Below are 72,089 nucleotides of genomic sequence, written 5' to 3' on the forward strand. Positions count from 1 at the left end.
TCTAGCTTGATGTGTCTGCATGAGTCAGCATATGCAGGAAGAAACAGAAGATTAACTGTAGCAAAATAGTTGTAAACACATTGGAGAAGCTAGATTATAACACACCAAACCAAAAATACAACCCCAGTCAATATTTCAGCTAACAAACTAGTCAACATTTTAGCTAACAAACTGGTAGCCTAGAAGAAAATCTTCTCTTAGACATTCTCTTCTTTAAAAAAAAATAATAATGTTTATTTATTTTTGAGAGAGAAAGAGAGATAGAGCATGAGCAGGGAAGGGGCAGAGAGAGAGGGAGACACAGAATCCAAAGCAGGCTCCAGGCTCTGAGCTGTCAGCACAGAGCTCGATGCAGGGCTGGAACTCGTGAGCTATGAGATCATGAGCTCAGCTGAAGTCAGATGCTTAACCCACTGAGCCACCCAGGCACCCAACACATTCCCTTTTTAACATAACACTAGGAGATGTCATTTTCCCCAGCTGTTTAGAGACAGCAGCATCCAGTTATAAAGTGTTTCCCTTAATCTGATTCAGTAGTTTAGTGAGCTCCAAGTTAGTGTTGTTTTAATCATACACCCAGATTATTTAGACATTGAGTACATAACTAAATTGCAATTACAGAAACCATGCTTTGTTTTGCAAGCCAACATTTCAGATTTTGTTGGTCAATAATTTAGAGATTGATTCTCTAAATTTGCTTCCCTAATAATCACTGTTACATGACAAATTGTTTTGATTGAAAATCTTTTATGCTATCCATACAGGAAGTACAATTTTTGACTATGCTTGTGACATTTCTTGTGATAAATATCTGACTATAGAGTAGTTAATTATTATGAGGTTCCGATGGGTAAATATAATTATAAGCACATATATATTCTAATCATTTATAGAAGAAATGGATATTAATAATAAAATAATTATAAGGAGCTACATGGAAATATTAGCATAATAATTAGAATAGGGAGATTAGACACCATTCAAACTATTAATGATCATTCTCTGATTTGTTTTATTTATGTTTCAAATATATTACCAATGGTGTCTTAATCAGGATACTTTAAATGTTAGTAGTTCAATGTTGGAACACAAAAGCACACACACATATGTATATTTACATGCACATAAACCTAAACGTATTTTTCTCTAAAGATAGAAACAAAAGATTACGCAACCTGAATTAAAATTTATGTTTTATTTGCATACTGTCATAGATGCTATTCCTTAAAAAGGAATTTGGGACCAAGAGTTTTTGTCTTAAAAGTAATAGAATTAAAGTGGAGAAGTTCATGGGCTATAGTTTTAGGGGTGGATAACTTTTTCTTTCTTACCTTCTAGGTTTTTTGGCTGGTCTAATAATTAAAGTGCCATAAGATAGAGTAACAACAACAACAAAAAAAGCAAATTTAATTAGTACATATGGAAACTCATAGGAATATGAGGCTCACAGAAGTAACCAAAGCAGGCAGCTTTTATACATTTTAAACGAAGAAACAATAGATCTGTGAAGAATTGACAAGACAAAGAAGTTTGAGCTCTCAGGCTAGTAAATTAGTAAAGAAGTAAGGAGATTTGTTTATACAAACTTCTCAGCCTTGGATTTTCTATCTTTGGTGATAAGGATATAGCCTTCCCTCCGGGTACCTGGAGGGTAACTTTTATCACCTGGAGATTTATTTCCCGTTATCGGAGGGCGGGGACAGGGGGCTCAAAAGATGGTGAGAGTGTTTTTCTTGCATAGCCTATTTTTTATGTAATTTTAATTCAGAATGAATGATATGCCAAAGTGCCATATTTTGGGGGGGGCTTGCCCTGAACCCCATCACAGTGTAACTTACAGGGGTCAGGAGGGATGCAGTTTACTATCCTTGATTGTAGAAAACTGGCAAGACCATTAAACAAAAAATTAAAACATTCTTCAAAAAGCTGCAATTACATGGCAAAGCCATCCAAAGACTGTGCTTACTTTATGCTCCATTAGGTATGTGGGTTTATATGGCTGTCTATTACATTATTGAGACCAGGTATAATAGCAGCTGCCATTTACGGTACCTGGGAGATACCGAGCAGTTTATTAAAGTGCTTATTTTCGCTAATAGGAAATCTGATCACTAGTTCTTTTTCTAGTATTACTAGGAAAGCAAAAATGCATTTTCTCTAGATTAGATTTGGGGGTAATTTATCTTTGTAGTAAATGTAGATTTACCCTTATTGTTTTAATATATCAAAAGAGTAGGCTTTTAAAAAGTTGTTTAATAGAAAGGAACCTACAGAAAAGTACAAAGAGGAACGTGTGTCCTACAAGAGATAATTTCTCAGGAAACTCAATTAGCATCATGGACCCACCCCCACCCACACCGTCAGATCTCTTATTTACTTGTCTTTTTCATTCCTTGTAAGCAAAAACATTGAAATTGGAAAATACACGTGTGTACAGAAATCTATATTTCTATACCAAGTGTCTTCTGTATGTCTTGTTTTTATCAAGTGTAACACCACTCAGGGGAAGACCAACTTTATTTTTCTCAGCTAATGGAGAGAAGCAGTGACGGAACAAAACAAATCAGTAGGACTTTCTTTTTGAATACTTTTGGAATCAAAAACTCTGAGATACTAAATATACTTCCAATTAAGCCATGATATTCCAGAATGTCGGACCATACCATAAATTACCGTTATTGTAACCAGGACATAGGGTGCGAGAAGTCCTGGCTTCAGGGATCCCAAACAGACCGGGTTCGGATATTGACCACTGACAAACTCCAGAGGCAGAGAGACAAGCAGTGGTGAAACAAGAAAGGGATTTATTTCAGGGAGGTGGACACCGGGAAGACCATGGACTGATGCTCAGAGTTCTAAAAATACCCCCAGGGTTATATAAGGAAAATATGGGACAAAGTCAGGAGATACACACAGGTGGGCAGTGAAGGTCAGATTGATCACTGGCTTGGGGTCAATCACTTGCTGGCCTCAGGGCAGTTGTTATTGCTGGAGGGGGTAGTTTGGGTTCCCATCTGGGGACACATTGCCTGCAGGGTCTTTGGCCTGAGTTATAGGGATAAGCTGAAAGGAAGAGTTTAATCAGAGAGTAGAAACTGAAGTATAAATGGAAGTTAAGTGTTCTTTCACGATCTAAATTGGAATAGCATATTCCTTCAAACGAGTCTCCATAATGCAGGAGATTATATATAACCATCAACATCTATTGGCTCTAACACTAACAAAATAATGATTGGTGATGTTTGCTATTATTTATTGCAATTTTTTTTTTTTTTTTTGAGAGAGAGAGGCGGAGAGAGAGGAAGAGAGAGAATTCTAAGCAGAGCCCAACATGGGGCTTGAACTCCCAAAGGTGAGATCATGACCTGAGCCAACCAAGAATCTGATGCTCAACTGACTGCGCAACCCAGGCGCCCCTATGCTTTTTATATGCAAACCGTTGTGTCAAGGGCCTTAGGTAGAGTCTATTGTCTTCTCAGAGGGCAATCCTGTGGAGTGTATTATGGTCAAGGCCAACTCCAGTTTCATTCTTTTGTTGATTTCTCAAACTCTTTTTCCTTAACATTTTAACTATCTAGTTTTTCCGTCCTGCAAGTGTTCAAAAATCAATTTTTTTTGCTTTCATTTCCCTAAAACATGATTTACAAAGACAACTGCTTTCAATCTACTTGTCATCCTATTTTGAGGATAATAATGAAATTACCTTAGTGGTACATTACAGCAACATGGGTCCACGTAATTTAAAATATTCCCGCTTTTAAAATCCTTGTCCCTTCCTGCTTAAGCATGTTTTACTGTCCCTCCCCACCGTGCTGCTCTTCTCCTGGCTGTCTTGCCTCTTTGCATTTGTTATCCCTGATCTTCTCATTTCTGACTCAACTCATATCTTTGGTCTTGATGTGTGTCCAGAAATTCAGAAGTCCTTGAAATTTTTGTGCAGAACAATTCAGCTCTCTATCTACAATAATGATTTACAGATACATGTCCTGATGAACTGCTGTATTGTAAATTAGCTTAAAAAAATAACACAAAGCTAGGGGTGCCTGAGTGGCTCAGTGGGTTGAATGTCTGACTTCAGCTCAGGTTATGATCTCACGGTCCGTGAGTTCGAGCCCCATGTCGGGCTCTGTAATGACAGCTCAGAACTTGGAGCTTGCTTCGGATTCTGTGTCTCCTTCTCTTTCCGCCCCTCTCCTGCTCATCTGTGTCTCTCTCTTACTTTCTCCCTCCCCTGCTCACATGCAGCCTCTCTCTCTCTCTCAAACTTAAATAAACATTAAAAAGAACTTTTTAAAAATAATAATAATAATAAATAACATAAAGCCAGAGTGCGTGGGTGACTCAGTCGGTTAAGCCATTGGATTCTTGATTTCAGTTCAGGTCATGATCTCAGGGTTCAGGTCATGATCTCAAGGCCTACGTCATGCCTTGCTCTGAGAGCAGGGAGCCTGGTTGGGATTCTCTCTCTCTCTCTCTCTCTCTCTCTCTCTCTCTCTCTCTCTGCCTCTTTCCCCAACTGTCTCTCTTTCTCTCTCATTCTAAATAAATAAATAAATAAGATAAATAAAATAACAAAAGTTTTCACTGCTACACTTAGAAAAATAAATGTATTTATTCTGAGTCTAGCATTCGGTGATACGATGGGCTTGATCTGCATCCTTGGTAAAATAACTCCATTTCTACACAAGTAGCCTCACTTAGTTGGTCCCTGTTCCTGGCAACTCAAACAATCTGCAAGAAGTGTGGCTCCAAGGGAGAGTGATCGGATTAGCTGTTCCAGAATCACGCACCTTCACACACCTTCCAGAGTGGGCTTTCTGAATGCCACTCAGCAATATCTGGGATAGTGACATAGACTTGGGCAGAGTTCCTAAGGGTGTCAAAAGTAGCTCTCTTCCCCTGTTAGGAGCTCTGTGATTATTTAATTGCTAGGTCTGCACCCAGAGGTCAGACTTGTGAACTGTGTGGTCACCTAGCCTAGAGAGTGACTTAGACTTCAAACCATGAGCCTGTGGTACAGTGAAGCTACAGGGTCCCTGGGAAGGGAACTTTTCTCATTTACATAGTCACCTCTATAGCTTATCTGTGGCCCCGAATGTTTTGTCTGTTACGTACCCATATGTGCTATCTGGTGGAGTGTGTAACTTGTCTCTTGTGCTTGTTTACTTTTAATTGAGGGATGGCACTGGAAATATTTATTTTTTTCATGTTTATTTATTTGTTTCGAGAGGACTGTGTGTGTGAGCAGGGGATGGGCAGAGAGAGAGAGGGAGAGCCCAAGCAGGCTCTCCACTGTCAGAGAAGAGCCTGACCCCGGGCTTGAACACACAAATCATGAGATCATGACGTGAGCTGAAATCAAGAGTCGGACGCTTAACGGACTAAGCCACCCAGACGCCCCAATACTGGAAATATTTCTTATACTCCTATGGGTTTCCCATATTTTCAAATACCTGCTATACAATAGACACTGAAGATGATAAAATTACATATAATAACTAAAAGGATGAACTTCTTACCTCGTAAGTCTCCTCCAACACCTCCTGCATCCCACATATTTTTGGAAGTTCCCGGTAAGTGTGCCACAGATGCCCATCAAAAAGCCCACTAGATGCTGTGGTTGTTGGGTTGAAAGCCACTCTTTGGGAAAAACCTTTTCCCAGAAGCATTACGGCATCTTACATTTTGCTGTTCCACCACTATTCCTGGGTAATTAGCAAGCTTTTACTTTCATGTCCCAAGATCACACATCAGCATGTTCTCACACTAAATTCTCCATAAAATGCTGTGCTCTTTTAAATTAAATTCTGAGACATGATCGGGAGATATGCTCAGATGATAAAACCACACTTGGAAAATATGGTTCTCTCTAAAAATTCTATCCATGAGAGATGAAATAAATGTTTCCCATGGCAATTTCCTGCCGCAAGTACGATGATACAGAACACTGGTCCTCAGCCCTCACTGCCCATGAAAATCATCTGGGAGCTTTGAAAACTCCTGATCTCAGACCTCATCCCAATTAAATCGGATGCTCTGGGGGAGAGGGAGGCAGAGCAAGGGCACCAGGAGATTGTCAAGCTTCCAGTTTGTCAGGTGATTCCAAGGTGCAGCTAAGGTTAAGAATCACTGATGGATGTGCCATTTTATTTGTGACACAATTAAATACATGACACGTACCTGAACATGAGAGTGGAAAGAGCATATATTACACTTCTGGTATAATTGCTGAAAAAAATTTGACTTTAATTAAGGAATCATTAAATTTGACCCTCAGAGCCTCTGAAAAATTCAACTTAAAGAAACCTGGCTTAGCCATTTATTCACTCTCGTTTAATTAGATCCTATTCTTAAACAAATGCATGATATAGGTACAGCATATATTTTTAGGAGAAAAAGATCTTTGCTCTTAACAGAGCTCAGTGTCCTGCCGATTTTTTCTCACTTCATGTCATAATCTTCTGTGACATCACAATTAATTCCTGTGGAGATGATTATGGAGACATAGAGAGGATTATGATTTCAGGAAAGTGATAAACAGCAGGCACAGAATAAGGCCTTCTTTTACTTCTCAAGGATTACCAGCTTGGTAACAGCAAAAGCCAAGAGGGGGGAGAAAAAGGTTCGTACAGAATATTATAAAATAGCATAAAACTATAGATTTGTCTCTTCTGTGAAAGCCAATTAACTCTTTAAACAGTTTTTTGTTGATTGCATCAGCTTAATTACTTACTTAAACAGGGCATGTTTTGTCAGGTCAATCACATATTTTATTAGTATTGCTTTAAATTAAGATTCCGAATGTACCTTGTGGTTTAGATTTATCAGTATCATTATTGTGGATATTGGCTACCTGTGAATGTTTACCTTTGCAAGCACCTCTGACTTTAGGACTTTAGAACAGCAATAAAATAAATTTGGCCTTCACAGAATATACTCATTTCCACTAAAGTTATCAAGACTTGAGTGATGAAGCAAGTGATTTTTTTTTTTGTCATTTTCATAAGCCCTGAAAACTTCTGAATGAAGATTCTCCCAGGGCCTTTAATTCCACGGAATGATATTCAAAGCATTATGTGCAAAGGATCTGCACCTGTACTTGTACTTAAACATTCATGCTATGACTTGACCCACAAATTTCTTCCGATATTATTCTCCATTTTCAAGTATATAAAGTGAGTACCCTGAGTGAGTGGGGTGTGGCTCATAGTCTTATACCAAAAATGGCAGAAATAGGAAAAGCAGTGGTGAGGATCAAGGTTGACTGTCAAACAAATACCATTCCCACCTGACTTTGCCACCCACCGAGTGTTTGCCAATAAGGAGGTTTTGGTAGCTACCATTTTTCAGAATTTTTACTTGTCTAGACTTTCATAGAAGATCCAACTAAATAGATAAGGGGACATAATTTACCAGCTCTGCCCAGCAGGAATTTAAATAAAAATCATGTTTTAAGCTCATAGAGGTTTTTGTTTTGTTCTGTTCTGCTTTTCAAAATTTCTCCAGGCAAGCATAAGTGTTACTTAATAGTTTTACAAACTATACTCAGGCTTGAAGGATCCAAAACTGTCTACTTTGTCTGTGAGAAACTCTGAGTTATTACTCCTAGAAAGCGCAAATGCTATAATCAATAAGCGGTTAATTCTTTCACAATTTTGGCATTGTTCTTTAGAAAATAAAAACAAAATGGAAAGTTTACAAACAACTTTAAGAACCTGTAAAATGGCATTTTGTGAGGCTATCTTTTTGAATAGGAAGAACTTTCTTCATAATTACCCAAACACAATTTTCACTCTGAAAGCTTTTTAGCTTTGAAAATTTCCTAAATCATAATTAATTGATTTAAATCTTGCCTTGATGAAAGAATCCAAGCAGATAAGATTAATTTCTTAGTCTCTAACTATCTAACTTACCCAAGAGGCTATTCCAAAATGCTCAGCACTCAGACCCCCATCGATTATAATTTATATAAATGATCTGTTTCTCTGCAAAAGTACTGAGAAAGTACAATAGATACACAAATCAGTGGGCTAGTGGGAACATACAGACTCCACGTGGGCTATTATGAAAGCTGACTTAATTATTTCTTTTCAAAGTTTAATATGCAAAAAGTTAACTTCTAGAAATATTCAGACCATTGCCAGATGGCTATGAAAATTGTTTTTCATTAAATTGGACTGTTCAAATTTTCCAGGCCCATGAATCCAAAGACAGTTTAATCATAGCCAAGAGGGAATTGTAACTCTGGAAAACTAAGCAGAACCCTCCAGCCAGGGCTATAATGATAATTATAATGAAATAAGACCACATGATTGGGAATCGGCCTACAGGAAGGTAATTCTAGCCATCCAGAGTCTGACACGAGAGGTTTGTCAAAGGCAAGGCTTGAGAAAAATTCCTAGATAGTCCACTGCAAAAGCAGGAAGAATCTACTCTCTTTAGGAGGGAAGTACACAGTGTCATGCTTGGGTTGTGCATGCCATTGAGTTGGGATTATGGCTTCTCATTTAATATTCATTTACCCAATCAAAGGAACATTTATCAAATGCCTCATTCACTACACAAAGTGTAAATACAAAGTAATGTGACTGATGTTGAAAATAATCTGCTGGATGAGTGATGTTTTCACCTGTGTTCTCATACAGAGTTTTCTGGGAGGTTCTCCAATTGTCAGATCATTGGGGAAATCCCTCTTTTTGCAAAGCATCTTCAGAATCAGTTCCTAAACAATGTAAGATAATGTATTATTATTTCAGATGCAGACATCTCAAAAACATTGTGACTGAAGTCTGTGGTTCGATGAGCTCTGAGAATTTATGATTAGCTTGCTGTAATGGGGATATGTGATGGCATTGCTTGGGGTTTATCATGGCATTCGTGTTTGTACAAAAATTAGGGATCCGGGGCATCTGGCTGGCTCAGTCAGTTGAGTGTCCCACTCTTGATTTCAGCTCAGCTCATGATCTCACAGTTTTGAGATCAAGCGCTGCATTGCAATCTGCACTGAGTGTGGAGCCTTCTTTGGGATTCTCTTTCTTCTTCTGCCCCTCCCCCACTTATTCTAAATAACTAACTAAATAAATAAATAAACAAATAAATAAACATTTAAAAAAAAAGATTTTCTCTGGGTACCTGGGTGGCTCAGTCAGTTTTACGTCTGACTTCAGCTCAGGTCATGATCTCATAGTTCATGAGTTCGTGCCCTGCCTGGGGCTCTGTGCTGACAGAGTAGATCCTGCTTTGGATCCTCTGCTTCCCTCTCTCTCGCCCCTCCCCAGCTTGCTCTCTCACTCAAAAATAAATAAACATCAACAAAATAAAATAAAATAAATTTTAAAAAGATTTTCTCTCTCCCCCTCATCCTCTGCCCTTTCCCTGCTCACACTCTGGCAGTATTTTACAAAAAAAAAAAAAAAAAAAAAAAGGATCTATTTTCACACACACACACACACACACACACACAAAGTTCTACACTAAGAAAGGTCTTCTTTCTTTGCCACCAAGAAAAGATTTAAACAGATCTGATGCCTTCCCAACATTTACAACTGTTAATCCTGCAGATAGCCTAGAGTGTACTAAATATCTTTGGTTATAAATATAGAGTTAATGTAGAGTCCGTTTAATAACTTCCCAGATAATTTCAGAGTTTGGCAGACATTGGAGAGATACACAGCTTTCCACAAACAATTAAGAGTGAATACTTGCAGCCAATGCATTGAATGGCTGCAGAGGGAGACAGGGCTCTGAAGCAAAAGGGGTACATCTTACCTCAGGAATACTGTGACATGTACAAAGACACTTCAGATTGTAACACAAGTATTCTCTTAGGTCTGCCGGTTAAAAGTTGTACCTGATCCTGGTACAAAAGAATTTGAGTCTAACGGAAACTGCTATCTTTCAACAGTCCTACATATAAATATGGAACCATAATTCCCATTTAAAAATGATTCAGGGGCGCCTGGGTTGCTCTGCCAGGTTGCTCTGCTCTGGGTTGGTCTGACTTGGGCTCAGGTCATGATCTTGTGGTTCCTGAATTTGAGCCCCCGCATCAGGCTCCCTGCTGACAGCTCAGAGCCTGAAGCCTGCTTCAGATTCTCTGTCTCCCCTCTCCCTCTACCCCTCCTCCGTTCACAATCTCTTCTCTCTCTTTCAAAAATAAGCATTAAAAAAATTACCATGTGATTCAGTCATTCCCAATACATGACTCTGTGGCAGCCATAAACATCTTCAATCATTATTATAAATATGCCACAAATAGGAGTAGCCACTGTGTTCTCAAGTCATGTTTCTGGGCGTTGAGTTGTGGATAGCCTGGCAAACTTCCGGCTTATAAACATCTGACTAAAGGAGACCTGTTTCCACTAGCAGCTGGACTTTAATGTCCAGAAGCTTCGATTCAAAGGGATTAACTCGCCCCGATGACAATGTGATGACTCCATGCATATGTTTCCATTTGTTCTTTTCTGAAAGAGATTGAAACATACACCTCATTTTCAAATGTAAATACACTCAATGATTAAATGTCCCATTAGAATTTGTCAGAGAAAAAGATAGGGAAAAATTTTCCTCGTGGTGATTTTGTACTTAGAATTGAGTGAGGTCTTGCTTTAACCAAAAACAATTGCTCCCTTTTCTAAATTTCATTGGGTAAAGCCCACAAACGGTTTAATTCACTAGTAAGACTTTTTAAAACTATTCTTGCATATGCAAAACACGAGTGAGCAGATGGATTTCATAGCAAGTTACACTATTCTTTGGATGCTTTTCTATTCCCTCAGAGAGACATAGTAGCTACATGTTCTATATGTGAAGAATACTTTATTCCCACAAAAATAACAACAATGAGGGTGACTGGGTGGCTCAGCAGGTTAAGCAACCGACTCTTGATTTTGGCTCAGGTCATAATCTCGTGGTTCGTGAGTTCTAGCCCCAAGCCAGGCTCTGTGCTGACAGTGTGGAGCCTGCTTGGATTCTCTCTCTCCCTCTCTCCCTGCCCCTCCCCACCCACGTTCTCTCTCACTCTCCAAAATAAACAGCCATTAAAAAAAACAAAAATAACAACGATGAAGATAGCTAAGATTTATTGAGCATTTCCTAATGTCAGCTTAATTGCATTATAGATATTATTTCATTTAATTCTGACAACCACATGGTGAGGTTGACATACTCATTATTTCCATTCATTCAGAGATGTGAAGCTTATAAGAGATTAAGTGACTTGCCCAAGGACACTGGAATTAAAGTCAGAGCCTTTAAATTCTACGTGCTACTTCTTTAAACTTTGCAACAAATATCAACTTGCATTTTAGCTAGTTTCTCTCCCGTTCCTCTAGTAAGATTAGACTGTCAACTCTCACGGGGGAAGATTTTATATTATGCTTCTTGGCATTCGTAGAACTCTAACAGCTCCTGGCTCTAGTGCTCAATGAATGAATAAAGAAATGATGAATGCATGAATGAATGAAGACTTAAAAATAATTAAATCACCTTTCAACCAAGGCAAAATTTACTGTTACTTTCACTTTTTCGTATAGATTTTTTTTAATGCTTTAAATCTTTGCAGGAAAACACAGAAGGCTCATATTTTTGTTTTGAAAATACTTGAATGGTCTCAAAGGCACAGAGCTAAATGTTATCACTTGATTTGAGGATGATTTGTTTTCATTTGATGATTATTTGGCGTCCTTCCTCAGAGACAATTCACAATAACCCTGGCTTCAATAAGCACTAGGGAGGGACTTCTTGTAGTTTGTCTAAATGGTGGGGGCCATTAATATGTTTGTTGACCTGTACGGGAGCTAAAATTTTCTAGTAACATCTAGTTTAAACCAATTTTCTCAGCACAAAGAGTGGGTACATTCATGGCTAAACACCACATCAGGTCTTTGCCCTGTTAGTAATGACACAGATCCCATGGATTCCTGCATCCATGGTCCAGCTGATAGAAAACTCTGCTCCACACTGTGCAATCATGGACATTTGTTCCCAGAAATGATGAAAATGATTTGATCATGAGTAGTTCTCAAATGCTTTAAAAAATTCTTACCTTTTTCTTAGGACCATTAGGATTAGTGACCTTTAGATGATTTAATATTTGCAAAATACCAGAAGCTCCCTGAAGTACTATGTAAATATGAAAATCGCCCACAAGGAAGTCAATATATGTAAATAACTCATAAAAAAAAGATAGCTTGAATTAGGCACAAGAGAGGCTGTCCATTTACCTCATTTGAATAGAAATTGCAAACACTAATCCTAGACAGGATTTTTAAGTTTCAGTTATTTTTAAATAATCACTTAAAAATGTCTTTTTTTTAAGTGTCTTTGAAGAGTTGATGATTAAAATCTACACACAGGAAAAACTGAATCTGCTGTGAGATTAAAATCCAAAGGCTTTCTTTCTCATGAAATGATGCATGCCTTAAACTGATGTAGCACATCACTCAACAGGGGAGGGGACACGGCAGCCACCAAATACCAGCCTTGGTGATGACGGTTTACTTGGTTTATCCCTAAGGTTGTCAATTGCCCTACACCTCTCAGTGTTCAGACTCATTTGTGAGTTACAGTGATGGGAAATACTTGTCACAGCCCAGGAACTGCTTCTTGAAGTCACGCGGAAAGACATAATCAGCTAGAACCGGCACTCAAAAGTTTGGATGCTTATCTGCACTCCGCTCAGAAACAATCTGAGTCGTTTTTGATACAATATTCTGACACTTCCCATTTAGATCTTGTTTGAAAGAGCAAGGGCAGAGGCAATCAAAAGTAAAATAAGAATGTGGGCTGGGAAGAGTAAATATTGAAATTTTATGAGCATAAAAGATTCAAATTAAATTTGTGGCGAAGTTCTGAAGAGTGACTTGATGGAAATTCTGGTTAGCTCTCACTGTAGCAAAACCATTTATCCATTTATCGGGTCGGCCTGCAAGGTGCACGTGTGATAAGGTTGGCGAAGATTCTTGCCAAGTCAGGCTCTCCTGTTTCTCAAGTCTCTAACTAGGTGGATCATCAGAGCTAAAACTCTTTTTCTCTTGTTCATTTGTAAACAAATTCCTGTTTTCACAAGTGAGATTTAAACAGTACAGAACCTACAGAGCAAAGATAAGCAAATTCTCTCCTCTTCCTGACTCCTCCTGCCCTCCTCAAATTGCTGATACTCCCTTCCTTGCCCAGAGTGCTCCACTCACTCCTTATTATAATGAAAATAAAGGCACACCTGGGGTTTAGTAAGGGACATCTCAGGATCCAGGCTTTCCTGAAAGGTACCCTGTGGATATGTGGGAATCTTTAAAAGAGGGTAGGTTGTTTCTTCTTCTGCATTCCAGTACCTCATACCAACTAATCTTGATCCGATGGAAAGACCCAGAATTAGGAGGTGAGATCACTCTTTGAAAAGGAAAAATAGTAGGAATCAGATCATCATGTATGCATGGACATATTGCAGGGGCATTTAGTTTAAGCAGTGGTTTGTAAATGTTATGGGAAAGGTTGGGGAAAAATAGCATGTGTTTGTCCCTCAGCGGCTGGAAAAAAAGATATTTATAAATTAATTAATTGTCTATTTATTTTTGTTGTCACTGTTTTGTTTTTCTCTGCTCACTCCTATAGCTTAGATGCCAAAAGAGTGGCACACAAGCGTTACTCAGTATCAGTCGTATTAATAGAATCCAACAAATCCATAATAAAATAACAAAAACTAGCATCTCAATATAAATATGGAAAAGTAATAAAGGATACAGTTAGAAAAAAAAGCAGGGGATTAGTAAGAATAGGTATTCAGCCACATTAATAATCAAAGATATCTGTCTTTTTTATATATATGTAAAGAAAACCTATTTTCTGCCTATCAAAATACCATTGGCAAAAGTACTAATATAATTTTGATGAAAATTAGCAAAATTACTGCTTAAAATGTACTTTCTGGGAAGCAATAATAGTCATATCTAATGCAAAATCTTTAACATAGGCATACCTTTGATATAAATTACACTTCTAGGAATTTATGATAAAAATAAGAGGGCATATATACATATTCAAGGATATGATATTTAATATCCTTTAATATTTAAAGGAAATTAATGTACCTATAACCTACATTACTATCACAAGGATTGGAATATATAAATATGGACATTGCTGTACACAAAACATAAGACATCAATCAATGTCACTAGATGTTAACGATCTATCATTTAATCAAAAAGAGACTTACAAGGAAATAAATGTATTTGTACACATTATCATATAAAAAGGTGCAAGGATTTTCAATACAATCACAATAGTTTATATTTAAGTGTTTGACTAAAAGGTAACTTCACCTTGATATTTTTACATCTAGCAAATATTTGAGAAGGTTTATATGCTACATTTATGATGTGATAACATTTTTATTTTAGAAAAATATATCCTTATAGAAACTTAAGAACTCAAAGTTCAATCAAGTTTACTCCAATCTAAAGAATCTATTAAGAAAAGAAACACAATTTAAAAACTTACAGAAGAAGATTCAAAGAGCGACACACATGCATTTATTTTTGGTCATCTGAATGTCTGAATTGACTCTGACCGTGCACATAATTAGCTTTATATTTTATTTGCCCCCCAGTAGATGAATGGATTCATCATGGCAACTTACTCAAATATCTTTATCAATAAGGTTTTCTGCTTCTTTTGTTCTGTTTGGAGGTTCCTGCCCAGGATGAGATGGACTGATGAGTCAACCTAAGTGTCCTTTTACACTTGGACCGAATATTATTGGTCTTCTGTGAATTTTGGCAGCCTAAACTAACCAGTACTCTGGATGAACTAAACAAATTGAGTGTCTGATCTATAAAGCTAAGGACACTGGTGGCGCTTTTACCACCAGAAGGCACTGTCAGCCTGAGAGCCCTGCTTCTCACACTGCCAGCAGCTCTTCCTGTAGGCTCTTGCTTCGTGTGGTGTAACTGGGCTATCCTTGCTGTTTCATAATTATCGGGGGACAGGTAGCTTTTAAATCTACACTATCTGTAGGGCACATGGCATAAAAGTCCTCCTGTGATGACTATTGCCCAGCCCACCCCTCCAGCCTCTTTCCTGAATATATCCTGCTCAGTTATTACAACTAGTTGAATTTTCCTATTTGCCATTTAGATGATTCCTGCAGCCTGTCCTAACCTCTACTTTCTGCTGTGCAACTTTCTCTGCTAGGTCTTTGTGGACTCCTTATGCCAAGCGATGACTGTGGTCTCACAGTTCACTGCACACAACCCTACAGACATATCACATTGGTACATATTGGTTTCCTTACCTCTCTGTCTACCAGATTCGGATTCCCTGGAAGGAAAAGCACCTATGTCTGTTATTAGCACTTCGTAGGACAATGACAGACACTAACCACTCAAGAAGTGTTAAAAACAGGAATGAACGAATGAATGATTGAATAACAGCATAAATGAGTGGTAATAAAAAAAATAAAGAGATTATTCTCTCTTCACGGATAAAATCATTGTGGCATTTAGTTACTCCATCTAATTCTGCTTTGAAGAAATGGTGCTGTAATTATGACAAAAAATAAAGTAATCAATACTCTTTTAACAAATGAAATGCAGCACTTTTTGACTTTCAGTGTTTCATAATTACTGTATCTTTTACTATAGTTATTACAAATGTTTTAAGCTACAGGAACAAAATTAAAAAGAAAATCAAACAAATCCTGAGCAGATAATTAACACATTACTATGCCATAGCCATTCTCTCTCTTTCTGTTCCTTATGTTACTTTCATGTCATTTACTGTAAATATTGACTTGGACCCCAATATATGTCAGGTACTGTTTTATGAGTTAGGGATACACAGGGAACAAGATCAACAAGGTTCATGGCTTCACAGTGTCCATGCTGGGGGAAAAGAGGGAAGCAATCAATGACAAATCAATAAACGTATTAACAGTAAGACTTCAGAACAGAATAAATAATGGAAGGACCAATATACTATGGTGTACATAACTGATGGTAAATGGTGTTTCTGAACCATAAATGGTGGTTGGGAAGGATCTATCTAGAGAAGTAATAATGAAATTCCTGACCTGGACAACAGTGCCTAGAAACTTCTCTTTGTCTGCCTGATCATGACTTGGACTTCCTAGTCCCAAATCCATACCTACTTTGGTAATCTCCCCAAAACAATGCTGTGGCTGATTAAGAAAGAATTCCTCAGAAGATGGAATTTCAAGATTATACTTACTCCTTATTTCATGGATCTTCCGGATGCTGTCAGATTTCAGGCTTGAAATCTGTCTTGACATTTCCTAGACGCATTTTTGTTTTGCCTTTCCACTAGTTAATTGGTGACATATTTGCTATTTTTCAGTGATTTGCCAGACCCATGGGCACAGTGGGATACTTGTCTTCTACAATTGTACTTCTCATCAACCAACCAACAAACAAACACCAAAAAACTAAAGCTGTTGAAATTGATGAAGCAAACCACAATGTCTCAAGCTTTAGAAAAAATGTTCCTGGTATATCAAATGGAATAGAAAATCATTTGATCTTGTTAGTAAGCATTTTCTTGTTTATTTTGTGTTTAATACAATTGTCTTCTCCAACAAATGGATTATTTTCAAGAGACGTCCTTTTTTGGACAGAGCAACTTTTGACAGTCTAATTTAGTGATGTTGCCATGAAGAAAACTTGAAAGAGAAGGCAGAAGCCAAGTGCAGCAAAATGACACCAAATGGCACATTTCCCATTGCTTTCAAAACAGTGTCTGTTGTCACATACCCCTACCAATCTCACACACGCACACAAAAGCAAAGCAAAACACAGAAAGAAAAATACGCATAAAAAGAACAGGAAAGGCACACAACCAGGCATGCACACACACCACTGATCCACAGGTTTGAAGACTTTAAACCATAGTTTCTTATTTTAGCTTCGAGAAAAATGGTAGCCATCTTTAGATGGCTATTAAAGTTTGTAAGTGGTAAATCCTTTGACAATTTCTTCAATCGTTTCTTAGACGAGCCAAGAGCCTCCTGCCATCCCAACTCTAACACTTACAGATTTTTTCTTCTTTCCCTTCATTTGGCAATTAATCACTCATTACCATGTCTGGCATCTCGAGTATTGATACCATGAAGTGTTATATAAATGGTTCATTTCCCTCGGCAGGTCTCCATACTTTGAGCACTCAGAGCTTCTGAGAGGCTTGAGTCACATTAATTGATGTTTCTCTATATCCTTGTAAATAATTCAATTACTTGGACACAAACATACAAATATGCATGTAATTACAAATTTTAATAATTAATTAATGAGGACAACAAAAGGTCAGGGAAGTCTTACCTGAAGAAGCAAACACTTAAGACCAGCTGAGCGGTTGTAGAAAGCACATTTTAGCAAGGCTGAAGAGCAGGAAGTAAATCCAGGAATCCCAGGATAGCTGATGATTACAAACCAACAGGGAATCTTGGAGACATAATCTGGTAGAGAACACAGAAGCCACATTATACAGGTGTTTGTAGGACTTACTACCTAAAATTTGAATTTCATTCCAAGTATTAAAAGATAAATGAAACACATTAAAATTTGGAGGGATTTTATTTGAGCAAGCATTGACTCCAATCAGGCAAGACCAAACAGTAGGTAGGAGAGCTTTACCCACAGAAGCTAGGGGGCAAGTTTTTTATTTTTTTTTAAATTTATTCATTTTTGAGAGAGAGAGACAGAGGGTGAACAGGGGAGGGGCAGAGAGAGAGCAGGAGACAAAGAATCTGAAGCAGGCTCCAGGCTCTGAGCTGTCAGCACAGAGCCCAAAGCAGGGCTTGAACTCATGAACCCTGAGATCATGACTTGAGCCGAAGTCAGCAGCTTACCCAACTGAGCCACCCAGGGGCCCCAAGGGACAAGGTTTTTATACAGAAGATGGGAGCAAAGCAACGAAATCATTTATGTGACTATAGCTTAAGTACTTGCATTATTTGTGAAAGTGAAGTTCATTGTTAGTGATTGGTTTTCTTCTTAACCTTGAGTTATTTTTAGGAATTGTCTCTGGCTTAGGTTCTAGTTTACTTATGTAGGTGACCAAGGTGTTACAGCCACCTCAGTGTAATGCCTCCTTGTTTGATTACTTTAACAAAAATATAATGGAGAGCCAGGAAAAGATATTATGGAGGAGAGTAAAATTTTATATTGTTAAAATGATGCCACATTATTTTTTTCCTTGACCCAAGGTCTCACGATTCTCTTCTTTCTTACATTGCTTCCAGATTAACCAACTTGAAATACAATTTCTCTTTCACTCTCTTCAGAATTATAATCACAACCACTGCACTAATGGAGAGCTTGCTGTGTGCATCTCACATATATTTTCACATTTATCCTTTATTATCACCATAAAACTCTGGTGATGGAGAGATTAATACTTCCACTTTAAAGATAAAGAAACTCAGAGCTAGAGAAGTTAAATAGCCTGCCGTATTTACCCTGGGTTTGCCAACTCTAAAGCTCAGGGTGGAATACTGTCCACTATCTTCCACAAACCACACTGTTCTCCTGTGACCACCTCAATCACGTTTGAGCTCATAAATGTGTCCTATTGGAATACATTCATAAACGCACATAACTCTCCCTCTATTCCCATCCAACAAACTGCAGTTGATCTGTTTCCTTTACCCACTCGTCCCCATCTCCAAACCACTACAGAACATGCTTATTCTACCACTTTTTGTGATAATTTACTAGAAAGACCATTGGTCAGCAGGAAAGTTGAGTTTTCATTCAGAATTCTCCACTTATTGGGCCTCACTGAGCCTCAAAAAGTTAAAGTTAGAATGGTAATCTAACCTACCCACCAGGAATGGAGTGAAAATTAAATGAAGTGTTGAACATAGAGGTTTTTTTTTTGACTCAGAGAAGGACTATGTAAATGTACATTTTATTTTATATATTGTTTTAGACCCTTTCTGTGGCCAGTAATGATTCCCCCTACCCTCCATATATCTAAATGCCCTCTCCCAGACTGAGAGCAAGGGAACACTATGGACTCAGATATTCTCATTGATCTTAACCACCATATTCCTTTTGTTCATTGTCATGTTCATACCTAGTTAAGAACAAATTATTATACTGTCTTGTGTTTTCCATATGTGTATTCATGCTTGGCTATCATTGACGCAGAGTCAGTACAGGATCTTATTTTTCACTGTCTGCACCCTTACCAGGTCCACCATAGTACTGCTAGAAAAGCAAAGAATAATGGTTCAGAGAACAGGTCCTGGCAACAGACAGACCTGGTTTGGAATCCTGACTCAAACAGTTAGCTGGAAAACATTGGCTAAAAACTCTCCCAGCCTCATGTTTCTCACCTTTAAAATGGGGTTATTGGGGCGCCTGGGTGGCGCAGTCGGTTAAGCGTCCGACTTCAGCCAAGTCATGATCTCGCGGTCCCTGAGTTCGAGCCCCGCGTCAGGCTCTGGGCTGATGGCTCGGAGCCTGGAGCCTGTTTCCGATTCTGTGTCTCTCTCTCTCTGCCCCTCCCCCATTCATGCTCTGTCTCTCTCTGTCCCAAAAATAAATAAAAACGTTGAAAAAAAAATTTTTTTTTAAATAAAAAAAGTAAAATGGGGTTATTAATTCCATCTTCCTCTTTAAGTTGTTGTGAACTTTAAGTCAAGAGAAGTATGGGTAACGCAGTGGTTAGCTTCCTTTCTGTTAACTATTACTCTTACCTTCCTTCTTGCTATAACTGGTGTAGTGCCTCATTTATTTTCATGTTCCTCAAAATCATCAGTTTCCTCGAAGTTTAGTTAATGTCTGTTTGCTAAATTAAATATATCATCTATTCCTTTGGACTTCTCTATGCAGTGTATCCACGTTAAGCAATTGGACTGACCCAGATTTTCTAGAAGAGCAATTTCCACTCAACCTAAGATAAACCCCAGCCAAGCTTCCTCACACCTTAGATGAAAGAGGTTGTACTTTGTTTTGTCAACTGATAATGCCATTTCACACAGACCAACAGCAGATATAATTTACTTTGAATAAGTCCTATCAGTGGTTATCATGATATTTTTGTGTATTTCATAATTTTAGGGGCACCTAGGAGGCTCAGTAGATTAAGTGTTCTACTCTTGATTTTGGCTCAAGTCATGGTCTCACAATTCATGAGATTGAGCCCTGAGTCAGGCTCATGCTTTGCATGGAGCCTGCTGAAGATTCTGTCTATCCCTCTCCCCCCCTCTCCCTCTGCCCCTCCCCTGCTCATACTCTGTCTCCCTAACAACAACAACAATAATAATAATAATTTTAAAGGTCAGCACTTAAGGCTTATTTTTCATGGAATATAGAAATAGCCCAGCTGAAAAAGTTGAGTTGATAATTGTATTTATTTATTATTTATGTATGCAGATATGTGTTTATTTATAGATTTATTACTGATAACTAGGGATTGCATGGAAGAGTATGTGTCTTTTTTTTGAACTGGTAACGAAAGCAAAGTATGGAATTGCTCCCCAGTAACTAAGTGAAGAATGCACCTGCAAATGACTTAGTTTGCCATCTTTAATCTCTGAATGGTTTTAACTAGATATTAATTAGTGTATCATGTTAAATTCATTACACAATTTATGAATATCTTGAATCCTCTTACCATAAGTAAATAATATAAAAGCATAAAGGATAAAATATTAAGTAATTTGGACAAAGAAGACTTTGGAAAACACTTTACAATAAACCTATATGCCTTTGGAACTATATTAATAAAATTAATTTAAGAGGGTTTAATCACGCCAATTCTTGTTTACATTCAAGGGATTAAACTCACTGGTGGATTTGAGAATGGAGGTTTTTTAAAGGACAATGTGAACCTAATTTGGCCTTTAGCTAATTTGTAATTGAAAAGTTCAATTCATTAAGCAGATTTGTCTTTAAAGCTTATGTGACAGAGCCTATCATTACTTTAGAATTTCGCAGAACACTGAGGTCAACTGAGCCAAGGAGTTCTTTGAAACTTTTAATTTTTAAGTATGCAGATATGTTGCAGACTTGAAGCGTAAGTAGAGGGGAACATCAATTTAACTTCCTCTGCTACAATTCTCTTGTCCCTTTTCCTTTCCTTCTCTCTGTCTCTGCTGTTGTCTTCTTCCATCTTACCTGCAAGTAATTCTAGTACATGGAATAGACTGGTGGAACAGAAATAGAGATCCCAGAGCTTACCAAGTCTGTCTCAGCCTTACAAACTTACAAACAAATTTTAGAAAACAAAATAGCCTGGTAAGAAGAGTCAGATTAAAATGGTGGCATCTCTAACCATCAGCATCGCTGTCTAGAAAATGGGAATGATTATAGTGTCTACTGTTTTAAGAATTCATCGAAACACTGCGCCTAAAGCATTTAATCTGGTGCCTTGCACATGATGAACACTTGAAAAATGGTGGCTGTTATGATGACAATAGTAGTAAATAATATGACATAGAGTCGGGGTTAGCAGTGGAATGACCTGGTTGCAATGTACAGGTTAGAGACCGGGACATTTTGAACCAAATGACAAATGAGTCATTGAGTCTTACAAAATCATAAAGAAAATTGTGATACTTCTTTCTCTCCTGAAAACCCTGTAAGCCCTTCCCATCGCTGTATCTTAGTGCTCCTTAAACGTGTCACTTAGATCCTGTTTCCACATATGTTATTATATGGTATGCCTCCTACTTGATCGTCTCGTAAGGAATAATGTGCAAGCAATGACGTGCTGGCACCTGAGTTATGTTTTTCCCAAGTACAGGCAAAAACAAATTTGTAACTATCAAATTAAAAATGAGATCATCACTAAAACCCCAAATGTTGTGTTGTGATAGTGTATGGTCCATTTTCAGGAAACGTTGAAACTAACACATGTTAATTACCACCATTGCTGCTACAAGTCAAGAGGTTCTGGGAGTAAGAAAAGTCACACTGATTTCAGTTATTTCGGTTTGCTTGTCTACTATGGTTGCTTGTTGGTTCTCCTCAATCCCTAATCCCTCTACAGTTAGTCCAATCCTGGAAAGCTTTTCACCTGATACTCATGACAAGGTGATCCAAGAGCTTAACATTTTACAGACAGCTCAGACACTTCAATAGATTTTTCCTATCTCATTTCTTGTGCATATGTGTTGTATATTTTATTATATTCATGTTATGCATAGTGTGTGCATGTGTGTTTATTCAATATTATAGTATATTATATTAATTTTGCACAGGCTAATGAAAATCAGGATGTGATATTTCTAAGTCTAAGCCTTAGGTCTCCACAGAAAACTCAGGTAAAGTACTGAAGTTAGTATTTCTAAAGACAAACTTCTACCCCTAGTAGCTTCTTTCTTACCCCCCCCCTTTTTTTTCCTCCTCCCTTCTCCCTTAATATCTCTTGAAAATGGAGGTAAAGTTGAGTCATTCAGCTCAAGTGGTCCAGATAATTTACTCACCTTAATACTTCACTTGGAGATAGAGACTATTAATTGTTACAACTCTGAGTAGTTGAGAGATAAGAAAGATGTACTGAGGAAAGGATGGACGTAAAATAGCTCATTAAAGCATCCTCGTCTGCCCTCTCCTCTCTGAGATTCAGGGAGCTTTTATGATCCACCTGTGTGATTCTCATCATCACGCTAACCCGGCGCTTCCAGGACGACAGAACAGTCCCCTAGACTCCCTCTGAGCTTTGGGTCAGGTTTTTCATTTCACACATCATTCACCTCCTCGCTCCAGTGATCCTGAAGAGCCAATAACCCACCTGATCCTGTGTGCACATTAGCGCCAATCATTTAAATGCATACTTTGGAGAGGTGGAGACTATAATACGAATTCCTAAAAAACATACACACTGGGGACTTTTATAGTGGATTCTCTTAGAAATCACCTCAGAAAGTGATAAAATTTCAAGCCAGAAAACAGAATAGTTTATAGGTTCTGACCAACCTTCACGATTACAGTAATGTTTCCTTGGGTGAGCTTCTCTTTTTGTGCTCATAATATGGAATTGAACTTGAGTTTACATTAAACAAACATTATTTTCCTTAAATACAAAAGATCTTCTTCAGTCAAGTTGGCTTAATGTGGCAACCTATCGGAGAACAAGGAGAATCCATTTTTAACTGTAAATTGGTCCTTGTCTCGAAATATCCATATGCTCTAATATTCAAAAGTGAATATTCCCAAATTTGGTATTTTCTACCTGACACCAACACAAATAGCTTAAAATTAAATAGAAAAAATACACATAATACTTTAAAGCCAGCAACTTGAAATTGGGCCAGTTTGTGATTTAAAAGAAAAGTAAATTAATAATTGAACATTGATGAGATTTTTTTGCTCCCACTAGAAGCTTTTCTACTCCTGTGTTAGGTTAACAAACAATGATTACATGTTTGGGGCTGCTATCAAATATTAATTAGCTGGAAAAAATAGAAGATTTGAAGAGAAAGTAATATCAGCCACATTTTGACCTTAAAATTGCATTTGTATTTGGGTGCATAATGTTAAAAGGACATTACCCAGTAGCAGAACCCTGTGTTTATTTAGGAATTGGGTGACTGTTTTGTTTTGTTTTGTTTTGTTTTTATGGAATCTCTTAACCCTGGGTAATGAATGTTGATTAGACTAGGGAACCAATCCCAGTAAAGCCAACTCAATTATAGCTATTGGTTTAAGCAGAAGAGTTCGACACTTACTTATAAAGAGGGGAGGGGTTATTTTGGAAAGGGGACATAATAGGAAAATTCTCCTTCCCTTAAAACTGAGACATGAAAATAGAACACATTTCTTCCTAACCTTGGATATTAAAGTTCATAATGTGATGTTTGGGGCTTGCAGTCATATTATGAGCACATTACTGAGCTACTATGGTAGAATAGTTCACCTCCTGATTATATTTTCTCATGAGATAATACTATTCCTATTGTTGAAGTCATTTGTAGTAAGATTTTCTGATACCTCAAACTGAAAGCATGCTAATATCTTTAACTTCAAGATTTTGGATCTTGTTTGTGTTAATCAGATTGAGCTGAATAAGCCAAAGTTTATTTCCATCCACATAAATTTTGCCACATTTCAGTGGATTTCCAGGTAAACTCATCGTATTGACTTAGGGATTCTTTATTTTTAACATCTTAAGGTCCTGCAATCTCAACACATGATTTCCAGCGTTACTGAATGAGAAAAAGAGAGAGATAGGGCACTACCTAAAACTTTCTACTGCCGCAAAACGATGGTGACTTTCATTTAGTCCATTAGCCAGAGCCAGACACATAACTCAGAACATCCACAAGAGACTGGGAAGTGTAGGAAACCTCTTGGATATTCAGTGAGCTTTTAAAATCCTCTGTCACAGTGAACATGGTCAGGCTATAGAGATGCTAGATGTCAGGATTAGGGAATTCACTTTTCTTGCTATATAAGAACAAGAAGGGACTCTCCTGATTCCCTTTGTTCTCACTTAGTTGGAAAAAAATTTAGATTTAACTTAATTCCAGAGAAATAGTTTTATAAGAGCTAGAATAGGAGAAAAGGCAAACTGTAGGGAACCACGCATGTGTGTAGTAGACGGTCCCTAATAGGGCAATGGTCCAGAGCATGGATGCTGAAGTTTGATGGACCTGTGTCTGTACAGAGCTCATTTATGTGCTAAGCTGTGCAGCGTAGAGTTTCAGGGTGAGCTTGAATTGCTCAAATGTGCTTCGTTCATCAAAAAATGCACAATGTATGATAAACCTTATTTTGCTTCGTGGTACAGTAAGCATGAGTGTTAAGTGAGTCCATCAGTGACCTGAACAAAATCTTGAGAATCCAGTACGGTATAGTCATCTCTATTGTGTGTTTTTCAACACCACCAGGCAATTCTCAAATTCTCAGCGGACACTGCCAAGGTGTCCTATGAATTTAATGCAATTCTGACGCTATCTCCTTAGAGATAGTGTCATATCCTACAGGTTGAGTACTCGGTCTCACAGCACTGCTCCCACTTCAGACACCAATTCCAAGTCCAGGTGTCTATAAACTGCTATAAATGGGAAGTTCCCACACGCCCCTTCTTTGGGTCCAATTAATTTGCTAAAGTGGCTCAAGGACTCAGAGAAACATTCACTTACATTTAGTATAAAGGATGTGATAAGGGATACAGACGGATAGTTCGATGAAGATGTACATACGGCAAGGTTCAGAGGGTCGAGAGTCCTAGAACTTCCCCCGCTCCTGGAACCACAGTGCACAATGCTCCAGACGCATTCACCAACTTGAAGCTCATCTTTTCTCCTTGTTCAAGAGATTTTATAGATCTTTAATCTCCACCCCATCCCCCTTTCCCAGAGGTCAGTGGGCAGGGTTGAAAGTTCCAGGTCTCTAATCATTTAGTCTTTCCGGTGACCAACCCACTAAGGCTATTTAGTGGTCCTGTCCTAAATCACCTAATCATCATGAGCTAAGGTGTAATTGAAAGGAACTCATTATGAATAACAAAAGACGCTCCTACCACTCAGGAAATTACAAGCATTTTTAGGAGCTTTGTGCCAGGAAGCTGGGACAGAGACCAAATATATTTCTTATTATACCACACTATCCTATGTGAAAGGAGCATTTTCTTTTATTCTCTAAACTTGCTATTCAGTATGCATGTATTATAACTAAAGTGCAGAATAAGTAAAACGAATAAATGTGTCATTTTCCAAATAAAACAGGGCATTCTTTCTTAAGCAAACTTTTTTCTCTCGCTGTCCATGTTTGGTATTTTACAATAATGCCACAATTTTGTCAGTGGAAGGAGGGTAGAAAAGTCAATTAAGTATATTTAAGCTTATATTAGGCAATTACAGTAAATGTAATGCCATACCAATAAGCATGGGTGATTTTCTTAGGAAAGTCTTAGATTATAAATTCTTCTGCATTGTATTTCCCAACTCTGCAGTACATCCATAAGAAATAATGCTAGAGAGATTCTGTGATATTGATGTTTTAAGTGCATTTGGCATAAACAGCACCCCTATTATTCACCATAATCGTGTCAAAACTTGCTACTGTTAAAAAAGAGACAATATACTCTAAATGGAGTCACTTGTGCTAAACCCCACATCACTAATTTGAGACTTACTCCTTAACTCAATTACAATCTCAGCCCCTCCCAGAAATGGAATCTTAAACCAGTTCATTTAGAATTACCTGGTCAGCACTAGTGAGGTAATCTGTTTGATGGACCCTGTGGTCCTCTAAAGGAAAGTGACCTTGCCACAATCAGTTCTTTGCTAGTATAACTTTCTTGCCCCACCTCCTTCTGCTTATAAAAATCTTTCATGTTGTACAGCTCTTCAGAGCTCTTTTCTCTTTGCCATATGGGATGCTGCCTGATTCATGAATCCTTGAATAAAGCCAGGGAGATCTTTAAATTTTACTCAGTTGATTTTTTTTTTTTTACACTACACTTTCCTATTTTAAATATACAATGAACAAGAATAGCTTGGGTATAAAAGACTATTAATCCTTACATGTCACCAAAGGCAAACTTCGGCCTTTAATGAATTGCATTTGCATCATGGTGTGTGTATGTGCATCCATGTGTGCATGTGTGTGCGCGTGTGCACACGTGCGCACATGCACGTGTTTCGTGCCGGTGTGGTGAATTGGAAGAAGAGAGGAAGTAGTGTTTTCTTGCAGCCAGCTCTCCATTCATTCACCAACTCCTAATGAGCACTTACTGTGTACAGAAAATTGGGCTAAGAGAGCAAATACGTTCTGTGTCTGAAAAAGTAAAATTTAGCTGCAAAGATGGACATTAAATAAATAAACTCAATAAAGTATGATCAGTGTCATGGCATGTTAACATGTTCAATGAATATTTACCTGATGATATGACCTAGTTTAAGTGAGTTAGGGAAGGCTTAAGGGCAGAACAGATACTTAACTGAATAATGAGTAGGAGGTAGATAGGAAAAAAAAAAGTGGGAAAACCATACCCATACATCAATGCATGCCTTCTTTTATTCTGAGATTTTAGTTTCTGCATTTTGTTACATATGTGTGTGCTCCGGCCTTTTTTCGGTCACATTGGATTCTGATAAATAAGTACATGTGTGCTAGTTATGGGACCAGGAAAAAGTTTTTAACCAAGCAGATATCCTTGATTCAAACTGTTAAATTGATATTAGTTAAAACATCAGCTAACCGGGTGCCTGGGTGTCTGAGCATCTGACTCTTGATTTAGGCTTAGCTCACGATCTTGCAGTTGGTGAGATTGAGCTCCCCCATCGGGCTCTGCAGAGACAGTGCATCTCCTGCTTGGGATTCTTTCTCTCCCTCCCTGCCTCTCTGCCCCTCCGCTGTTCATCCTCTCTCTCTCTCTCTCTCTGTCTCTCAAAATAAGTACTAAAAAATTTTTTTCAGTATAAATTAGCATATTGATATATTAATTCAAGGCAATTAACATATTAATTAAATTTTACCTCTGCTTGTGTTCGGTGGACCAGAAGAAGTAGGTGCCAGGGAGAATGATCAGCAGGAGCAGACGGACTAGGGGAGAAGCATAGACTGAAGAATGTGGACTGATTGATGAAACAGAGCATCCATTGTGCACATGTACTGACCCACTGGATTAGAGAGGGGGCAGAGTGATAAGGGCTGCAGTAACAGTAGTGACCACCAACAGCTGGATATTGTTCTCGAGTGACACACAAACACCCATTCACGCCTAGTCTTTGTTTTGATCTTTATGTCAAGACACTTTCAACCCAATATCTCAACCTCTTACACAGCGTAAGACATGACATAATGCATTTCATATTCCAAATCTACCATTAATTATTGCTGAGGCTTTAGGCATGACACTGAAAGCATCTTTGCCTGGTGCAGGTCTTTCTTCTATGATACAAAATATTCATGTTTCTCTCAAACCAGAAAAATGAATGCCCGTTCCCTTTGTAAAATAAATTATGAAATTTACTTTATCATTCATTCTTTCCAGTGGAACTCTTGTTATCTGATGCAACCAAGAATCAATAATAAAGAAATGGTGAATATTTGTTATAATGTCCTGAGGCTCAGCATTAGTGACAAGGATATTTCTAACTACCAACTAATAAATGGATCTTGATTTAATGAAAATTGTGTATTAAGGGTGAGTCCTGCTTTTTTCTATTGAGAAGCCAATTTTATTTACTCAGTAAACAATAGTGAGAGACTACTGCACATTGGAACTCCAAAACAAATCTGATAAAACCTTATTCATACAAAGTTGGCCGCTAGAGACAGATAAAAATTCACAGTCCAGTGTATTACTTTAACTTACATGCACGTGTGATTCTATAACAGCACATCTGATCCTCACAGTAAACTTGTGGGTTGGATTAAGGCAGAAAGTTCACATAATTTGTCTAATTGCCTGGAGTTTGTAAAACTGGTGTTTAAATCTTAATCCTTCACTCCAAAGTGTGTGTTTTTCTCAATAAGTTCTGATTATTTGAAAACTAAGAATCAATGGATACATATGTATGCATTCATAAGTAGACCTGTATAATTCAAACCCATTTTGTTCAAGGGTCAACAGTATTTTTAAAAGTTTCTTATATGCATATTCAAATTCCCTGATGTACTCCTTCAACTAAGGTGCATACATCAATACATACATGTTATCCACAAAACCACAAATTCAACCATGGTATAGGGGGTCTCTCTCCAGAAGGGTTTCACCATAAGCCACGTACAGGGTCATATCCAGTCTCTTCTAAGAGCCTACAGGCCCTGGTCTGACCCTGAATCACCAGTCAGGACTCCTCTCTTCCCACTGTGGTTTCCAGTTTTTATTCTGTCACTTTCTCACTCATACAAATTGATGTGCCTCCTTCCTAGGGTCCTGTTCTGTCAACCAAAGGGGATTCGATTCGATCTGTCCTGTTCATGTCATGAAATGCTTCATTTCACCTTTCCTCAAAGCAATTGATGCCAGCTAGCCCTAGACCTCCACAAATAAGGGGACCGGCAGGAAGCAATCTATTATTAGTGATCATTGGAAGGAATAAGGATCAGCCCCAAAATGGTATGTGGTCACCAACTCTAGACAGAGAGTTTTGCATAATTTTATGCCTCACCTGCAATGAACTTGTATCATCTACGTCTTAATAGGAATATTGGGTGTTCCTTTATGCTGTAAATGTAGTGGTACGCGTGGAAACATCCCAGTCTGAAAATAACACACCTGGGCCAGTCGTTAGCCCGAATAAGATCATCATAAATGTGATGGTAGTCAGGGTGAAGACCAAATATGTTGCTGCTAAAAGCTGTCCCAAGATTGCATGACAAGAGTTCTGTTATTGAGAAGAAAGAAGTTTTGCAACAATACCAGGCTGGTGGTGGCATAACTTTGCTGCACTCTTACCTTGCCAGCCACTCATTCCTTTTCCAACTGAATAGAAATGATTGTGTTTCTTCCTCACGTTTGCCTACTCCTGTTTCTTGCCTCCATTTACATTATGTATATTTTAGTATGCAGTTGGCAATTGACTGCTTAGCAACTATAAAATTATTTTGGAGAAGAATCTATATCAAAAAGGCAACTTTCAATAATGTAGTGCATGTCCTTGGAAAACTAATTTTAATGGAAAGAGATGTTCAGCCAATACAGATATGCTGAAGAGTATGAACATACATTTTAGTATATCTACACATAATAAAAATGGGAAATTAATCTTTACGGTCCTTGTTTTAATTATTTTTCTGAAGAGGTATCCTATTTATCTATTGTTTGGCTCTTTTCCTAAACCAATACTATTAAGTTAAAAATTATTTCTTCTTAATCATTACAAACAGTTGCTACATTTCTTTTTTGCAGTATGCTTATTTCTTTTTATATGTAGGAAAAATAAAGAGTATGTTGTATTACAATGACATCAAGTCATTCCAAAATTTTCTGGACATGAAGATTCACAATTATGCACATTAGAGCATGCCTAAGCGTGTATGTGTAGGGGGTGGGGGTGGGTAAGAGTGACAATTCTGCATTTAAGAAGACATACTGGGAAGGTTTAGTATGTAATATACAAAGGGGGAAAGAACATGTACATAGGGGAGCAAACAGAATATACAGTTATTTTAGTTTTCCTGCAGCACCTTTTTTTTCTAGGAATTTAATTTTTCTCCCCAATTTCATTATTGAAGCAGGAGTAGCCATATCACACCATGTCTTCTTTTCTTGGACAGAGTTAATTGATCTTCTAGTAAGACACAGGCTTCAAAATTGGCTGGTAGTAGGAACACCCAGGCCACCAACACCACTGAGCCACCCCAGATGGTTGTTTCAGTGGTTGGGAACCAACCATAAGCTGAACTTGTGAGACACTTCATCAAGATTTCTGCACTTGAGCCGAAGAAGCTGGAGTATTAATTCCTTGGATGTTTGAATCACAATATGTGCAATAAAGAAACCACCCACAGCCATGTTTTCTGCTTCATGAACTTAAATGGGGGAAGATATTCTACAAATGAAAGGGGCTGAGAAAAGAGATGCTTGGAAAGGAGCAGAGAAAAATAGAGAAAAAGTCCTAACATTGTTGGAATCCTCGGATCCCTTAATTTCTGAAGCCCCAATACTTTCCTTTCATTGGTTTCTGAATTCAAGAATCTCCTTAGTACATTCCTCCTTTTTGAGTAAGCTAGTTTGAATTGAATAGCTGTTACTTTGCCCAAACATGTGTTAATTATACCGTATGGTACCGAAGAGTTGTCTGGATCAAAAGTGCAGCAAAGTGGACTGGCCATTGCAGCCTCACCAAAGGGCTGTTCAGGTCATGATCTAATATTGGGAAACACAAGGATCACTGTGAAAGCCTCACTAATCAGGGGATTTAATCCAAATTGTGTGGCACCACTGTTCTGTTGCACCTGCATTCTCAGGACCATGGTTAGCTGTCCAAACTGCAAAAACACTTTGTATGGCAGAAGCAGGGAGTAGTTCTCAGACTACATTAGATGCCCACTTCATTCAAAGAACATACAGGCCAATAAGACAAAAGGCAGACTGAATAATACTAGGTCAAGATGATTGACTTCCCACACTTCCATAGAGCTGGCTGCTTTATTATCCTGCACAACTCTCTATCAATAATCTTTACTCTGTTCCCCTCTCTTCTCTGACCCAGGCTTGGTTATCACAAGAGTTAACATTCTTTCTTGCCCTATACATGTAGTCAGGAATATGGAGAAATAAAATGAGTCAGGATCTGGGATTTTCTGAACCAGAATACATCACCTTTTAAGATCTATGACTTCAGAGTTCAAGGTAGACAAGGGTATATGTGGGTCCCTGCTTTCCTTCCATCTGCATTAGAGGTAGAATGAGCTTATGGTGGTTGAATCACCAAAACTACTGAGTACATGCTTTTCTTCTTTGAGAGACAGAGACAGTGTGAGTAGGGGAGGGGCAGAGATAAAGGAAGAGAGAGAATCATAAGCAGGCTCCCTGCTGTCAGCATGGACCCCAACGTGGGGCTTGAACCCATGAAACTGCGAGATCATGACCTGAGCCAAAACCAAGAGTCAACAAATACCAGCTGAGCCACTGAGGCAGCCCTAGTACATGCTTTTCAATAACAGTATTTTATATCATTTACCTGAATGTATGTGAGTGTGTGTGTGCGTATATGTTTTGTTTTATTATCAGTTTTATGGACTTATTTAAGATGTCTGAGAACTACTCACTTCAGATAAAAACTATTCTTGACAACTCTTTATGTCAGTCTTTTTCTTATATTATTATTATTATTATTATTATTATTATTTTGAATTGGTGGGTTTCATTTCAAGGTGATAATAGATGATTTGTACCTTTTTAGTAATCATCTGAAGGCAAACCACCTTTGTTTATTAGTTTGCTATTTCTCCTGGGAAATTATTTTCTAGAATTCCTGCCCAATTGGTCCAATTTAAGGACTCTTAAGCCAAGGTTGAGGAGATAGAATAATAAAAGTCATCATATGACCCTGGTATTCATGACATAACTTGTACTTTACTCATAAACTTTAGTCTAATTTTGAAACATTTTCGACTATAGATGCTGGAGAGGATGTGGAGAAATGTGAACCCTCTTGCACTGTTGGTGGGAATGCAAACTGGTGCAGCCACTCTGGAAAACAGCGTGGAGGTTCCTCAAAAAATTAAAAATAGACCTACCTATGACCCAGCAGTAGCACCGCTAGGAATTTACCCAAGGGATACAAGAGTACTGATGCATAGGGGCACTTGTACCCCAATGTTTATAGCAGCACTCTCAACAATAGCCAAATTATGGCCTAAATGTCCATCAACTGATGAATGGATAAAGAAATTGTGGTTTATATACACAATGGAGTACTACATGGCAATGAGAATGAATGAAATATGGCCCTTTGTAGCAACGTGGATGGAACTGGAGAGTGTGATGCTAAGTGAAATAAGCCATACAGAGAAAGACAGATACCATATGTGTTCACTCTTATGTGGATCCTGAGAAACTTAACAGAAACCCATGGGGGAGGGGAAGGAAACAAAAAAAGAGGTTAGAGTGGGAGAGAGCCAAAGCATAAGAGACTCTTAAAAACTGAGAACAAACTGAGGGTTGATGGGGGGTGGAAGGGTAGGTCATGGGTATTGAAGAGGGCATTTTTTGGGATGAGCACTGGGTGTTGTATGGAAACCAATTTGACAATAAATTTCTTATATTAAAAAAAAAGTAATTTTGAACCATTTTCTCTGCAATCCAGAATGAGATGATAAAGAGTAATCTGGCAGTTTCTAATGCAAAGTTCTATGTTCTGAATTTCTGAACGAACAGATTGAAAGTATCAAAGATGAGGAATAAGATGTAGAAGTTCCTAATTGTTGAGGGATTGCAGGAGGAATGAGGAAGAGAGAATCTTGAATGTACATCTGAAGGACAAGTTGAGATGGGTGGCCATCAGGTAGGTCATTAGCAGCTGCAGCCGAAAGAATTATGTCTATAGACTGCAGCTTGCTTATGGCATGAGATGTGTTGTATTCTGGTGCATCCAAATGGTGATTACAGAGTTGTGGTCAAAACTCTCTAAGGTGGGCATGTCTGTATTCATCAGAATACAGCTTGTGTGAGGACACAAGAATGGGTTAATTGGAAAGAATAAAATGTAGTGCCTCCTGGACACAGTGTAATTGGCTCCCACTGGCACATCAGGGCAACATGCCAGGTTCTGGTGTTGGCAGGGAATGAGTTCTCAATTAGGCAAATCTCTCTACTTCTTAACCACCAGCACTGCTAATGCTCTGCTCTTTGGCCGAGATTATTGCAATAACTGCTAACAAGTCCCCCTGCTACTCCTTTTGCTCCTTTACAGTCTACTTGCCACATGTCAGCCCAAGAGATCCCTTCGATTTGTTAAGTTACATTACATCACTTGTCTGCTCAATGACCTCAGAGAGTTCTCACTCACTCAGTAGAAGCCAAAGTTCTCATGGTTTATAGGGCAGGTGCTATATGTTCTGCTTCCCCCACTCCTTGCTGTTCTGATCTTAAATCCCACTCTTCCTGAGTTCATTTATCTCAAGCCACAGGTGACTTCTCACTGCATCTCCAACGTGCAAGGCACACATCTTCCTCAGGGCCTTTGTACTTGCTATTTCCTCTCCCCAGCATGCTCTCCTCTACATAGGTATATGCATGCTCCAGCACCTCCTCAGGTGAGATTTCAGATTTCAACATTTCAGAGAGGCCTTCTGAGCTTACTGTCCACCTGGGTACTTGAAGTCCATTTCCAGAACTATAATTTTCTGTATGGCAATTACCAACCGTATATACGTATATTTCTTTTGCTTAATTCTCTGTCTTCTGACACTCACACACAACCTCTGTTTTATTCATGAATTTATTGCTGGTATATAGTATGTTCTCAATGCCTATTGCATACTTGTTAAAAGAACTGAGCCCTCCCTTCAATACCCAGAGATATCAGCAATTCCTATTTACTTCCTTTAGGGGATATATAAATACATGTCACATATGTGTATGTGTATAATTCACTTATGCTTAGTGAGCGAAAAGAGAAAGAGATTAACAAAAAATAGTGTAACGGAGTATAATTAAGAAATAGTTAGAGAAAAAAAAAAGTGGAGTGTCAAAATTAAAAAGTTCCAAAGGAGAAAATTGTAAAGGAAATCCTAGAGAATGGCTAAGGGAGAGCCACTGGATTAAAACTGTAGGGTCATCCATTACCTTTAAGAGGAGATTATTCATTTTTAGGAGAATGGGAGCAACTCATGAAAGGCTTTAAGTTACATGTACCTGGAAAAGAGACAGGGTGTCTTAGAGAAATAGGTGATTACAAGTCTGGGGCAGGAAATGTACCTGGAACATCTTGTATTATCAGAAATTAAGCATGTTACCCAAAAGTACCTGAGAGTCGATTTGAAGACAGTCTCACTGGTCAAAGATAAGACAATTTGAACATTGCTAAGAATAACAAATGCTATGGATGAAATACATTAAGAATGATTAAATACATAAATTCATAACAAACACAAAATGAGCAAAGAAAACACACTGGTCATCACTGGGCGATTGTATAAAAACTCAAACTCATTAGTTTGAAACTGGCAAATGAAAGATTAGGCATTTCTATGACCTTTTTGATAATAAGTAGAAAACTAGTAAACCAGGTATGAGATGAAGGTTTTTTTTCCCCTTTATAGAGATTTTAATCTGATAAAGAAGACATTATAAAAAATAGAATTATCATTTTGAAACTTCTGTTTGAATAAATGAATCTAGGTACTGATCATCAACAATTGTGAACACACAAAAAAGTAGACATTATGTGTTTTCCGATAGAAGGACGTACCACCTACCAGCAAAGCAGCCTTGCCAGAAGAAACAAAAATGAATCAGATCAGACCTCTATAAACAGTTAGCAATTTACAGAGGAATATATTAATCTGTGCCATGGAAATATAATCAACACAGTGCAGACTGTGGGGAATGTAACAGGACAAACAACCTTATCTCCAGCAAATAAATCACAAGGATAAATAAGTTGGGCAGAACTTACAAAAGAAACTTAAAGAAACATCAACAAATTACATTATTTGAATTTTATGTGGGCTCTGATTCAAACACATAAAAATGAATAAACATAATGAGACAGTGGAAATTTGAACACTAAATGGGTTTTTGATATTATTAATGAATTATTGTTAATTTCTCTTAGATGCAACAAGGAAAATGGAATATCTTCATCATGAAATATTTGGGGTCGAAATCATATGATTGTTTGGTGTCTTCTTCATAAATCATTTTCTCTATTTTCCCTCAAAAGTCCTCTCTAATTATTATTTGTGCTAAGTTTGTGTTTATCATAAGCAGAGCCTGAGATGAGGATTGTGTGCAAGTGATTTACTAAGGAAATGCTCTGGGAGAGACCCACAAGAGTTCAGAATCAGGATAGTGAAGAGGAAGAAGCCAAGTGACACAGAGCATCAGCCTCAGTCAGATTCTGCAAAGAAGCACAAAAGTATTAATTATACTTCAGAGAGTATTTCAACCGGAGATCTGGGAAACACTCAAGGAGTCTGGAAATGGGAAGTCTGCAGGAGTCCTGAGTTGGAGGCAGTTAGTTTCATGGCCACAGGGACACAGAATGGTGAAGAGTATGACCTCAGGAGTCAGAGTTTTAAATTCTAAATCCTGGCTCCTCTACCTACCGTGATTCAGCGTTCCTATCTGAAAAATGGGGATAATAAATAAAAATGGGAACACTTCACAGAGTCACATGAGACAATACCTTTATAAGTCATTTAAAACAATGCTGGGGTTTTAAACCTGAACATGTATTAGAAATGATTGACCCAACAATAGCGCTACTAGGAATTTACCCAAGGGATACAGGAGTGCTGAGGCACAGGGGCACTTGTACCCCAATGTTTATAGCAGCGCTTTCAACAATAGCCAAATTATGGAAAGAGCCTAAATGTCCATCAGCTGACAAATGGATAAAGATGTGCTTTATATATACAAGGGAATACTACTTGGCAATGAGAATGAAATCTGGCCATTTGTAGCAACGTGGATGGAACTGGAGGATATTATGCTGAGTGAAATAAGTCAGTCAGAGAAAGACAGATACCATATGTTTTCACTCATATGTGGATCCTGAGAAACTTAACAGAAGACCATGGGGGAGGGGAAAGGGGAAAAAAAAGTTACAGAGAAGGAGTGAGGCAAACCATAAGTGACTCTTAAATACTGAGAGCAAACTGAGGGTTTATGGGAGGGTGGGGGAGAGGGGAAAGTGGGTGATGGGCATCGAGGAGGGCACCCGTTGGGATGAGCACTGGGTGTTGTATGGAAACCAATTTGACAATAAATTATATTTAATATAAAAAATAGAAAGGATTGACAATAGATGCTTTAATTGGTAAGTGTCTTGAAATGTACATTCTGCTTTTAAGGATCCACAAAGCCAGTAATAAATATAGATGATAATAAATATACATGAATAGGTAGATGGTGGTTGTGAAAGACTTGGGAGGATCTAAACAGAGGTGGGGGCTGCCCTAGGTAGCACACTCAGCAACACTGATTTGCATGCAACACTCTTAGGAACAGCACCCAGAACTGGAATCTTTAGTAATACAGGGGAGGCAACATAGGATCACACTCCCAGGAGGAAAATATGTGAAAATGAGGCATAGACTCCAAATGTTACTTGAGTAAAGGGGCGATTTGTTGTAGTAAGAGCTTGAAGCTGAGAACCAGATAAGATTCTGATTACTGTAAGCAAAGGATTAGGTTCAAGTAGAGGGAACATGCAGCTTGATTTGATGATATAGACTGACATCTCATTTGGTACTCAACCACCCTCATTTTAGAGACGAAAAATCTTACATAAAGTTTAAGCAATGTGCCTAATTAATTCAGTAATGTGCCCAAGTTAACTCATTGATGAAGTGGAACAGTTGTGACTAAATCTCAGATCTTATAGCCATAGAGCTTGAGTCTTAACTTCAATACTGAAATTTTAGTCTTAAGCATTTAAGGCTATTTTAGGTGATCATCAGGTACTTGACCATTAAGTTTCATGAAGATGTGATATGGCCTGTTGATGGAATATATCCCATCAAAAAAAAAAAAAAAGTTACAGTGTGCTGTAGTTAGAATGTTGTCCCAAAGTATGAAGCATTGTTAGTGGAAATCCGAAACGGGAGCAAAGGCATTAAAAAGTGTTTTATCTGTGCCCTGACTCAGCCTCCAATAGATCTGGGAGATGTGAAGCTGACTTTGCTATCAGTAAAAGGATGCTGACAGTGGGTTCCAAAAAGGAAAAACAACATGCAACATGAGACTGATCAAGCCCATCGGTCTCAAGCGTAGAAACAAATAAATATAGCTACGGCAATATTTTTTGCCTCACTGGTCATTAATAATGTGTCAGCAAGCATGAGACCATTTCCATCCGGCTACTATATTAATGCCAATTTAGGAACAAAATAGGAGTAATTGACTCAACATGTCTACAGTCACTTGTTTACCTAAGAATAAAACACTGAGAGGCATATTGGCAAATTAAATGAAAATGAATCCTGGTCATAATCAAATAAAAATACAGTACATCCAAAGAGTGTTCTAGTGTTGAACTTTCCCCCATGAACTAATTAGCTGGCTGGCATGTCTTTCTAAATGTCATCTTATTCAGTTTTTTGAAATGCAAGATGTTAAAGGGAAATCCACATTTTATTGTAAAGCTGGAATATAAGTCTTTGGCTTTGTTATTCAAAATGGAAGCGGAATTATTTTAAAGTGATTTTTTTACTAAGCATAAAAATAGAAATTCTAGTAAATTTTAAATCCAGGATGAATGCCCAGAGTTCTACCCATATACAGAAAAACTATGAAAAAATTGTTACCATCGTTGTAATCTAAGTGCTAGAATAAAATCTCATGAAGCTGGTACGTCACTGCCCACACTCAGTACTTAAGGGAAACAAGCTGGATTCATTTTTTCTGAGTAATGATAGGTCAGTATTTGGTATGTATTTTTCTGGGAAGCAATAAGGCTCCAGAGAATGTTTTATAAATGTGTGATGTTGGAATAAGCAGAAAAACAGGTTCAAATCATTTTTTATCTGAACTTTTGTTTCTTACTGAATAAGAGATTTGAGTAAGAAATCTCTACAAAGAAACCTAAAAAGCCTGGTATACAAACTTGGGCGTAATAAGTACTCAGCTAATACTTATTATGCAACATGAACTTAGGGAGAATGTGAGTTTGGCAATCAGATAAGCATGAATTAGAAAATTTATCAGACCTCAGATAGCTTACTTTTTGTTTCTCAGTTTCTGCACTAAGAGTAGAGAATCTATTTCAGGGAAGGAGATGAGAAAAAATGAACCTAATATGTGAAAGAATCTAAAATTATACTTTACATAAAAAGTCCCATTAACCAGTTTCATCCTTGAATAAATAAATTTTGAGGCTGAAATTCTCATTTCTAAAACAACTGTGAACTGTTATTCACAATACTGACAGGTTAGTTAAGAAGTCTACTGGAAGGGGGGCACCTGGGTGGCTCATTTGGTTAAGCATCCGACTTTGGCTCAGGTCATGGTCTCGTGGTTCCTGAATTTGAGCCCCGCATTGGGCTCTGTGCTGACAGCTCAAAGCCTGGAGTCTGCTTCGGATTCTGTGTCTCCCTCTCTCTCTGCCCCTCCCCTGCTCGCACTCTGTCTCTCTCTTAAAAATAAACAAACATTAAAAATTAAAAAAAAAAAGATATCTACTGGAAGAGTGGCTAGGTGGCTTAGTCAGCTAAGCGTCTGACTCTTGATTTAGGCTCAGGTCATGATCTTACCATTTCTGAGATTGAGCCTGTGTCAGGCACTAAGCTGAAAGCACTGAGCCTGCTTGGGATTCTCTCTGTCTCTCTCTCTCTGTCTCTCTCTCTCTCTCTCTCGAAATAAATGAACTTTAAATAAATAAATACATAAATAAAGATATACATAAATACATTAATAAATAAAAGGAAGTCTGCTGGAGATGATATAAAAGCTGGCATGTTTCAATACGGAAAGACACTCTTAGGATAAGCATGGCTAAAGGAGGTGAGGAAGAAGCTGGTCTCTGAAAAGCTCAAAAGGCTTACAGAGATTTAGGGACAAAATGTCTTCCAGAATGATTCAGCCTATTTTATGTGCCTTGAAATGTACCAGGTATTTCAATATTTAAATTTAAATATAAAATTTTATTCAATTTATCCTTTTTAAAGTTATACATAATCAAATAATGGCATGAAGAACTGGATGGCTGAATAACTGGGTGACTGAATAACTTCATAATTGAACCTGAAAAGTGAACTTGAACAGTATTATTAGTTGTAAAATTCTTAGCCATTTATTGAAACCATTCCAGCTTCTAATTCTTACAAGACTGAATGTTACATATGCTAACAGTACAGGAATCTACTTAAGAAAAAATAAAGTTGAGAAAGAATTGATAGTATAAATCAGCTCTAGTGACACCACCCACATCAAGGTGACATCAATCTTTATTAAGTAGTTACAAGACTTCCTGAGATTTTTATGATGAGAATTTCTCTTTTAGTCAACAAATCATATAGTTTCAGACAGAACTGTGCTGCACTCCTGTTTGTATAATCAAACATATGCCATAGAATCATAATACGATCTCTCTACCCACGTTAGCAAAAATTAATGTTTGATTAATGCATTTGATTATTAAAGGCACACTTTTCCCCAGCTCCATATGGCATTTTTCTAAGATAGAAATTTCACCGGAAAATTAAAAAGCCTGGTGAATGTTTTCCAGTTTTCATCTAAGAATTGTGCTAGCTGTCTTAATATTCCAATTTTGAGAATATTTCAAATAGTATGACAAACATTTTCTTGTATATATTGTTTATATAAAACACCTCTGTACATTTTTTATCAGAGGAAAATGAACCTTTACAGAAAAAAATAAATTTGTAAAGACATCTTGAAATTAGGTCAAAGGGGTTTAGATATGTTTCTATCCATAAGGTACTTGAGGAGAAAAAAACCATAAATATATTTTTATTCGATTAAATTAAATATATTTTATTATAAGAAAAAACACCATTGTCATCCTTAATGTAGATAACAATTGGGATTCAAATATAATTTAGAAATTTCACATACTTGTATTTCATTCCAAGAAAAAAATCAGAGGAAAAAAAAATCCCAACTTAATCTAAAGTAGCTTTAAAAGAACAACGTGAGGCTTCTGGAACAGCAAATTGAAGAAAATGACAAAATCTCTCTCCAAAAAGCAATGGTAAAAACTGGACAAATTGTCAAAAATAACCATTTAAGGGCTCTGGAAATTGACCCAAAGCATACAACAAATGAGAAACATGACTTTAAGGATCTCAACTGAGCGTCCATAAACACCTTGAGGGATTGTGGGAGTTTAGTCCGGGGCCGCGTTTTTCTTACCCATCCCAGCTCTGTCATCCAGACATTCTACCTAGGAGTGCAAGCCATGGCCTCAGGACTAGCAGGCTCACTGCCAGAAAGGTTGCATGCACAACACTGTGTGCCAACTTAGAAGAGAGCAGAGGAGCCCTAATGAGCTACTGAATTTGAAGAGATCTATGGGCAACATGTGAGAATTCTACTCTTTCAATGTGTGAGCGTAACCTCTGAACACGCACTGGATGAAAACTAAGCTATGTTGACCCAAAAGCTACATCAAAGAAGCTGACCTTAAAAATAAAAACAAGGGGCGCCTGGGTGGCGCAGTCGGTTAAGCGCCCGACTTCAGCCAGGTCACGATCTCGTGGTGCGGGAGTTCGAGCCCCGCGTCAGGCTCTGGGCTGATGGCTCAGAGCCTGGAGCCTGTTGCCGATTCTGTGTCTCCCTCTGTCTCTGCCCCTCCCCCGTTCATGCTCTGTCTCTCTCTGTCCCAAAAATAAATAAACGTTGAAAAAAAAATAAAAAATAAAAACAAGAATTAAAGAAGACAAAAACAGAAACAAGAAACTGAGCAGAGACATGGCCACAAATTAGTCCAAATACACAAACATGAAAACAGGAGAAAATATCAATCTTGATGGGACTCAGAGTCTAGAGTTGTTGCAATATTACTGCAGTGTAATTCTACAAGTCCAGCTTTTGGGGTTCCTGGGTGGCTCAGTAGGTTGAGCGTCTGAATTTGGATCAGGTCATGATCTCATGGTCCATGAGTTCGAGCCCTGGTTGGGCTCTGTGCTGACAGCTCAGAGCCTGGAACCTGTTTCAGATTCTGTGTTTCCCTCTCTCTCTGCCTCTCCCTCCCTCTCTCTCTCTCTCTCAAAAATAAACACTAAAAATTTTTTTTTTAAAGTCCAGCTGCTAACAAAACAGGATGAGATATGTAAAGAAACTAGAATTTTTGACCCATTAAGAAGTAGACTGTAACTCCTAGAGCAACAGCTAAGAAAAAAAATACAGAAAATAATTCGAGAAAAGAATTTAAATGGAACATTAATTATCTACATAACACCAAGAAAGGAAGTAAAAGAGAGAGACAGAAAGAGAGAGGGAGAAAAAGAGAGAGAGAGATGGAGAGAAGGTGAAGCATACAGGAAACAAATAGCAAAATAGTAAATATAAATCCAGCCATGTCAATAATGGTAGCAAGCATGTATGGATTAAAAACTAATCAGGGGCATCTGGGAGGCTCAGTCAGTTAACTGTTGGACTTCAGCTCAGGTCATAATCTCACCATCGGTGAGTTGGATCCCCATATCGAGCTCTGTGCTGACAGCTCAGAGCCCAGAGCTTGCTTCAGATTCTGTCTCTCTTTCTCTTTGCCCCTCCTCCACTTACACTCTGCCTCTCTCTGCCTCTCAAACATGAATAAATATTAAAAAAAAAAGACATTAGGGAAAATTTGTTTTTAGATATAATATGGACACTTTCTAATTATAAAACATCAATTCACTTGGGAGGTATGTTAATTACAAACACACATGCACCTGACAAAAGATTAAAAAATACATGAAGCAGATTTACACAATGTATAAGAGAAATAAGAAACTTAACAAAATTATTTGGAGAATTCAATGCCCTACTCCCAACAATAGCCTGCTCAGCTAGAGTGAAAATCAGCAAGACTCTTAAGGACTCGAGACATAAGACCATAAAAGACATTACTGATGAAGATGAGCAAATGGAGATTTATAGAACACACTATCCAATAGCAGCAGAAAAAAAAGTACATGGAACATTCTCCAGGAAAGGCTAAGTTCTGGGTCATAGGAATTCTCAATAAATTTAGAATAATTGGATTCCTACAACATATGTTCTTTGATCCCCATGGAATTACATTAGAAATCAAAAAAAGGAGAACTTGAGAAATTCAAAAATATTTGGAATTTAACTAGCATACTTCTAAACAAACAATGAATTCAAGAATAAATCACAAAGGAAATCAGAAGATATTTTGAGTTGAACAAAATGAAAACACAATATATAAACATTAACGGCATGTATCTAAAACAGGGTTTACATAAAAGTTTATAACAGAGATGCCTACATTAGAAAAGGAATATTTCAGAGCAATAACCTGTGAGTTCATTTTACAAAGCTAGAAAATAAAAGAACAAATTAAGCCCAACACAAACAAAAAGAAGGAAATAAGATTAGAAAAGAAATAAATGATACCAAATACAAAAAAATAACATAAAAGTGAATCCCCAAAATTTTATTGAAAGAAATCAACAAACCTGTCAAAAAGTTTTTAGAGTTGGCAAGAAAATAAGACAATAACAAATTAACAAAACTAGGAATAAAAGGGTGGCTATCACTACTGATTTTACAGAAATTAAAAAGATCAGAGGGAATATTATGAATAACATTTTGCCAACAAATTGGACAATGTGGATAAATCTGAACAACAACAAGAAAAACAATAAGAAAAGAATATGTGAATAGATGTGTAACAAATGAAGAAATTAAATTAGTGAGTAAAAATCTTCTCACAAAGACCAGGCTCCCATGTCTACACTGGTGATTTAATCAATCATTATATGAAGCAAGTAATAACCATGCCTCCTGAACTCATCCAGAAAAAGAAAGAAGTAACAGAAATGGAAAATTTTCTTTAGAAAAAGTAGAGCAGGAAGGAGGGAATACTTTCCTAATTCATTTTGTGAGGCAACTGCTATTGTACTCCTACCAGAGAGGAAAATCAAAAGACATCAATAGGGGAAAAAAGTACTAGCCAATAGGTCTCATGAATATGGATGTAAAAATCCTCAGGAACACATTCGCAAATAAATCCAGCCACACACTCAAAAATGATGGCATGCACGCCATGCCCACATGAGGTTTATCTCAGGAATGGAAGGTTGGTATAAATATCCCCAAATCAACTAATGTAATGCACCATATTAATAAACTAAAGTACCAAACCTCATGATCATATTGATAAATGCACAAATACATTTTGAAAAATCTTTTATCCATGGATGGTGATTTTCTACAAGTTAGGAATAGAAGAGAACTTCCTAAAACTGATCAAGAGTATCTATAAAAGTCCTATAGCTAAAAAAGCTATAGCTTTTTCCTGATTTTAGGGGGAAGCATTTGGTGTTTCACTGCTAAAGTGAAAATTTTAGTTTAAAATGGTAAAATACCAAATGCTTCCCTCTTAAGATCAGGAAAAAAGCAAGGATGCCTGCTCTCAACACTTTTATTCAACACTGCATGCATTGAAGGTGTATAGGTAGTGAAATAAAACAGAAAAACAGAAGAAAATGATAAATAAATAAATGGTATCTAAATTGGAAAGAAAGAGATAAGATTTTTTTATTTGCAGATGACCTGATTCTGTATGTAGAAAATCCAAATAAATCACAAAAAACGACTAAAGCTTTAAAATAATGTCAGTATCAGGATCACAGGATTTAACATCAATATAGAAACATTAATTAAATTTCTGTACTAGCAGTGAACATTTGCAAATGAAATAAGACAAACAATTCCATTCACAATTGCATGAAAAATGAATAAATATTTAGAAGTAACATTAACAAAAGCAGTACAAGACTTGTGTTCTGAAAATTACAAAATGCCTCTGCGAGAAGAAAGATTTAAATAAATGGAGAGGTATTCCATGTCCATGAATCAGAAGACTAAATGTCTTAAGATGGCAATTTGTCACGAATTGATCTATAGATATAATTAAGTCACTTTCAAAACCCCAGCAGGCCTTTTTGTTGGTGGAAATTGACAAGTTGTGTTTAAAGTTTATAGGGAGGGGTGCCTGGGTGGCTCAGTCGGTTGAGTGTCTGCCTTTGGCTCAGGTCATGATCTCACAGTGTGAGTTCGAGCCCTGAGTCAGGCTCTGTGCTGACAGCTCAGAGCCTGGAGCCTGCTTCAGATTCTGTGTCTCCCTCTCTCTCTGTCCCTCCCCTGCTCATGCTGTCTCTCTCTGTCTCAAAAATAAATAAAAACTTTAAAAAATATTTTAATGTTTATAGGGAAATGCAAGGGACCCAGAGTAGCCAAAACTACTTGACAGGAGAATAATGTCAAACACTTAACATTTTCCAATTTCAAAACTTGCTATAAATCTACACGAAGCAAGGCAGCGTGGTCCGGGTGTAAGGATGGGCTTATAGATAAATTGAACAAAAATGAGTTCAAAATTAAACTCTTCACATTAATGGTAAAAAAGAACAAGGCCACAGTTAGATTTATGGGTTTAAATTTTTTGTCCAGTAACAGTCACCTGGTTGGTTTATTTTATTCTTTAGGTTTATTTATTTATTTTAAGAGAGACAGAGAGTGAGTGGGGGGAGGGGTAGCCATAGAGGGAGAGAGGGAGAGAATCCCAAGCAGGCTCCATGCTGTCAATGTAGAGCCTAACGCATGGCTTCAACTCACAAAACCAAGAGATCATGATCTGAGCCAAAATCAAGAGTCCCACGTTAAACCTACTGAACCACCCAGGCGCCCCACCAGGGAGGTTTATAAAGCACATAGTTACCTAGTAGCAGGACCAAACAAAAAGAAAAGCATAAAATTTGAGAGTCTTACATCATTCGATTTATTTCAAAATTACATTAAAGTAATGCTAATTGTAGGACAGTGTCAAAGATAAACACCACCATGCGTTAATTTCAAGGAGAACAGATTTTATTCAGTAACTACGGATTGTAGGGGCAAGTGCTGAGCTCCATTCTTATTTGTTCAGAGGTGATGGGATGTTTGAAAAGAGAATAGAGAGGAGGGAGTGGAAATTTCAGGGGCTCCAGCAGTCAGGGAAGTGAAAACTCACAAAATGCAGAGGGAGGTGGTCCAAGTGAAACCCATCTGGGTTTTCTAACTGGCACTTACCAAATGTAAGCCTCTCCCTTTGCACAGAGACTGGGAAACAGGGGCCCTATCCTCAGACATTGGCAGCAGCAGAGTAAATTCTTTTGGCAGCCTTGAGTTTGCTCAAGCAGGTGCTTGAAGAGGGTCTAGAGACATCCTAAGGGTACTGACTTGAGCTGTTACAAACTATAGTAATGTTCGTTCAGGTCTTTATAAGCCAAGATGGAGGCATAGTCGAAAAAAATCTGACTACGGTTTGGTCAAGGAGATAATCATCATCAGCAAGGATTTTAAAATGTACTCTGTAACCACCTACACGAGAACTTTGGAGTAATTATTGGAAAAATGATTTTTGAATCTTACCCAGAGTTATTAAATTAAAATATTTTGTTTAGGACCCAAAACATATTAGAAATCAACCCAGATGATTCAGACATAAATGAAAGTTTGAAAACCACCTGTTGAGAGTGACCAAGTTTTGGAAATGGATATGCACTGTAATTTTCACAACTGCTTAGATGAAAACAAACATGAGGATATAATAATGATAGCAAACATACATTAAGAATTTAAATATGTGCCAGGCTTGTTTTAAGAATTTTACATGTATCAACTCAATCCCATATTACGTTTGGAATATTTATTTTAATGATAAAGAAAACTATACACAGAGAGGTAAAGCAATTTACGTAAGGTCATACAGCAGAGCAAGAATTCAGCCGCAGAAATTTTGCCTCCAGAGGCTATATTCTAAGTCACTAGATTATATATTTAATTGTGACATGATGATCAGCAACCTATTTCCAACATTCTTAAAAAAAAATTTCATATGGAGATAGTAATGTGGTGGTCTTGCTAAATTTGACAAGACTTATTTTTGTGAAGTATTTGGGAGAGAGGGTGAAAGGCAGACTGCACCAGCTTAAAGTTAAGATGGTCAAAGAAAATAGAAAGAAAAAGTAAATATAAAAGAAAATGTATTAAATTATAAAGTAAGCATCTTTCCCTCTATTTGTAAAGGAAACCAATAAAGTAAAATTTAATTTTTGGAAAACATAACAAAATAAATAAGAATTTAGTAAGACTAATTAAGGGGGAAAAGTGATAAATCTATACTATCAGAAAGATATGAGAAAGATATTATGCTTGGCTGGCATAGTTGGTTAAGCATATGATTCTTCATTGCAACTCAGGTCATAATCCCAGGGTCATGGAATCAAGCCCCATGTCTGGCTCTGCACTGACAGTGTGGAGCCTGCTTGGGATTCTCTCTCTCCTCTCTCTGCCTCTCCCCTGCTTGTGCATGTGCTCTTTGTCTCTTTATCTCTGTCAAAATAAATAAATAAACTTTAAAAATATATTAGATATTAAAGATAGAGCTTAAAGATATTCAGATGTTAAAGACATTAGAAATGTAAAGAATATATGTTCCACCAGAGCAAGGGCCTAATGAAAGGTGGCAAAAGGGAGCCCAGAAGAGAGTAGTTGATCCATTTTCTAAGAAAGACTGGCATGATGTGAAAGCACCAGCTATGTTCAATGTAAGAAATTTTGGAAAAACACAAGTCGTGAGAGCTCAAGGAAGCAAAATGGCATCTGATGGCCTCAATGGTAGTGTTTTGGAGGTGAGCCTTGCTGATCTGCAGAATGATGAAGTTACACTTACAAAAATCAAGCAAATTGCTGAGGATGTACAGGGCAAAAACTGTCTGACTAATTTTCATGGCATGCATTTTAACCCTGACAAAACGTGTTCCATGGTCAAAAATGGTAGACCATGATTAAAGCTCATGTTGATGTTAAGACTACCGATGGTTATTTGCCTTGTGTATTTTGTGTTGATTTTACTAAAAAAATGCAACAATCAGATTTGGAAGACTTCTTATGCTCAGTTCCAACTGGTCCACTAAATTTCGAAAAAAGATAATGCATATCATGACCTGAGAGGTGCAAATGACTTAAAAAAAAGTCAATCAGCATCCGACAGCATCAAAAAGAGACATAGGAAAAGCTTATAAATCTACTTATCCACTCCATGATATCTTTGCTAGAAAAGTAAAAATGCTGAAGAAGCCCAGGTTTGAACTGGGAAAGCTTATGGACCTTTCTGGTAAAGGTAGTAGTTCTGGAAAAGCAACTAGAGATGAGACCAGTGCTAAAACTGAACAGGCTGATGGGTCTGAGCCACCAGCCCAAGAATCTGTGGGAAATTCAGACATTTAATGGTGACAGATAAAAAATCCTATTGGTGAAAATAAATAAACAAACAAACAAATAAATAAATAAATACAATTGACACTGTATATTAATCTGACAATTTAGATGATGCAATTTCAGGAAAATATAATTTAACAGTACTAAAAGGAGAAATAGACAAATCTCAATAGCATTTTTTTCTTTTCAGAACATTACATTCATTATTTTAATAATCTCACAATAATCTCCCGATTTAGATGATTTCACTAGCAAATCTTTCAAAATATTTAAGAAAGGGAAAAATACAAAATCTTCTATTTCATAAAGATAAAATCATTCTTAGATCCTTTTTTTTGAAGTGAGGATAATCTTTATATCAAACCCTATCAAGGACATTAAAAGAAAAACTATTGATCAATTTCTCTAATAGATATTATTTCACAAATCTAATTAAAATATTAGCAAATTGAATCCAGTAATACCAAAAGTGGGGTTAAAATGAGCTGAAAGTCTTCATTCTTTTTACCTGTGTGAGATACTTACTTGGTAAATACCAAGAAAATTACTTACTTCTTAAAAGTTTAAAAAAGTAATAAAATTGGAGTCTTGCGCCATTAAAAATGATTTTAATCATTGAATGTTCTACCTATATATTTTTGTTTTTTTGATTTTTGGACCAAGTATTTTCAATTTTCTTTTTTTTTTATTACTGACATTTCTTTAAGTCAATTGACTACTCACATTTTTCACATTTTCTTTATTAAAATTTTATATCTAAAGAGTTATGTGTTACATATGTATTTTTATTCTATTGGTTACAATTAAATCTTTAACAAAATCACTTGAAAAAAGATAAAAACAATTTCATGATTAAGTTTATCTAGAAAGGAGTTTTTAAGAATATTTTATTTTTTAAAGAATATTTTAAATATTATCACTCCTTAACATCATCCATTTCATCATTGTTTAGTATTTTAGTTGCTTTTTAGTATTTATCCGCCCAAAATTAATCATCATTTTTATTATGCACGTCACTGTCGATAGTTACTTATGTTTATTACTGTTTACTAATTTTAACTGCTTTTCAGATTCTTTCCTTCCTTCTGGATTTATTTCCTTCTTTCTGAGGTCGAGAGTTTAGGACACTTTTTAACTATGAATTATAATAGCAAAACTAAATTTTAATTAGGTTTAAAATAACTAAACTCTTGAACTCAATTTTTTTTTTCTGAAAAACAACTAAACAAAGTTTAGTTATCATCTACTTTTCTCTTCAGTGTGATTTACGATTTTCTTTTTAGTTGTATTTTTTAATTCTATTCCAAAGTGTTCAGACGTAGATTTGCTTTTGGTGTAGTCCCTGAATTGGTATTTTGATTTAATCTCAGGTTGTGAGATTCATCATCTCTTAAAATCTCATCTTTGTACATTGCTTTGACTACTGATTCATTGCCATTTTCTTTATGATTTTGATATTACTATAAGACATATTTTGCATCATGCAATGTATCTTTCAGGTCTATTTTTGAAACATTTTCTCATATAGTACATCTGTTTTTAACTGTGCTGTCCATACAAATATTTACACAAATATAGCTCTAGTTAACTAATTTTGTCCTCAGATTTGTACGTGATATGCTATTTTAACCATTCATTGAATTTTTAATAATAAAGACTTTATAGAAATTACATTTCATTTCTTTTCATATGTATACTATTTGTTCATAATAATTTAAAACATACTACTGTAACATATATTTCAAATTTTATGACTTTTCTCTTATTTATAGTCCTTGGGGAACAGATTTTTCTATTTAATCTTCTGATGATCCTCTTTTAAAATTTTTCTTTCTCTCTTTCTTCCTTTTTCTCTCTCTTCCTTCCTTCCTTCCTTTCCTTCTTCCTTCCTTCCTTCCTTTCTTGTTCCTTCCTTCATTCCTTTCTTTCTTTTTTTTCTTTCTTTTTTTCTTTCTTTCTTTCTTTCTTTCTTTCTTTCTTTCTTTCTTTCTTTCTTTCTTTCCGCCTTTCTCTCTGCCTTTCTCTCTGCCTTTCTGTCTGTCTTTCTTTAATTGTAGGCTCATCCTCTGCCCAGTTTGCTTTCTTTCATGGTGGTTACATCTACCCATGTAATGTCATCTTGTCATCTACCTTCCATGATCTTAGACAATGTATACTGCTTCTTCCTAGATCGAAAGAATATCAAAAGTTTTGTTCTGGCTTTATTTCTTTCTCTTTAATTAATTAATTAATTTATTTATTTATTAAAGTTTATTTATTTATTTTGAGAGAGAGAGAGAGAGAGAGAAAGCACAAGCAGAGTAGGGCCATAGAGAGAGACAGGGAGAGAGAGAATCCCAAGCAGGCTACACGCTATCAGCGCAGAGCCTGATGCAGGGCTTCAACTCCCAAACCATGAAACCATGACCTCAACCAAAACCAAGAGTCAGACACTTAACTGACTGAGCCACCCAGGTGCCCCATTCATTTTTGTTTAAGTCCTGCCCACACAGACTATATAAATTCAGACACCATTGACAGGCATGTGTGCTTAGTTTTTCAATCTCATGAAACAACTAACACATACCCTCCTCCCTCAACCCGGTACACAATTTCACACAGATACTCAGTTAGTTGGCAAACTCTCTGATCCTCTAGTGGTATTTTTAGATGTACTTTCTTGCATCTTATTGGAACTACATGCATAATCTGGATGTATGATATAAATTGAATGCCAACTTCCTAACTCCCTGAGAGCTCAATCTCTTCTTTTTTATGTCACTAAGGGTGCTAAAATCCAGCCCCGGCTAGTGCCTTTAGTAAGACCAAAACAGAAGTATTTACTGATGAGTCCAGGTTTCATTTATTTATTTATTTTTTTCATTTTAAGCATTAGATATTCTCTATCTCTTCCTTTTTGTTCTTCTCTTTCTACTTCTCTTCCAACTCCTCTTTTTTCTTCTATTTTATCTCAATTATTATTGGTTTATTTTATTTTATTTTATTTTATTTGTGCTAGTAAGTGTCTGTGGTAGAGTTGGGATAGAGTTAGAGCATGCCAACTCATTCCATCATGTTACCTGGTAAACCTCACATAAATATTATTTGATTACATTATTGAAGACATAATATTTGCCTGAGCTAATATTAGAATTTTATTTATTTTTTATTTTTTAATTTATTAATTATTCCGCCACTTAAGTTGGGTTAAGAATTGGTGAGAAGAAATTTTCTACCTCCCATAGACTCAAACCATATACATTCTTTCTCTATCAACCCTACCTACCTTATTATCTCTCCTTCTGTCTCTCTTGCTCCCTGTTTCTCTCTCTCTCTCTCTCTCTCTCTCAGTTGTTCATATATACAATCAAAGTCACCAAAATTTAGTGAGAGAAATAAAGACATATAAATCAGGAGTATGTTCATCCTGGAAAGGTTTGTATTGGCTCTTGGCTGTCTAATGTAACCTGTAGCTGTCATAGATACTGGCGTGTGACGTGTATCTGGCTAACAAACACTTGTAAAAACAATATACGCATTAGCACATTATGATTTAGAGCTATTTATAAGCAAATTAAAAATTCCTGAGTAATGTTTAGCACTGGTAAAACCACTTCCTTTGTTGTGGAAATAAAATGCAATAAAAGAATTGGTATGTTCATGTCTCTGATGATGTTCTCCACATTTGAAAGTTCTGGAAAAAGAGTTTTGTAAACTAGTCAGTAAGATTTCTTCTTTCTCCTATTTATTTGAGGGAATTAATGTCATCTACACATGTTCTTAATGATCCCTACTGATGAGCAGTAGAAATAAATCTGCATATGTCTTTTAGCTTTTTGTTCTTTCATCCTGAGGCAATGACCTAACAATATTTGGTGTCACTCTAGCTCTATCAACTTAATTTTCTTTTAAATTAGAATTACTTATTTTTGAGAAGTAGTGATCTCCTTTGTATTTTTAAAATATTTATAAATCAGAAATATAAATGTAACTCCATAGATATCATATTTACTATTGATCAAATAATTTTCAAGTAAGTAACCCTGGAGTAACTTCTTAATAACTTTCCTGAAATTTTATTTCACTAACCAAGAAAAATTCGCTTAAATTTGTATATCTCTCTTTTGTGTTTTCATCTCAGAATAGGTGACGGAGTTGTACAGAAATGATGATCTTTTTTTAAAGGCCAATATTTTTGAACAATAATATGAGATCATGAACCACACTTAACAATTGTCTCAGGGATGAAGCTTTGAGGAAAATCCCAGTGTCTTGGCTGTTATTTATAAAGTAAAAGAGTAGAGAAGTCAAGGAAACACAATAAAAATGATTCTCCCTTGCTTTAAGCATCTTTGATATATAATTTTAGCCAGAGGATTCTCAACCATACAGCTGATATTGATTTGAGCAGGCGATAGGGTAACAACTGCCTTTAACCAAGAAAATTATTTTGTGTTCTGTAATGGAAAAAATGATAGTGGTCCAGGTGATTCATATTCTAGGCCCTGTGGCAAATCCATTGATTATTTTATTTTTTATTGCCACTGTGCTGAAAGTGGAAGATTTCTTTCTCGTGTTCTCTATTTTGGAAAATAAAAAATGGTACTGGTGTTTTTACAGAGTTATAATCATTCAAGAATGTAGGGTGGGTGGTGGGTTTTGTTGGGTCCTGGTGTGTGCCTTCTCTGGTGTTTTGCATGTTAAACACTTTATAGTTGTCTACCAAATGCCTGCAATAGTCCAGTATCTTTGCTAGGTACTATCAGAAAGTACTAGCAAAGAGTAAGTTTAATTCCAATATGATACGTATATATTTGTGTGTATGTAGGTATGTGTGCAGGTATATGTGCATTTTTCTCCTTACCTAGAAATTCAGGAGACAATACGATGTTTCCTGATAGTGCCTGTGATTAAAACAGTAGGCCACAGTGAGCATCTGTACAACTTTTTTAAAATAAAGTTACAGAAGACTCCTTGAGTTTTCCGATCCATCACGGTGGTAGCGAATGATGGGTTTCATCTGCGCCTCTACCCTTTTCGAATGAAAGGCTAGTCTAGAGACATTATTCCATGTTGCAGTAAGTCTTTGCTTTGGGACAAACCAAATCAAAGTCAGTTGGCAAAAATACAGGTAGTCCTTGAACCCTGAATGATAGACCAAGCACAACTTAATTGTAAACTACACCATTAGCTTTGAAGCTGGCCTGTATTTGCTGTCAGGGGCACCATGCCAGTGAACAATTAGTTCAGTTCAGGATAAGCATACGAGTACCTTTACACACATATGTACATCTTATAAGTGTGAATAGAATTCATTTTTTCCTCAGTCAACTGAAATTTCATGAATAAAAGTCAGCTAAAAATCACTATGACAATGAAAGCGCAACTATGGTTTTGATTGTGAAAATTCCCCTCTGCTGTCAGTCCTTTCCAAGAATTCTCTAATTATCTGACTAGATGTTTAGGTTCACCTATGCTTCTGCCTTTACCCATACCCCCTTGCTTATTTTTTCTTATGTTGATTCTTGCTCAAATCAGAAAAAAACTCTGCCAGCTTATCTTAGGAAGTTTGATGTGGTATAAGAAATTATCATAGGCTGGGTGGTTTCAACAACAAACATTTATTTTCTCACATTTGTGAAGGCTGGAAGCTTAAGATCAGGGGGCCAATATAGACAGCTGCCCTCTTGTATGGTGAAGTGGGAAAAGCCTATGTGTCTTCCTCTCCTGAAGATACTAATTCCACCCTGGGGGCTCCACTTTCAATGAATTTAATTTTCTCCCGAAGACCCCACACCCTAAAACCGTCTTATTGGAGCCTAGGGTTTCCATATGTGCGTCATTGCTTGTGAAAGCGAATGTTTGCAACACCGTCTTTGCATGTGTGCCTGAGGGCACCGTTGTGTGCTTGCATACCTGTATGGGTGTGCACATGTGGATTTTGAAGACACTACCTGTAATCAAAGGGTGACCTACTGCATCATTGGCTCCCTTACTGTGAAGTCCTTTTTATTATCACTTAATGAATTGCTGTATCTCCATTACCTTGGGATTCTTAAGGGCTGAGCAAGAAGACTGTGTAAGGCATCATCACTCCCACCTGTTCCACCTTGCTTAGCTCACCGTCTTTGAACCGAAGGTATATGCCTTCATCTCTCATGAAAATTAAGTTCTACAAATCTGGTTTAGAATTTATTTCATATGCCAATAAGATTCGATAGAAATCAGGCTCAAGCTGTTGAAAATGAAAAACATAATCCTGTCTACCTACCTTGAATAGTTTAAGAGCCCACCTGTAATTTATGAAAATAAATGTAAAGCTAATAGATTAATTTTGAGAACTTACTCTATTTCAAGCATCTCTTTAAGTGTATATAGACTTCATTTGAAATCTTTACAACAAACGTGTCGGATCCTATTATTGTATCCAATTTAATAGATAAATTGTGACATTATAAGGACAAGCAACTTGATTAAATTTATACGGCAAGTAAGGGAAGAATAACAGCCTAAGAAATACAAAGCCAGAAACCACTCTTAACCAATGGGGTGTCTGTTTAAGGATGGTCTAAATGATTGGTCTATCAGTCTTGGAGGTTCATTATAATAACCTGGGTATTCAAGAATTCATTCAATGTAATAGTCTATTGGAGTGCCTGGTTGGCTCAATCAGTTAAGTGTTGGACTTCAGCCTAGGTCATGATCTCACAGTTTTTGGGTTCGAGCCCCGTGTCAGGCTCTGTGCTGACAGCTCCGAGCCTGGAGCCTGCTTCCGATTCTGTGTCTCCTTCTCTTTCTGCCCCTCCCCGACCTGTGCTCTGTCCCTCTCTGTCTCTCAAAAAAAAAAAAATGAATAAATGCAAAAAAAAAATTTAAACAAGTCAATTGATACCATAAACTTTTCCATAAATTAAAAAAAAAGGAAAAGAAAAAGAAAATTACAGTTAATGCGAATGAAATAATTGCATATGTTAGAAGTGCATTTTATAAAATCCATACGTTTTTCTCAATAACATATTTAAAATAGGAACACAAATATTCTCCAATAGAATAAAAATATGTCTTTTATTTCTGTAGTTCCTATTTACTTCATGGAGAAATACAAGATATTCTTTACAAAATAATTCAAAACGAACAGGATCTTATCACCATTCCTGTTGGGAAATGTCATTTTAGCTGACATTACTATTTGTAATACATTTCAAATATTATATTTCCCTGTTATTATAGTCAAAAAAAATACAAGTGTTTCAAACTTGCTAACCAAGCTGTTTGAAAAACTGGTCTGCTAACCACAAAATTTTCCAGGAAGCTACACAGCCAACTATATTCTCTTCTCTTAATCTAACCAAGAAATAGTTTCTATTGCTACTTGTAACACTTCAATGACTCACGTGATACACTACGTTGCTTCTTCAATTATATAAAAGGGAAGCTCCATAAACTCAGACCCTGCTCAGGGCTGAGGCTTAATGTGATATACAGACTCTCCTGTGGTGTCAAAGCACGGAGACTTTGCTTACAAACTACTTTCCAGTGTGAACTGGTCATTTCCTCTTCCACAGAAATATGATATAATCTTATTTCTTCTCCAGTTTTGACAACTTTCACCACAGTTTCCAAGAGGAATAACTATTTTTAAAAATTATATCATTTAGGGCAAAAACTAAATCAACTATAAGTATCTTTACAGTAGAGAAATATGCAGTGGTCAAACCACTATGTCTAATATAAACAACGTGAATATTAACCTGTCATATTGATAAGACACGATATTGATGCGTGTAGAGACTTAGGATGATTTTATTTGAATAAATCAATTTACTTCCAAATCAATTGTTATGTATGGTATTCTTATAAAATGTATTTAGAAGCTTTTGTTATTTTCTTAGTTTAACTGAACTTCTGTTTCATTGATAGCTTCATTTATCTGTGAAATCTGAACCTATTCTTTCATATAAATGGGAGAGAAGAAGGGAAGGGGGAGGGTTTGACACTTTCTTAGAGTCTTCTAAGGTCTATTATATATTTAGATCTGTTAAATGTCTCTGTGTCAAAAATAATAATTTGTATTTTCTTAGTAAGTCAGCTATTTCATCTAGCATTCCTAATAAATCTGCCCAAAGCTGGATAAAATACTCTTTTATTTCTTTGGTAATACCTTGCATTAATATTATTTTTATTCTTATTAGCAATTTTTTATGGTTTTTCTGTTTTTCATGGATAGATTTTTGCGTTCCTATATTTTTTTTCTACTTTTCTCTTAAATCAGGTAAATAATACTTAGCATTATTTCTTCATTCTAGTACTATTGGATTTCCCATTGTAATAACTGTTGCTTTTTTTAGCAAATATTTTCCATAAATTAATGTATTGTTTTTATTTTATTTTTTTTCCCTAGCACTGAGTTAAATATAGTACTTCATTCATTTACTTTCACTTTTTCTTACTTAGTAATATATGCATTTCAGGTCATGATTTTTTTTTTTTTTCTGAACACAACTTTAATTGATTCATGACATAAAATCATCTTGTTGTTACTCTCGAGATCTGTATTCTGCCCTGAGGTAGCCAGTAGTCACATGTAGCAATTTAAATTTAATGTAATTAAAAGTAAATGAAATTTAACATTTAGTTCTTTCATCATTCACCTTAACCACACAGGTACGCATATACCTAACTACTCTTCTTAATTCTGTTTTGTGAGAGTGAATTCATACTATTTTAATTGTTTTGTAAAATTATTTATTTTCCTCTTTAATAGTGTATCAGTTATATCTTTCCATGTCATTGGAGTCTATTGAATGGCTCTGTGTCTGGCTCCAGAGTCAGAATGCTGGTTTCAAATCCTGACCTTTTTTACTTAACCGACTATGTGAACTAGAGAAAGTTACTTAACATTGAAACACCTGTAAATATTAGCAAATTTCTCATTCAGCTGCTGATAAATGTCGGAACTTTGTGTAACTATAATTTCTCCATTAAGGTTAACTTTATAATTATTCAATTAACCATGTAGCTTTTCCTCAGTTTGTAACAAGTGCAGAGTATTCTATATAAATGTAAGTCACTTGCCCGTATGAGCTTTCATTCTTGAACACAATGTTGCTAGAATTCTTGCCATGAATTTTTAAGAATCTCCTAAGTTGATACATAATATTAAAATTGTTGGGTATATAAGCCTATATCTATATCTATATCTATATCTATATCTATATCTATATCTATCTATTTATATCTATATCATCTATATACATATAACCAACTCTGTGTGTGATTTATATATATATATATATGTGTATATACACATCACATTGGTAATAAAAGAATGCCTATAATTGTGATTAAACTAGTGGACTTCAAACTTCAGTGTTTCTGCACTGTGAGTTCATGAGGACATCCCATGAGGTATATACAATGGTGGGAAGCATATTCTAGTTAACTGACACATGCTTTTCCAAAATGGATCTGATGGAGAATGGGCCTGCACTGAATGCCGACATGCTCCTGTGCCTCCTTTCTTTTTTTTTTTTAATTTATATTTATTTTTGACAGACATTTTTTAAATTTGTATTTATTTTTGACAGACAGAGAGAGATCGAGAGTTGGAAAAGGGCAAGAGTGAGAGGGGGGACAGAGGATCCAAAACAGGGTCTCCACTGACAGCAGAGAGCCCGATGCAGGGCTCGAACTCACAAACCCACGAACCATAAAATCATGACCTGAGCTGAAGTTGGATGCTTAACGGACTGAGCCACCCAGGCCCCCTTTTACCCCTTTCCTTTAAAAGCCTTTTTTCTGCCTTTTAAGGAGGAAAGTTACATCTACCACTGTAACAGGATTCTCGCACAGAGGGTCCTGACACTGAGGTTTTACTTTCCAGGAAGCAACTTTATTCCTGCTGGCACTGCTCAGTTGGGTTTGTGCCTGAAGAACTGAGCCCCGAACACCATGTGGCTTAGTTTTTTATACATTTTCTGTTTCTTTGTCTTCCATATATGGTAACACACAAACATGAGGTCTGATTACGTGGTCTCATGTTACAAGTTGACTTGAGGGTTGTTTTTCTTTGTTGTTATTGTTGTTGTTTTCTCTCCGTAGGGAGGGGACCCTACCACACCATCATCCTGAAGTTTACTATAGTAAATTGTCTGAGGATATGAAAGCCTCCATGTGAAACAGAAGGAGAATTTTAAATTTGCTTGTTATATTTCAAAGTATTTCATCATAAGTTGGAATACACTTAGTTTTTTTTTTTTAATTAAGTGCACATATATTAAAAGATAATTCAATCCTAAAGATTAAAAAATAGTCTTATTGTTAGGGGAAATTAAAATGAACAAAGTTCAGTATACAGAGATAGGACAGATTTCTCAAAAGACTAAGGGGCGCCTGGGTGGCTCAGTGGACTAAGTATCCGACTCTTGATTTGGGCTCAGGTCACGATCTCAAGGTTGTCAGATCTAGCTCTATGTCAGGCTCTGGGCTGGGTGTGTAACCTGCTTGAGATTCTCTCTCTCACTCCACCTTTGCCCCTCCCCTACTTTCATGCACACGCAAACTCTCAGTCTTTCTCTCTTAGAAAAAATAAACACTAAGGATAATATATATAATATATTATGCTTTATAAAATTATTCAGGGAACGTGGAATGGAAAAATATTTTCAAGAAGATAAACTGTAACATTGTAATAATGAAAGCAAAACTTAACATATTTTTAAATAGAGAGTTGATATATGATTTATATATATATATATTCAACCAATAAGATAATGATATAGCTATTTTATTTAAAAATATCAAATGTATATCTGAAATTATGATCTTTATAATTTATGCAACTATTTTAGGTATTTATTTATTTTCAAAAGTTTGAGAGATAAAGTGAGAGAGAGAGAGAGAGAGAGAATGAACTGGAGAGGGGCAGAGAGAGGAGGAGAGAGAAAAATCCCAAGCAGGCTCTGTGTTGTCAACATGGAGCCTAATGCAGGGCCTGATGCCATAAACCGTGAGATCATGACCTGAGACAAGATCCAAAGTGGGGCTCTCAACCTCCTGAGCCACCCAGGCACTCCGTATTTTAGGTATGTATTTAAAATGTAAGAGGAGATACTTATATCTTCAAGATCCTTTTAGGGCTACCTGTGTGAAAACTTTACCAGTTTTTTAAACAATATTGTGGTTGTCCAAAGCACCTTTGAATTTACCTATGGCTGGAGTTTTTTAAGCTAAGTGTACTAAATTTAGTATACTTATACTAAAGAGAGATGGTGGATTTGGAACTGAGTATTCATCTCCCTCTAAGATATGCTTATTAATTACATTGTAGGCAAGCATCCTAGTGCAGGAAGAGTCAGAATGTGCTTTAAGTTTCTGGGATAGGAGCAGGCAAGCGATCCAATTATCCTCTCTTGGACTCCAGGCTAACATGCTAGTTAGTTAGCTTGTATGTTTTGTTTGTTTTACTTCCTGTGTTTTATAGATATCTGAAGCTTCATCAGGGACAACCACCCACCCTTTCATAGAAAGCCTTTAATTGTTTTGTTGATTCCCTGTGGTCCCATCATGCTTCCTGTGCCTCTTCCCGCTGAGTTGGAAAGTTTTCTCAATGGACAGAAAAACTGTCACCTCTGAAGAAACCCACTGGTGTACCTGCTTCGTAATGGTTTTTTCGCTATGAGTTCTCCCTAAACGAATCCTATGGGCATTCTTTCTTAGAGAAATGACTCACAATTCATGCTCCACCTATTTTTCCGTGGCATTTATAGGTTTCATTCTCCTCTGTTGTATCCTCTCTCCGCACTTCTGCCTTAGAAGTAATTCCAATGCAATTTGAGAAAGCAGAAATGTCCTTTGTCAGAGTGTTGAACTTGTAATTCCTGACATTTTCCATAAAATATGTTCAATATGCATCTAAACTTTGAGGCTTGTGAGAAATTTCACAGGTTTTATTTGGTTAATACAAGCTGATTTAACGGTAGATTTTTTTGTGTGTTTTGCAACATCTCGATAATTTTTACATTTGCGTTTTATATTGTTTTAAATTGTGGCATATACGGTTTTTTTTTCTTTTCAGTTTATTTATTTTGAGAGAGAGAGAGAGAGGCTTGTGCACATGTGCGAGGAGGAAGGAACAGAGAGTGGGGAGGAACATAGAGAAAGGGAGAAGGAGAATACCAAGCAGACTCCACCCTCAGCCCAGAGCGGAATAGCGCGGGGCTGGAATCCAGGAACCATGAGATCATGACATGAGCCGAAACCAAGACTTGGAGGCTTAACGAACTGAGCCACCCAGGCTCCCCAGCATATACTGTTCGTTTGTATGTAGGACTATTAGAATGACTATATTGACTGTGTTGACTCACTACTTAGGTCAGCTTCCAAGAATTATCACTGATAAATTTTGTAAAATGCATTATTTTGCCCTCCTATTTTCCAAGACTGAACTGGTTTAGTTTTTATCCACTGTTGTTTTTGTGTCGTATCCACATTAAAAAATGGTTACTTCTGCTCAATCTAATAAAGTGACAACAGTATCAATGTCATATTCCCCTTTCTCAGGAGTTTTGGCATAAAAAACAATTGCATATGAAAATAATTATTGGTAACATTTTTCATGTGCACCTCTCAAATAACATGCGTGTGGTTATTTGAAGGAAATACGAACATGGCAATTTACAAGTATATACTTAAAGGTACTATTAATGCTCATTTGACCTATAACTAAGTTCCCACATTGTGGCTTCACTCAAAAGTAAGTAACACAATGCCTGAATAAAATAAGTCTCATGGTGTGATCTTATAAAATGGAGGGCTCTGAAATGCAAACTTCTCAGGTTATACAATTCATTAAAATGGAAGTAATTTCAAACAGTCTGTTTCTTGTTAGTCTTTAAATATGCAAATAAGAAAGGCCATTTGATTTATTCATTTTTATTTATGCCATTTCCAGATGGGACTATAACTACTCATTATGAATTCATTCCCACTGCCAAGCCTCTTGACTTTGCATCTTAGCTTTTGAAAACAAATTGATGCCTAAGTATTACAAATTGAATTTTAACCATTGCAACTAATCCCAACCCAAGATGGTATAAATTTAAAATCCTGACAAAGAGTATTGTTGTCAAGTCACTGCTCTGTGGAGTTTAGCCTTAGGTTTTTAAATGATACCCATATCAAGAAATTTATAATGAATTCAAATAAATGTAACTCGTGGATGAAGAAGGAATTATATTTCATACATTCTCATATTTCACCTTGAGTTGGAAAAGACTTCATGACTTTTTGCATTGTTAAAGTGAAGTTACTCTTGTTGTTGTTATTTGTTTGTTTAAGGGAACATCTTCATTATTTTATCTAAGAAGAGATAACTAATTTTCAAAACTAGAGGAATTTTCCAGATAGGAATCTTTTCTTCTTCTTCTTCTTCTTCTTCTTCTTCTTCTTCTTCTTCTTCTTCTTCTTTTCTCTTTTTTTTTTTTTTGGAGAGATGACCTCTCCATATCGTTTGGTATACTAATATAAATGAGTGCCTTGTATAAAATTAACAAAACCCCAGGATTGGAGGGGAATCTAGGTGGTTGGAGAATAGTATGTTATTCTTTCTTTTTTTTTTTTTCCAAATCAAACATCTAAGCCTAATATGAAGGAGTCAGATTGTGTTTAGCAATTATGGTTCTTTATGACCAGGAAGAGAGGCACTTCTGTTAAATTCATTCATTTATTTAATCTAAAATCTTTGAGCATTTCCTAAATGTCAAATGTGATTTCTGATCTGTATTTTCACAGTATAGAATTTGAAGGTTTGTATGGAACACAAACATATAGCTCCCTGCTCGTCATTGTTCACAACCTCGTTCACAGCCAAACTTTTGGAAAATTATCTTTATTTGTTATCTTTACCTCTTATATATATTGCCCAACCCATTCCACCCTAGAAAATACAGCGAAAATGTTTTAAAAAAAAACTACTCAGAAATATCAAAGGCTCAATTAAACATAAAGGTCAAAATGGATGTTGCTCAAGTCGGATAATGTCAGTAGACCTGTAAGGGTTTGTTTGTGATAGTTCAGTGAATAACAATGTTAAATACTCTCCAACCACCATGTTTCTCTAATATCTTAAAACTACTTCTTGCTCATTTATGTTTAAGCAAAGGACACCTTTGAGATCAAAAGTCAGTAATTGAGCAAGGAACCAATTAGAACCAATTCCAGTTGGGCGCCTGCGTGACTCAGTCAGGTGAGCGTCTGACTTTGGCTCAGGTCATGATCTCACGATTTGTGAGTTCGAGCCCTGTATTGGGCTCTGTGCTGACAGTTCAGAGCCTGGAGCCTGCTTCGGATTCTGTGTGTGTCTCTCTCTCTAGAAAATAAACATAAAAAAAAAAAAGAAGAAGAACCGATACCAGTTGTCTGAGCTAGAACATAGACCCATCTCTAGTAAACACATTGTTGTTGATATGTTCAGTCTGATTGGAGATGATTCTTTACTTCTGATCTGGCATCCTCAGAAGATATTCCCATATATTTTCTCCATATTTTTGCCAATATAAATTAGCAAAACTTTGCCCTTGTTTAGTTGTTAAGCTTTCTCCTCTCAAGTCAGACTTTGAGATCCTGCTTTGTATCCCAAACTGGAATATAACTTCATAGGTCTGGGGACAAAGGGGAAGTGACCTGAAAACATTTGTTTTACCCCTCTCAAAGGAACTCTTCAGGCAAACAGGTGCTCCAAAATGATACAATGGTAAATCAATGTATTCTTTTTCTATTACAACTTTTGTGATATATGGAAAAAGTTGTAGTTTACATTCTCACTTAAAGTTCTACATTTCTTCCTTTAAATATATCCCTTTATGAAATATTCAGCAGCAGAATGTGGAGAAGGCAATGGGGATCCACATAATATTCACAACTGGAAAGGGATCTTGAAAGAAATTGTGATGTTTTTCAGTGCACTGTGCTGTTTTATACTTCATTTATAAAACATTTTATGTACTGTAAATATTTTGTAACATTGATTTGGTTTTTTTTTTACAGTCTATGCAGGATTATTTTATCAAGAAAGCAACAGAATTAGTATCTGATTTGATGCCATCCGACCTCTAATTTTATGATGATTTGTTATTATGATTTTTCCCAAAGTGGCATATCATTAGTCTTAAAATGAATGCCATTTAACAAATGGGTTTAATATATATATATATATATATATATATATATATATATATGTATATATATATATTTTTTTTTTTTTTCCCTAACAGACAGAAACATACCTTTTGGCAATAAAATATAAAACTTTAAAGTCACTTTGGAAAGAGTCAAGAAGAAAAAGTCTTTAAAATTATGGTGCCAGAGATCCAGTTCCAATGTCTTAGGGCTTCCTGACCTTATATTTACTCGTTTTCTGGGCATTCCATACAAAATAATGCCAATTTTAATTTTTAAACTGACATGTTGTTTTAGATAGTAACTTGACTTTATCTTGATAGTAGGCTATTTTGGCAATAACTTGTTGCTGGTTTTTACTCTCTGTCATTCATTTGTCTTCCTTGGAAGAATTTAAATGTGGCATGGGTGCTACATGCCCTAACAAACATGCTGTTTAATCCCTGGTATTGACTCCTAACCTTGCTTACCATTGTGAGGTAAGGTTTGAATATTGTAGATCAGGTATGATGATCTTCTAATCCTATTCCCCTTTTAACTGTTCCCTAATTCAATCAATACTGAGGCCAATATACACTGGCTTTCAGTCTTGAGCATTTAAAATTTTCTTCTGGGGCACCTGGGTGGCTCAGACTCTTGATTTCAGTTCAGGTCATGATCCCAGCATCATGGGATCAAGCCCTGCCTTGGGCTCCATGCTGAGCATGACACTTTAAGGATTCTCTCTCTCTGTCTCTGTCTCTCTCCCTCTCTGTCTCTCTCTCGATCCCTCTGCCCCTTCCCTGTGATCTGTCTCTAAAATTAAAAAAAAAATTCTTTTCAATTATTTAACATGATAAATTAAAACACGAATATTAATAATGTCTTACATTTCAGTGTCAAAATTTAGATCCATTTGATAATTTAAAATATTATTCCTCATCATCCATATAGTTCTGGAAATAAAATAGTGTTTTATACAATTCTCATTTCATCTGGAGCCATTCTTAATGTAAATTCACAGTTTTCAGTGAAGGATATGTACCTGCCCACCTGACTTGAATGAAAGTATGAGGGTGAAAGTGTGGATGCAGTTCAACATTGATTGAGAGAACACCAGTTGATTATAGATGTGCATCACAGAGAATCATGAATCAGCTGAAATCTCTACCAGCGGACAGCTTTAAATCTAGTAAAGGGGATTGGGGTGCCTGGGTGGCTCAGTCGGTTGAGCGTCTGACTTTGGCTCAGGTCATGATCTCGCTGGGTTTGTGAGTTCGAGCCCTGCATCGGGCTCTGTCCTGACAGCTCAGAGCCTGGAGCCTCCTTCAGATTCTGTGTCTCCTCCTCTCTCTGCCCCTCCCATGCTCAGGCTCTGTCTCTCTCTGTCTCTTAATAATAAATAAACAGTAAAAAAAATTAAAAAATAAATAAATGAATAAATCTAGTAAAGGGGAATAGACACACATAGGGATGCTAGCATAAAGTAGACAGGTACTGAGATCAGGTCTATGGAAAGAGAGATTGACTGATATAAGGGAGCCTTTTTGGATACTTTGAGAGCTGAGCAAGCCTATTAAGAAAAGAATACACCACGTTAAACACAGACTTGAGTATAAGCAAGATATCATCCCTGCCTTCAAAAAGCATATGCTGTGGTTGTATCTAAATATTTCTATTTTTTTTCTTTTTCTTAATTGAAATAACAATTAAAATTGATGAAGATATTCACAAGGCTTCACAGGTGTAAGAATAGTATGAGAAAAGCATTTAGGCTTTTCAGTTAAAGGGAACAATGGATTCTCAAGGGAAGTGTTCCCATAGCTACGACGTCCTAGGACTGGGAAGCATCTGAATTGGCACACTCAGAGTGAAGTTTACACTGGGTACTTCAAGTCCACCTTAGCCTTCATCTTTGAGGTTTTATCATGGAAAAATAAAATAATCAGCATGATAATGCATAGAATAGAATAAAAGAGAAATACAGTTCTGTTATGTTTGAACACTGTTGTTCAACATGCCAATCAAGAAGGGCGTGGGGCGTTTGGTACTTTTATATGGAGTTAAGCAAGACTCAACTTTCTCTGTAAAGCAGCATGTTAGTAAGATTGATTTTTTTTGCCATAGCCTTTATTCAATAAGCCTTAATTAACCCCCTACTATAATCCGGACACATATGTGACAAATGAATAAATAAAAAAATACACTGCCACAGTGATAATTCCTCTTTGTGAAGCGAATCAACTTGCTGTATCTCAAAGTAACACTTGTTATGTAAACAGGACGTTCTAGAGATGTATGTGTGTAGCTCCTCTGTAGTTCGTCCACATATGTCTCATGTGACATTAATTGCCATTACCCACGACTACTTTCTGAATCATGAAGGTGGTCTTAATCTTGCAAAACTTCTACTTGATAGACACAAGTGATGAGTGGTACAACGGAAGATCTTTTCTCTGGCATTGTTGGGAATTAATCAACTGATTAATAGCAAATTTAAGGTAGTTCAGAAGGCAGAGAAAAGTGAACTTACTGAAATAAATGTAATTAAATGGTAGACATAGTAAAAATTTTGGTGATGATTCTTCTGAAAAGGTAATCAGTATCTAATAACTTTCAGATAATATCCAATATTTTGATTACCTTAGGTCTGCAGAGTTAAGACATCTTAATAAGGAGGTCAAGAAGTACACAGTGTACCAGAAAATTATAGTGATTAGCACAGCACCTCACATACTCGGACACTAAATAAATATTTCTAGATAGGAACTTGATAGGATTTTGTCTGCCTAATATGGTTTATTAAATGAGGAAGTAGAAATGTGGAAAAAGCAGGTTCGTAACTGGGTTTAATCCATTTTCCTTTGTTCAGGCTCAACTGAAAGCTCTTGAATAATATAGTTAGTAATCAAAATCTGAATGCAGGCTTGATTATTCAGACAATTTAGGGCTTTGTCAATCCTTTTCAAGAACACTCTGCTGTGATCATGAAATGCAATTCAATGTACAAAGTTAAATATAAATAGGATATGTTTACAGGTGTAAAAATATGACAATGTCTGGATTAGGGTGCTATTTACATGACTGTGTTTGCTTTGTGAAAGTTAATCAGGCTACATGCTTATGATTTCTGCACATTTTTGTGTGTATACTGTGCTTCCAAAAAGGTTTTGTTAAAAACATTATGGTGCTATTTGTTGTCCATGATTATAATATATTCTCCAGTTATTGTTGAATAAAATTGACTTCATGGAGGTAATATGAGAGATGAGAAAAAATGCATTGAACTAAAAAATAAGCAGCTAGAAATCAAGATGTGAAGGATGGTGTATATGAAAAAAAGTTTTGGTTAGACAACATGGGAGTTTTATAAATGTTTTAAGTTTGCCAGGACTGTTTCTTAATGGATAAGCCATTTTTCCTTACGTGCCTATAACTATCTATTTGCTACTAATGTGCATAATCTTCAGTAAATGTTTTAGTAAGGATTACATGTATAAGCAGGGGAAATCATTTGTCTGTTGGTGGCTCTTGTTAAATTAAATGGAAAGTAATATAGTGACATACTGACTTGCAAGTCATATAATTGGAATGTTGACCCATATCTAATGCTACGTAGATGTATAATCTTGCATAAGATTCACAATCCTGGAACTATAATTAAGTCATCTATAAAGAGGCGGAGGATTTTTAAAACCTCTACCATATTTGAATATTTTGTTATTATATTATAAAAAATCACCTAAAGCAAGGGTTTTAATTACTAATCAAAAAACTATTTAATTTTTCTGGTTCTGTCTTTTATTTTCGTTTTTTTGTTTTTTTGGCTAACATACACATATTCAATGTACATTTTTCTAAAGAATTAAGAGACCAATAAATAAGGCTAATGTGTTCTTTGAAAATTGAGGAATCTTCTCTTTTTTAATTTTTTAATGTTTATTTAATTTTGAGAGAGAAAGAGAGAGAGAGAGAGAGACACAGAGTGCAAGTGGGGGAAGGGCCAGAGAGACAGGGAAACACAGAATCTGTAGGCTCTGAGCTGTCAGCACAGAGCCCTACATGGGGCTCAAACTCATGAACTGTGAGCTCATGACCTGAGGTGAGGTCAAACACTTAACTAATTAAGCCACCCATGTGCCCCCAAAATTGAGGAATCTTCTACCAGTGACCTTCTTAAGTGTATCAATTGTTTTGGAGACACATGGAGACTCCATGTTATGGAGTAACCATAATCTACCTAATTTATTTTAAGCTACATGTATTAAAAGCTGCCCCCCCCCCTTTTTTTAAATTTTGTCTGCCCTGGAGTAAGAGATTGTTCCTAAAAAAAAAAGCTAGAATACTGAATACAGTGTTTAGGGTTATCTGCTAATTTTCTTTTTTTTCATATCGTTTTTATTTCAAGAATAAATGATTTCTAACTTATTCATTAATAATTAATGAATGTTATTATTAATATTATTATTAAGTAATTAATAATTTGAAGCTAGTAATAGGAGAGTAATAAAAATACAGAGACAGAGAATGTTTGCCATTAGTCCATGAAAATATTTGAAGTCCTCTCTGAATTCATTCATTTGAGTTAAGCCTAACCTTTTTTACCTATTAATTTCTCATATTTTACTCACAGAGGTATTTAATATTACCAGAGTTCACATATCCTTTTAGTTACCCAGGTATACTGATATACATTTGTCTGGCATATGGTGGACCCAATATGAGACAGGACTTACGATTCATCATGGAAATTAGGAGACCAGAAACAGTATGCTCATTTCTTTAAATAATTGAGGGTATGTTTCCTCAGAGAAAAATACTTTTTTCCCCTTATAGAACAAAGATTTGAATATTAAAATGCAAATATATTAAAATCATGCTCTCTTCTGCTGGAGGAAAGGAGGTTATTCAAACCATATAATGGAGGGCTTTAGAAGGAAGGCAACACGTCTGAAAGGAAAGAATCAAATTCTTCTTTTTTTTTTTAACGTTTTTTATTTATTTTTGGGACAGAGAGAGACAGAGCATAAACAGGGGAGGGGCAGAGAGAGAGGGAGACACAGAATCGGAAACAGGCTCCAGGCTCTGAGCCATCAGCCCAGAGCCCGACACAGGGCTCGAACTCACGGACCGCGAGATGGTGACCTGGCTGAAGTCGGACGCTTAACCAACTGTGCCACCCAGGCGCCCCGAGAATCAAATTCTTCTGAAGTAGTACACTAATTGCTCCTTCTCCAATCACGAGGTCGATCTCTGACTTCCTCTGACATCTCTGCCTCCACAGTAGAATTACTTCAGGTAGAAGTCAAGATCTTAGATCCAGAATTCCTTTAATATCTTACCTTTCCTCTGAGATTGACTCTTGGCTTCAGATCTGATTATTGTTCTCACTCCCTCCCTTAGATTTAAGGAATCAAAACAGCAGCGTTGAGAAGACAAATAGCAGCCCATGCTGAGTACTCAGGAAATGGATATTATTTGGTGCTCCCCCTGAGAATGGTGCATGGTGTCAGGATGAATATAAACTGGACGCTCTTAAGTGATGTTATCCAAATATTGGAGAATATTGCCAGAAATAAACTGGCTGTTTCTATATTCATAGAAACCTGGCTATGTTTCTTTATATGTTGGTTTCCACAAGTGCATATGTGGGTATGAAAGGAATGATGTAGGGATTGTATACAGGGCCATGGTATCCAGTGGCTTTCAAGGGTTAGAAGGGGTATATTTTTTTCCTTAGGACACTCATTCTGTGACCTTCATTTAGACATCATGAGTGGTGGCATGTAACAGAGGGACAGTCCTGATAAAGGACAAATTGAATACCCTACAGAGCAGATTCAATGTTTGAGGTAGTTACGGTATTGAGTTAAAATACAGAGTAGACCAGGCTCAATGTGTTGGATAGAAACTGGTGGCCAGGCTGGTCAAGGCACAAGTATAACACAGAAATATAAAGCCCGGTAGATACTACCACCCAGTCTCACACTGTAGGCTTTCTCAGTGGTCCGCCATACCCTGGGTCCATTTCCCATCATTCCCTCTCACTTGACCTCATCCAGTGTAGACCTGGAGCCCTCTGAATTTCAACTGAATGAAGACCTAGTTTTCTGTGCACACTTAACTGTCTGAACACTTGGAGAAAGATGATAAGCTCCATTTCAAGGGATTATCAGAGCAAACATTTTATTTGGGAGTTGAATCTTTAGGCCAGGAAGTCAGGAGAAAGATGTAAGCTAAGGTCGGACTTGATTAGTTTCTATGAATTGAGGTAGTTAAAAACATGGAAGCAAATGAGTTCTCCTAAGTCTGTAGATTGTAGGACAAGAAGATAAGTAATTCACCTAATCCTTTTCTCCCTATGACCTATGTTGGATTTCAATCTGTAGCCAATTCAAAAGAATAAACCAATGTTCATTCAGAAAGTTATCATCAATACAGCTGGGGAAAAAAAATATGAAGCCAGAATTTTTTTCAGAGTTATTACAGTTTGGTTTCAATCTTCAAGCAGAATGTGGGCAAAGCCAATGGCTGGCTACTTGGACTAGTCTGTCACTTTAGAGCTGGTAAAATCCAGGAAGAAAGGGCCAGTGCCAACATTTGTGGAGGCTGACTCGTCTCACGACACTTTAGTTCAGACAACATTCCAAGCATAACAGAAATGACATTAGAGAAGCTATTTTCCAGAATAAATCTGCAACACCTAATGGGCTAGATTATTTAGGTAAGCATGGCTCAGACTGCAAACTTTACAAGGCTTTTCTAAAGTGGGTTCAGCCTGGAAGCCTAATAATTCAGAATAGGAAATGTTTTGAATTTACACTTGAAAATGGCTATTGTGTTTAATGAAGCATGCATACAATATAATTTTATAGCATTGTTCATACAAGGATGGATCACAACCGATTATAACTGGATTGCGAATACAATTCTCCATAAGTTACAGCCCAGTACATCCATGGGTGTGAGGAAAGATCCATGAGAAAGGGGCCAGTGGACACGGAAACACAACCGTGCTCATTATGCTGCAGGCTGAGAAATGAAGCTGAAAGATACATTTACATATCTAATGAACATTTCCTAAATATTACAGGTTGGAAAGACAATTTTTCATTCTGTTTCTATTTTTTATTTAATTGGGTTGGGTTGGGGGCACAAAACCTACTAGCCAGAAACTTGTAATCATCCTGTTTATACAATGCATATAGGACTTTATCTTCATCTTGGGAGAATTTTCTCTGCCAAGGAGAAATTTGATAAAGACATAAACATAAATGGCTTTTGTAAGTGTGTATAAAAAACCATTTGTTAACATTCAGATTTTTAAAATGCTAGACTATTCATTTATTTATTGGTGTGAACATTATTGAATATCAGAAATACGGTCTGGTACTGTTAGTAACCACAGGGTAAGCCTCAGGAAAACACTCAAAGAAAATTTTATTTTCACACCTTTAGTTACCAACCTTTTATTTAGTATTGACTGTGTAGCATTAACATGGCAAAGAAAAAGAAAGTTATTGGAGGAGGGAGCACTTGATGACGTTTTATTGTTGTCTGGCCCTCAAATTATCTTTAAATAAGAGATATTGAACATAACTTATAGGGGAGATTTAAATTATCATATAGGAATTAGATTTTAATTAGATTGGACATTCTATTTTCCCCCATTAACTTATAGATTAGAGCTTTGGAGATAAGTCAATTTATTAGAGAATTTTTAAAAATCAAGACTTAATTAACATATAGCATTGTATGTGTAAGATGTACAAAATGTTGATTTTATGCATTTATACAGCAATTAATTGCCACTGTAGCACTCGCTAACACCTCTGTGGTGTCACATAATTATCATTTGTTTTTGTGGTGGAAACAACCAAGATGTAGTCTCTTAGGAAATTTAATGTTTATGATATAGTTTTGTTGTCTATAATCTCTTTACTAAGTATTAGATCACCAGGACTTAGCTACTGATTCTAATATGATCCTTAAACGACATCTCTCCCATTCACCCCAACCCTCAAAGATCTATCTACCATCTATCTATCTATCTATCTATCATCTATCTTTTTGAGTACATGTGTATGTATGTCTATATGTATAGATATTAACTTGATCATTAAAATTATAGTGTGTTTTAAACTGTTTTATTCTGTTATAACATTTTAACTGAAAAAACAAATGCTTACTCTGGAAAGTTTTAGGCACCAAGCAAGGTAATAGATGAGATAGATTGGAGAATTATAGACATGAAGTATTTTCTAGGAATTCACAGATTACACTGTCTTTGTGATTTTCCAATTCTGTCTTAGCTAAAAGGTGGCCTTGCACAGACACTGAATAGAACAAAATAAACAATAAACCATCCCTATATTTATGAAGACAGTATCCTCTCCAATCTCCAGACTATAAGAATACAAAGACTCTGTCTTGCTAAGGACCAGCAAAGATCCGAACCCTGACTAGGTTCCTTGAGTCTCACTGCTGAATTTGTTTTATCATCCTAAGATATGCAACCAAATAGGATTTTGTGTCAGATAACTAAAACTATGCCTTTGTACAATGTCATTAAACCTTTGTCTATAAGTAAAAATTTGTATATTAATTGCACGGTAGTCATATGGCTTTGTTTGGCCCATATGGGTTTGTTTGGGATAGTCTTCTGTTTATTTTGATGTATAAGGGAATATTCTATTTAGAATAAATCAAAGCATAAGCTTAATAAATCTCTATTCCCATACAAAATTTTTATGAGAAAGCTCCCTGTGTTGTCATTTTGTGAAAAAAAAAGTCTTTTTGTTTTTTGTGTACGTTGGATTCAACATTGGTGGATCATTGATAATATCACCCATTCTTAGCCTCTGCTCGACAAGGAATTTGAGACACCGTGCACAAACACACTCTGCTGAGCAAAAGAAACTCTCTTACTGGCCAAGGTTTTGTCTATGCTAAAGCAGCAAAGTCTTCCAAGAAGAACTCTTGTTTCCCATATACAATTGTACTGTAATTCCAACTTTTTGCATTCTGGAAAAATTGAGAGAAAAAAGCACCAAACACTCAAAAGTGAGCTTCCTTAATTGGTGTACTGAGTTCTTACAATTCTAATTCCGAGAGAGTCTCAAAGACTATAACTTTCTGATAAATCAGATTCTTCTTTGTATTTCTATTTCTCTTCCCACTCCATTTTATCTACATGACCCAGGTATGCTTTTATTTCTTCACCTCTTTCTCCTGTCCATCTAAATGAGCTCGTTTTATTTGGGAATTTATCAGAAAAAAATTACATTGTACAATTGCTAGATCAAAAGGTGATCTACAGAATTTGAATGAAAACTTCGGTCAAGAGCCAGGTAAAGAATAATAATGAAGGATTTTCTTATACCTCAGTTACTGTAAAATTCAAG

The 72,089-nt window shown here is 36.5% G+C and overlaps 1 long non-coding RNA gene and 1 pseudogene across 1 annotated transcript; both read left to right on the top strand.

The window, feature by feature from the left end:
- The first annotated feature begins 6,424 nt into the window (after positions 1–6,424).
- Positions 6,425–32,223, top strand: LOC106977698 (uncharacterized). The gene is made up of 4 exons (XR_003422665.2): positions 6,425–6,622; positions 27,967–28,119; positions 28,851–29,037; positions 30,198–32,223. It is a non-coding gene; the product is annotated as an uncharacterized LOC106977698 (long non-coding RNA).
- Positions 32,224–40,973: 8,750 nt separating this feature from the next.
- On the top strand, positions 40,974–49,351 carry LOC128316093 (40S ribosomal protein S3a-like; annotated as a pseudogene).
- The last annotated feature ends 22,738 nt before the right edge of the window (positions 49,352–72,089 follow it).

The sequence above is a fragment of the Acinonyx jubatus genome, chromosome B3, assembly GCF_027475565.1.
Source record: "Acinonyx jubatus isolate Ajub_Pintada_27869175 chromosome B3, VMU_Ajub_asm_v1.0, whole genome shotgun sequence".
Lineage (NCBI taxonomy): Eukaryota > Metazoa > Chordata > Mammalia > Carnivora > Felidae > Acinonyx > Acinonyx jubatus.